At 45.8% G+C, this 64,674-nt stretch overlaps 1 protein-coding gene across 1 annotated transcript; it reads left to right on the forward strand.

Moving 5' to 3' along the window:
- The first annotated feature begins 33,048 nt into the window (after positions 1 to 33,048).
- LOC130481033 (ras-related and estrogen-regulated growth inhibitor-like protein) lies at positions 33,049 to 37,831 on the forward strand. Its single transcript, XM_056853684.1, has 4 exons — positions 33,049 to 33,178; positions 36,255 to 36,308; positions 36,504 to 36,580; positions 37,383 to 37,831. The coding sequence occupies exons 1-4, from the start codon at positions 33,064 to 33,066 to the stop codon at positions 37,785 to 37,787; spliced, it is 651 nt and encodes a 216-aa protein (XP_056709662.1). The 5' UTR covers positions 33,049 to 33,063; the 3' UTR covers positions 37,788 to 37,831.
- The last annotated feature ends 26,843 nt before the right edge of the window (positions 37,832 to 64,674 follow it).

Consider the following 64,674-nt stretch of genomic DNA (forward strand, 5'->3'; position numbering starts at 1 on the left):
AGCTAATCTGTGCCAGGACGTTCGGATTCCCTTCATTTTTGGCATGGCAACTCCCACGAATGTCCTGATTCCGCTGGCCATATTTGAGACACCTAGCTTCATTTTCTGACAAGTCATGCCCACCCCTGACAGATGGAAGACCCTTTTTGTTATTACAGATATACAATAAATATAATACTTATAATATGGAGTTAATTTCAGATGGGTAACCCTATTAGTAGCAGCAGAACAAAACTCAAGTCCAGTAGCACCTTAAAGTCCCACAGAATCTTCCTGGGTATAAGCTTTCATGGGTCAAAGCTCACTTACCAAATCCAAGAACTGTGTGTGCTGTCAAGTCACAGCTGACGTATGGCGACCCCGTAGGGTTTTTGAGGCAAGAGACGTTCAGAGGTGGTTTGCCATTGCAAACCACGCGAGAGTTCGGAGAGAACTGTGACTGGCCCAAGGTCACCCAGCTGGCTTCATGTGGAAGAGCGGGGAATTGAACCTGGTTCTCCAGAGAGTCCACCACTCTTAACCACTACACCATGGTGGCTCACATCCAGGTGCGACTTGACCCAAATTTTGCTCTGCCAAGTTACTGTCAATATGAAGTATCTTGAATATATTTACTTACGGTACTTCATTTATACCCTGCCTTTCTCTCCAGTGGGGACTGAAAACCGTTTCTATTATTCTCCTCTCTGGTTTACCCTCACAACAACCCTATGTTAGCCTAAAAGTCCATGACTGGCCCAAGCTCATCAAATAAACTTCCTTGGCAAAGTGGGAGCATTTGAACCACCTTCAGCCGGGCCTTAACGCAGCACTATAGCCACTATGCATAACCACTACACTACACTGCCTCCTTATACTCAGGAACTGTATAAAAGCAATTTTTATACTACACCACCCCTACACTACATAACCACTACACTACACTGCCTCCTTATACTCATGAATTGTATAAAAGCAATTTTTATACTACACCACTGCTACACTACATAACCACTACACTACACTGCCTCCTTATACTCAGGGGTTATATAAAAGCAATTTTTATACTACACCACCCCTACACTACACTGCCTCCTTATACTCAGGAATTGTATAAAAGCAATTTTTTATACTACACCACCGCTACACTACATAACCACTATACTACACTGCCTCCTTATACTCAGGGGTTATATAAAAGCAATTTTTATACTACACCACCGCTACACTACATAACCACTACACTACACTGCCTCCTTATACTCAGGAATTGTATAAAAGCAATTTTTATACTACACCACCCCTACACTACATAACCACTACACTACACTGCCTCCTTATACTCAGGGGTTATATAAAAGCAATTTTTACACTACATTACCCCTACACTACATAACCACTACACTACACTGCCTCCTTATACTCAGGGGTTATATAAAAGCAATTTTTATACTACACCACCCCTACACTACATAACCACTACACTACACTGCCTCCCGATACTCAGGAGTTGTATAAAAGCAAAATATTGTCGAAGGCTTTCACGGTCAGAGTTCATCGGTTCTTGTGGGTTATCCGGGCTGGGTGACCGTGGTCTTGGTCTTTTCTTTCCTGACGTTTCGCCAGCAGCTGTGGCCGGCATCTTCCGAGGAGTCACACTGAAGGAGCGACACTGTCCTTCAGTGTGACTCCTCTGAAGATGCCTGCCACAGCTGCTGGCGAAACGTCAGGAAAGAAAAGACCAAGACCACGGTCACCCAGCCCGGATAACCTACAAGAACCGATGCATAAAAGCAATTTTTCGAAAAGGTTGCCTCGACTTTTTCAAGAACCGATTCTTTGATCTGCACGCCCTTCCCCATAATCCGGGACGTACTAAAACGAATGACAAGTCAGCCCATTGGAAGCCATGGGAGCGGCTGCACAGCCCATTGAAGATAATGGGAGAAGAGAGTGACTTGCCATTCGTTGTATGTAGTACATCCCCCATAATCCTAACTAGCATGAAGTTTGGTTGCATGGATGGAACACGACTCTTCCCCACCCCCACCCCCAAGCGCAAGGTGCTTTCCTAAGTTTTGGAAAAGAGCGCTCCTGAACTTACGCGTTTTGGGGGAAAGGGAGAGAAGAGACGGACGCCGGCTCCGATCGCCCCGAGCAGCCCGCCCTGCAGGCGGAGGAGAGGCGGAGTGGGAGAGCCGAGGGCCAGGCTCTCCCTCGACTGCCCAAGGAGAAGGCGAGGCGCCCCCCAGCCCTCCAGCCCGCTGCGGTCATCCCTCGCCCACCCACCCCCGTCACTCCCCCCTCCCCGTCACTTCCCCTTCGCCGCAAGGAGAAAGCAAAGTCGGCAAAACCCAGAAGGGAAAGAGCAATGGTTGCTTTGGGTCGAGGCCAGGTAAAAAAGGGGGCGGGGCTTCTTACAGGAGAAGAACATCAGAAAGGCCCTGCTGGATCGGACCCAGGCCCATCAAGTCCAGCAGTCTGTTCACACAGTGGCCAACCAGGTGCCTCTAGGAAGCCCCCAAACAAGACGACTGCAGCAGCACCATCCTGCCTGTGTTCCAAAGCACCTAATATAATGGGCATGCTCCTCTTTTTCCCCCCTTTTTTATTATTTCTTTTTATACAAGTTTCAAATATATATTTCTTTTTCTACATACATTGCTTGTATAATGTATTCTTTTCTTATTCCCTTCCATCCCACCCATCCCCGTCCCTAACCCCACTCCTTCTCCTTATAATTTTAAATCTCTTAACCCCAGCCATGGGCACAAAGTCTGAATCTTCCACCGAATGTCTTCCTTCCATTGATATCCACTCTAGATATGTCTTCCATTCAAGTATCCATTCTAACTAATAGCCATGAATACCCCTTTCCTCCATGAATATATCCACTCCCCTCTTAAAGCCACTAACAAGACGAGTGCAGCAGCACCATCCTGTCTGTGTTCCCAAAATAATAGGCATGCTCCTCTGATACTAGAGAGAATAGGTAAGCAGCATGACTAGTATCCATTCTAACTAACAGCCATGAATACCCCTCTCCTCCATGAATATGTCCACTCCCCTCTTAAAGCCCTCCAAGCTGGCAGCCATCACCACATCCTGGGGCAGGGAGTTCCACCATTTAACTATGCGTTGTGTGAAAAAATACTTCCTTTTATCTGTTTCGAATCTCTCACCCTCCAGCTTCAGCAGATGACCCCACGTTCTAGTATTATGGGAGAGGGAGAAAAACTTCTCCCTGTCCACTCTCTCCAAACCATGCATAATTTTATAAACCTCTATCATGTCTCCCCTTAGAAGAGTTGGTTTTCATATGCCGACTTTCTCTACCACTTCAGGGAGAATCAAACCGGCTTACAATCACTTTCCCTTCCCCTCCCCACAACAGGCACTTTGTGAGATAGGTGGGGCTGAGACTAGCTCAAGGTCACCCAGCTGGCTTCATGTGGAGGAGTGGGGAAACCAACCCAGTGCACCAGAGAGGCGTCTGCCACTCATGTGGAGGAGTGGGGAATCAAACCCTGTCCTCCAGATTAAAGTCCACCTCTCCAAACCACTGCTCTTAATCACTACACTTAGGGTTGCCAACCTCCAGGTACTAGCTGGAGATCTCCTGCTATTACAACTGATCTCCAGCCGATCGAGATCAGTTCACCTGGAGAAAATGGCTGCTTTGGCAATTGGACTCTATGGCATCAAAGTCCCTCCCCAAACCCTGCCCTCCTCAGGCTCCGCCCCAAAAACCTTCCGCTGATGGCAAAGAGGGATCTGGCAATCCTAATTACACCATGCCTACCCTCTTACGTAATTTCTCGGAGGGGAAATGATTTATGTCAAGTCTAAGACTTTTAAAATTTTGCTGGCGGAGGCAAGTTTCGATTTTGTGCATACCCCGCACCAGTTTCCTGTCATGCGGACCGCATAATAATAGCAAAAGAGGCAGGCGAGAGTTTACTAGAAATTTTTCTTGATTTTCCTTTCCTCGGTTTTACAACGGCTCGTTTGTGCCCCGCATTCATTAATTCTATTAATAAAAACATGCCCCGGACCGTAGCTAGGGTGGGTTCTAGAAGTACCTCCTCCCTCCCAGAAGCTGCTTTACCTTCCCGAAGAATTTGTGGGGGCATGATTTGCAATGGGGGTAGATGTGGATAGAGTAGAAACACAGAGCTGGAGACAGAAGTGGTGTCAGCCAGCAGAGAGCCATGGGAAGGAGAGATCCAGTGGTGGACACCCCCACAAATAGCAGGAGGGATGGCCCAGGCTAGCCTGATCTTCTCAGATATCAGATGCTAAACAGGGTCGACCCTGGTTTGCGTTTGAATGGGAGACCATCAAGGGATTCCAGGGTTGCTGTGAAGAGGCAGGCAATGACAAACCTTCTCTGAACATCTCTGGGACTTGATGGCACTTTACATACACACATGTGTGGAAATGGGCCGTTGAAGCTTTTCATGGCATGGAGGTAAATAACACTGGGTTACTAGCTTGCTCTCTGAGGCTAAGCAGGGTTGGCCCTGAAGCCTAGGGATGCTTCACATCTTGCCTATGGGGTCACTATAAGTCAGTTGCGACTTGACTGCATATTCTGCCACCCACAGGGACAGGCCATCCCCCCCCACTCTATCCAGTCGGTAACCCTACATGCTTGTAACCTTCTCCCCCGAGCATTCGGATCAAGGATCATTGCCCAGCGCCTACCACACTGTTGAAAGCTCACCTTCCCCCTCCTCAGTTCACTTTCTCTGCGGCAGCCCTATTTGAAAACCAAAAAGGTGGTTTGTTCTTTAAGTTAAAGATATACTAGGGAAGCACAATTGTTTTCCAAAAGGTTATCAGCAGTTCAAAATGAACCCCAGCAGCTGCGAGATACCACACTGCAAGGTGCCGTGGCTGTATGCTCTCCAGACAAGGCACATCCATCCACCCATTCAGAAATTTAGTTTCTAGTGATGGAGGGGGGAATGGGTGGATCCCCCCAAGGACGACAACATTAAATATTTATCCTTTTAACAAGCTATCCCCTACCATAAAAAGCTAAAAATCAAGATAATGATGTAAGCAGCAGGGACTAGAAAGTCAGGTCTGCTGTTCCTAGGAAATTGCCTTCTCTAGAAAGGAGATGGGGGAACTTTATTCTGGGATATGATATCTGCCTGTCCGTGTTTTTGCCCTGACTTGGATTGCCCGAGCTAGCCTGATTTTGTCAGATCTCAGAAGCATAAGCCTGGTTAGTACTTGGAAGGGGAGCCCACCAAGAAAGTCCAGGGTCATTACGCAGAGGCAGGCAATGGTGAACCACCTCATAAGAACATAAGAAAGGCCCTGCTGGATCAGACCAAGGCCCATCAAGTCCAGCAGTCTGTTCACACAGTGGCCAGCCAGGGGCCTCTAGGAAACCCACAAACAAGATGACCTTAGTCTCTTGCCTTGAAAACCCCACAGGGTCGCCATAAGTCAGCTGCAACTGGACAGCACTTTCTAGCCCCACACTTTTGTTAAAGGCATACCAATCTTAACCGTATTTGGATGGGAGACCTTCAAGGAATACCAGGGTCATGACATTGGAGGCAGGCATTGGCAAACCGTCTCTGAACATCTCTTGCCTTGAAAACCATATGGGGTTGCACTAAGTCAGCTGCGACTTGACGGCACTTTAAACACATACAATCTTAACAAAACAAAAAAAAAAAGCCTGAATAACAGCCTGTCTGTTGAACTTCTGCAGCTAAAGGGCACAGAAACCTCTTCATGAGAAAAGGCAGCAACCTAATTCATTCCAGAGGGTGCCATGGTAGGGTTGAGGAAAAAATACCCTGTGCCTTTCAGAGAGGCTTAATGGGATGTTGTTTACCAGGTGATGTTATTGACCTCCATGCCGTGAGAAGCTTCAGCAGCCCATTTCCACACATTCAGCCTCTATTATAGGGGCAGGGTGCTTTTTTTCTCCGGGCCTTTAGCAACCTTATACCATACATCCCAGCTCTGCTGAGCCATCATTCATCCTGGCTTAAGGCAAAGTTGACAAGATTGCTTATCACCCTTATGTTTAAGTGATCCTGAAGCGCATTCCTCTTTATTTGTTACTTGTAGTAATCCTAAAGTACATTTCTCTTTATTTACTAAGACGCTAAGCATGATTGTGACAACAGAACAAGGAAAAAAACTGATTACTTAACTTACGAGAATATGATGGACCATCCAGGAAAGATAGAACCTTGGCAAACAGTCAAATGGTATAAAAACTGAGAGAACAAATAGCCAAAGAAGGTGGCTGATTAAGAAAGAAGATGATTTTGAACAATTAAACACTGGAGACTCAAGACATTTATTAGGAAAAAATTATAAAATGTTATTGCAATATAAACACAGCAAGTAAGAGATTGCATGATGAAATGGATGCAAAGTTTTAGAGGAAACATACATAGGAGTCAGTGGGAAAATCTTTGGGCTAAAGAAATTAAGTTTACAGAATGTCAAATATTAAGAAAGAATTGGTATAAAATGTTCTTCAGATGGTATATCACACCTAAAGATATAGCAACAGCTAACAAAGATTATAACGGGAAGTGATGGAAATATCAGAACACAGATGCAACATTTTATCATATGTGGTGTGTGGGAATTGAGAGAGTGAAGACAAAGACTCGGTGTCAAGGAAAACAGACCTCTGGTCTCAGAGCTGCGTTTTATTTATAGGAAGCAGTAAATACTAACTTGTAAGTTGCAACTGTTGTGAGTAACCATGGTAGCGGCAGAGATAGCAAACTAGGTCATACAAGCCTTTGTCTATTGTTCTACCCCCCCTCTACAGAGGAGGGGCAGTCTTCAGTGACGTGGTCTGCCAGCCATCACCTGACTGCCCCACCAAGGCCGGGCATGGTATAGCGGCAGTTTGCCAACTCGCTAAACACGGCCTAGTGGTCATAGCGGTGGTCTGCCAGCGTCGCCAGAGGGCCACAACCCTACACTTCCCCCTTTTTCGTTTTAAGCTGATGATATGCATAAGACAGAAAGTGACGTTGCACATGCTCCTTAGAGAAAGCACACATATTGTAAAGACCAGGAAGACATTGGACAAAGCACCCCAATGCAATAAAACCAGCAATGATTCCAAGTAACGCTAAAAAAGTTGCTCGCAGCCACCCAAAGTCAGGTAGCCAGCTGGTCAACCAATCAAAAAGACCAGGAGCTCCGGAAGTAATAACATTGTTAGTGAGCATATGACGCAATTTCTCCAGCTCGTCCTCAATGGTTTTGTTGAGGTCATGGAATGTGACTTTGCAACCTGCCTGACCAACAATTTTACAAAACCCACCTTGACGAGCCAGGAGAAAATCTAAGGCAAAGCGATGCTGTAAGGTGATTTGATGCAATTCAGAAATCTCTTGCTGTAATAAGCGGCTTGTAGCATTGACAGTCATTTCTAACCTACAAGTGAGGCCTAAGATGGAACGGCGGTTCTCCTGGGCAATGATCCCTGGGTAGCTCCCCAGAGTCAAAATCCCAGTAAGACCAGCCCCTATGGCGCGACCCCAGTCGCTCCCCCCACTGAGTTGGGTGTCCACAATAACCTCATCTGAACACCCGGGGCCAAGGGGGGCCGCTGCGGCACGCCTCACTTTGTGATTGGCTAAAGGTGTCCCAGAAGCATCCAGGACTTGGACTGGCAAGGTAAGATACCCAAGAGCTGCACACTGATATTTCCCAGGATGACAGTTGGTAGCCCACCCTGACCCCCAAAAGAACCAAAGGTTGGGATCGCGGATGAGCCAATTGCCACAAATGCTACCGGATGTGAGCAGGGAAGCATTTGGGGAAAACATCGGTAAACGGTGATACAACTGTTGTGTGGTAGTGTTCATGAGATGGAGATTGGGTTGGAAAGAAGAGTTAAACGTACCCCAAAGGTAAAAATGGTCAGAACAAGCAGTATAATTGGCTGCATTAATTCCCCACATCTGATCAGCAGCAGTCGTATAAGTCCAGTGGGAAAACAGAGGATTGCTAGCATAACATCAGAAGCACAACCCAGGTAGGTAGCGATGAAAGCGAAACCTTTGGAAAGGAGTACTGTTCCAGTGAGGGTCAGTGGTGGAGGCAAACAATGTTGACTGGTTCAAGTTCTGTAGTTCAGCAAGAACCAGTTCAGGTGCATTGAAGGGAGGAGGCAAAAAGGACATAATAAAGGAGGTTCACAAATCAGAGAAACATTCTTGCCAGGAAAAGCAAACATGTAAGAAGCATGACGAACCCATAAGTTCGGAGTAGAGGACTCATGCTTGACCCCCTGCACCCCAGAGCTCAGGAGGCATAAACATAAGACGATCATAACTGAGTTCACAGTCAGCTGAGCAAACACAGCAGCCAGAAAGTTCTCTGGGGTCATAGGCAGGTGCTGCTTAGCCAACTCCTGTCGGGCTTGCTCAGACAAGCCTTTGAGGGCCCCCCAAGTTACTGGAGGGCTCGATCTGCGACGACCACGACGCCTCTCGGCCATAGGCTCAGGGTCCACCAACTGAAGGCGGAAGCCAGGAATCGGGTTGGCTGGAGGACTCGGGTCGGGGGGAATCAGGTTGGCTGGAGGACTCAGGTTGGGGAGATCCTGCTGCCACGCCATGAAGATAAGGGCGAACACACCGTGCAGGCACCCACAACGGTCCAGTAGATGTTTGGACTGCAGCGTAGCCCCGGCCCCACGTGATGAGAGGCACCGGCCCGTGCCAGCGGGGGTCGGGGAGGCGGCGGTAGCGCACCAGGGGCTGTGGCAGCGGCTTGTCGGCCTGGAAATGCCGCTGAGTCCTAGTAACAAATTTTGAGTTAAAAGAGAGAAGGTTAAGATGGTTGAGGGTAAAGAGAGCCTGAGCAAGTAGGCCCTCTTTGTCCAAGAGGGAGAGGCCAACTCCCCCTTGTTTTTTCAATTTGTCAAGCATTCTTTTGAGAGTGCCATTGGCACGTTCCACGATGGCTCGGCCCGTGGAATTATATGGGATGCCAAAGGTATGGCGCACTTGCCACCGATCACAAAAGGCAGCAAAGGCGGAGGAACAATAGGCAGGGCCATTGTCCTGTTTTCAGAGCAGAGGGAACACCCATAACCGAAAAGGCACGAATTAAATGGGTGCAAACGTGCTTAGCCTTCTCACCCTTTTGGGGAGTGGCAAATAGGTAACTAGAATAGGTGTCCATGACCACATGGAGACATTTCCAGGGAGCAAAGGAAGAAAACTGAGTAACATCCATTTGCCACAATTGATTGGCTCCAAAACCTCGAGGGTTGACACCAGTGGAAGGAAAGGAAGCCTGTCCAGAACACTGAGGACATTGCTGAATGATGGCAGGGGCTTCTGCAAGGGGCAAGTGAAATTGTTTTGCCAAGGCCTTGGCATTTTTGTGATGCATGGCATGGCTCTCAATGGGGGAGAGAGCTGCATAGGAAACAAGGGAGTCAGCCCGGGCATTTCCTTCAGAGATGATGCCAGGAAAGGGCTGACGACTGCGAATATGAGCAACAAACAGCAATCCAGTGCGCTTTGCCAATTGATTGCGCAAAGCAATGAACAGACTCAGGAGATTGTCATCACAGGAAGGAGACACGTAGCTTCCTTCCACCTGAGAAATGACATTACACACATACAAACTATCAGAGATGAGATTGACTGCATCATGAGGGAAAAGACAAATTTTCAGAAGTATTTGAAAAAGTAAAAAAAAAGGACTAAGCAAAAGAAAAAAATGTTGAGATTTTTTTTTTATAATGTCCATTAATTTTAGTATAGAATTGCAAAACGCAAAAATAAAATGGGCCCATACAAAGGGACCCTAAAAGGACAAAAAGTGTTAGAACTGCAGTTGACTTAAGCACAGAAAGTTATTTCCAAGGAACAAGAGAACCTTTTAAACAACTAATTCTTTGGTCAGGAGATGCTACTGAAGGTCTTTGCCGTAGCAACGGGAGGGGAGTACAGCGAGCTGGCTGGCATAGAATTGTTGCAACTTTAAGAATGTGAACGTGTTTGTGTGCTGTTTAGGCACACTGAGTGAAGTGTGTAGCAGAGAAACAGAGAGCAGGAGAGAAAAAGAGGGGGAAAGGTTTATGGCATGCAGATCCAGAGGCCAAAGTGCCCTGGGTGTCAAACCCACAAAGACAGCATAAACATTCAAATATATACATTTTAATGGCTGGTGGGAAACTTCTGCAGTTAATTGCTTCGATGCAGATGTAGTCCAATTAAACATAGTTACCACTGTAGAATCATTCACATTATTTATACAATCCATTTCTTTCACTGACTTTGTTATTAAGATTTCATCTTACCACGTGTACCATGAGCTGCAGTCTCATGTTCCCACCTTCCTTTGAAGAACTACATTGTAAATTCATTATTTTCTCTACACTATTTGTACATATTGTAACCTTCATAACTTCCACCAGAATATGGACATGGGGGTGTCTCCCGGAATGGCCTGGAGAATCTCCCGGAATGGCCTGGAGATTCTCCCGGAATGGCCTGGAGATGTGATTTTTGAGCATCTGGTGCATGCTATTGCCGTTGCAGACACTTATGGATATTTTGGGAGTGTGAGGTGACCTAATAAGTCCACAAAAATGGACTTATAGACAATGTGACTGTTGAGTTTGAAGGGCAAAATATTTTTGATCCTGAGGCTGTAAGGTTAATGATAGCCATATTACGAGGGATCATGTTTGGGTTGGGTAAGCCACACTGTAAGGCACCCATAGGTTTGATAATTTTATTGATGGCGCGCAAATCATGCAGTAAACGCCATTTACCAGATTTCTTTGTTGATGACAAACACTGGAGTATTATAGGGACTAGTGGAAGGAACCAAATGACCCTGCAACTAGGCGTTGCAAAGCTTCCAATTTTTCACCAGGCAGTAGCCATTGGTCGATCCACACATAGTCTGTAGAAAGCCATGACAAAGCAAGGGCACGAGGCTTAGTCATTAGTGACTAAAGTAGCCTCCTAGTGAGACAAAAGGTCTCGCCCCCAAAGATTGACTTTAAGTGGGACGACAATTGGAGTCACGTATCCCACCTGCTGGTCAGTTGTGGTAGTGACAAGGAGAGGCCGAGCACTTTGCTGTGCCGGCGTGGAACCCCCCACCCCCCAGACAGCAGCTGACCGTTCTAGAGGCCAGGAGGGGTCCCAATCCTGAGGGGTGATCACAGAAACATTAGCACCAGTATCGAGAAGACCTCTTAATTTTTTACCTTGTACCTTATACTCACGAATTGGCTTCTGGTGCCAGATGTTCTCGGTGACCAAGGCAATCTGTAAGGAATCAGAAGAAAAATCCCCCTTGTCCACTCCCGAGGGCGGGAGCGGCACAAGGTGTGCACAGGAAGCACCTTCCTTTAAATTCAAAGGAAGAGCGCTCCAACACTGCAAAACAACAAATACAATTGTCCTGGACCACAACCTTGTCTGGTGGTACATTGATTCCCTGTTGCTGGGCTGCACAGGTAAGTAAGGCCAGGTATGTGCCAGGAGGAGCCTCAGCACGCATGGAAACAAGGGCAACCTCTCCAGGGAGGGTTTGTTGAAGTGCTTGTGCAACATAGAGTTAGGAGTGTTAGCACCACTCCCTCGGTAGGCTCCCCCACCGGGGGCTCGGCACTTACTCCTAAAGTGATTGGGCTTTTGGCAGTGAAAACAGTGAGATGGCATTTTTAAGCCGATTTACAAAACTTGCATATGACTCATTGGGACTTTGTTTCAAGGCAGAGAAAGATTTACGCAGGTGGATCTCCCTCCCACTCTTCGGAAAGATCCAGGTCCCCATTACAGCGGGCTGCCTGGACTGCCAACGCCACGTTTGATCGAGGCGGTGGACAAGCGGGAGAAGGAGATAAGGGAGCCAAAGACGAGGCTGCAGGGAGGAGAGCCGGATAGGGGGGCGGTGTCACCTCCATAGCAGGTTTCAAGAGCATGTTGCCCGCTGGCGTCCCAGCGCAGACAGCTCTATAAACCTTTTGCCAGGCAAGAATATATTGCACTGGTGCATGGGGCTCACCCTTCAAGTCCCTTCCTATCTGCTCCCAGTCCCCTGGTTTGAGAGTGCCTTCCTGGGGATACCAGGGACACTGACAATCAATCTCCCGTAGGAGATCCTTAAGGTCTGCTGTCGACACTGAGTCCCCGTTATGTCTCACCAATTGATAAAGTTCTTCAGCATGCTTTACCTGCTCTGAAGATAATGTTTCACCCATACTTACCAATGGGGGCCGAAGCCGAGGGGGCCGATGAGCCGTGGGAGCCAAAGAGCTGAGAGTACGCGTAAACCTTTTCCAGTCGTGGTAAGCAGGCGAGACCCAGTGAATCACGTCGAATCACGTCGGCGGCACCAGATGTGGGAATTGAGAGAGTGAAGACAAAGACTCGGTGTCAAGGAAAACAGACCTCTGGTCTCAGAGCTGCGTTTTATTTATAGGAAGCAGTAAATACTAACTTGTAAGTTGCAACTGTTGTGAGTAACCATGGTAGCGGCAGAGATAGCAAACTAGGTCATACAAGCCTTTGTCTATTGTTCTACCCCCCCTCTACAGAGGAGGGGCAGTCTTCAGTGACGTGGTCTGCCAGCCATCACCTGACTGCCCCACCAAGGCCGGGCATGGTATAGCGGCAGTTTGCCAACTCGCTAAACACGGCCTAGTGGTCATAGCGGTGGTCTGCCAGCGTCGCCAGAGGGCCACAACCCTACAGTGGTGGACATGTAAGAAAGCAAGAACATATTGGATAGTGATACATGATGAAATGCAAAATATATTATTATTTTAAGTTTGTGAAAAGTATGTTACTAAATATCAAGTAATATTCCCCCCAAAATGACGAATTAGTCAAGAATATGGTGATAGTGGCAAAATGGAAGGCAGAGAAATACCCAGATTTGAATGAATGGATGAATAAGGTAACTGAATATACAATTATGGCAAAACTAACATCCTTTATACATAATAGACCAATTTCAGAATTTCAGGAAAATCAGAATGTCTTTTTTTATTTATAAAGCAGAAAATTAAGAATAAAATTAAATCAAAGAAGAAGAAGAAGAAAGATTTAGGTAATATATATTTTACAACAAACATGCCATTAGATATTGAAGATATATACTGACTCCTATGTATGTTTCCTCCAAAACTTTGCCATTAGATATGAAGAGATATTGAGAGTAATGTAAATCAAAAAGGAATGAAGTATTAAAATGTAAATTCAAAAAATAAGCTCCACCTAAATTGTATGGATTTGATTGTTTATGTTTTATGTGTACTTGTTTAGTTTGTGTATGAAATAAAACTTTTTTAAATTAAAAAAAGAAGTGGCGAGGGCACAGTTTAAGGAAGCCAGCATTTGTGTAAAACAGAAACCATCGTCTGGGCTTAGTGACCGGATCATAGGCATTTCTGTGAGGTATGAAGAAATCACCTCAGAATGTCTCTTGCTTTGAAAACCCCTTATGGGTCTCCATAAGTCAGCTGTGACTTAACACCCCCCCCCAAAATGAAGAAGAGTTGTTTTTTTATATGCTGACTTTCTCTACCACTTAAGGAAGAATCAAACCGGCTTACAACCGCCTTCCTTTCCTCTCGCCACAACAGACAACCTGTGAGGTAGGTAGGTGAGGCTGAGAGAGTTTGGAGAGAGCCGTGACTAGCCCAAGGTCACCCAGCTGGCTTCATGTGCAGGAGTGGGGAAACCAACCCGGTTCACCAGATTAGCCTCCGCCGCTCATGTGGAGGAGTGGGGAATCAAACCCGGTTCTCCAGATTACACTGCTCCAAACCACCGCTCTTAACCACGACACCACTATGCCACACTGGCTCACTGAGTTTCCATTTATGCCTTTGTTACCCCACCCAGCAACTCCACCGCTGAACTAGGAAGGCCAGCCACATGCCCAACCCTGTGGTTTGGTTTTCAGAGTAAATTGTATGAATTCTGCAACCCAGTTGGCAGTGGAACACCGGGGAAGGTACAGCTCCAGTTGCCAACAGGCCTGGAGAAAAATGTCCTGTCCCTTTACTAGAGGTTTAACGTGTGGAAATGGGCAGTCGAAGCTTTCCATGGCATGGAGGGAAATAACATCGCCGAGGAGATAACATCCCGTTGAGCCACTAATAAAGGGGCAGGCCGTTTTTCTCCAGACCCGTTGGCAACTCTTGTTTCATGGTGCAAGAAGAGGGGAGTTATGCCTTTCCTTCCCGATCCCTCCAACCTCAAATGGCTTCCTAGAGCTGCTACTGTAATGCTTTATTAACTTCATTTATGGGGAAAACATATATTCTTTCACATATATGTATATTCACATATATAACATGCCATGCTCTGATATAACAGCTTAGCATAAGACACACACACATATGTATTCTTATACATATGTATAGGCACTATGCATGATGGGTAAAGTAGAAATCTTTGGTCAAGAGATTCACTAGTGTGAGGCCTGGGTCAGGTTGACCCAGCACCACTTCTAGTCAAGTGCTGGTGAGATCATTCTCTATCTCTCTCTTTGCTGGCACAGCCAGCCCCCTTAATGAAGGGGCCTGAAGATTTGATTTAAGACAAGAAGCGTCATCCTGGAATGTTAGCTTTCGTTTCCTCATTAACCATTAGGGAACGCCTTGAAGAGCACTTTCTATTGGACATGCAAATAGTTGCTTATACGTCTATAATGGTTTATTGGTTCACATGTTATACGCAATGATAATTAGTGCTGTCTGTTTAATTGAATATAAAACGAGCTGTATTCCTTTGTTCTGGGTGGAAGACCTCTGACATTTTTAAGAGCTTCCTCCACGTGCGCTCTGCTCTTTTATTGATCAATAAAAGACCTGTTTGATTGTTAACCTCTCCTTGAATTACTTAATTGAGTGCTAAAAAGTAATTAGGGCTTTACACTACCTCCATGGTTCTCCTCCAAGGAGGCACCACCAGTGGACACATTTGAGGTCATAAAGATGATGGTGGTGGTGGTGGGGTTATGCCCCCACCTCTCTGCCACAGCCCTGATCCAAATCGGAACCCACAGACACTTAGCTGCTGTTTAGTAACTTGCAGAAACAGTGGGCATACCACTGTGGTCTGGTTGGCTCTTATCTCAAAACCCCGTTTGGAATTTCAGAACTGAGATTCCTGTTACACCAGGACATATTTAATTTAATTGGTTATAAATGAGCCACAATTCAGAAATGTCAGTGAAATGGTAAAAAAAAAAAAGTTCCAGCCCTTTCTGGTGGTGATGGGAGGTGCACTCTGCTTTTCTGCCTCCCACTATCAGTACCAGGCACTTTCACCCTCAAAGCAGTACTTGGTTCCAGTCGCCAGAGCTTTTATTTCTAAGGCTTAGTCTCCAAGCCAGTTGCATAACCAGACGTAACCTCACAGGTCTCTGTAAAGCTCTAGCCTGGGGAGGGTTAGGGTTTGGGGAGGGGATGAGACCTCAGCAAGGTATAATGCCATAGAGTCCACCCCTACTTGTGATGCCTGTATGTGTATGTGAGCCCTCACAAACTAGTTTCTGTGTTGTCATCATCCCCATCTATATGGGCAGGGCCTCACTTAGTTCTTGCTCTGTGTGTAGGTTGTAGCTCCAAGGGTGTGTGTGAAGGAATAAAGAAGTCTTTGCTGGAGCTGCCAGAGTGTCATGTATGCTTACAGGATAGTTAAGCAGGGCTGAATCTACATATTTTGAAGGGGGGCAAAAGTACAAAATGATGCCCCCCAAAATGAGCCACTGTGGTGTCGTGGTTAAGAGCAGGGGACTCTAATCTGGTGAACCGGGTTGGTTTCCCCACTCCTCCACATGCAGCCTGCTGGGTGAACTTGGGCTAGTCACAGTTCTCTCCGCTCTCCGCCCCACCTACCTCACAAGGTGCCTGTTGTGGAGAGGAAGGGAAGGCGATTATAAGCCGCTTTGAGACTCCTTAACGGTAGAGAAAAACGGGATATAAAAACCAATTCTATTTTATATACACACACACACACATATATACATATATATATATATACATACACACACACACACACACATATATATAACAGCCTAACTTTCCCCCCTGAAGCGTCTCATCCTTGAAAAGTCAGGCATCCTTTAAAAAATAAATCAGGCTTAAAATCAATAAGAGCTTCCGGTGACAGAGAAACTAGATTATTATTAATAATAATAATATTTTTTGAGAATGAAATAATAATTTGCCCCATCCCCCTGGAGAGTTACCTTTTACCACCTACCCTGTAGTCCAAAAAAGAATCTGCGCAAAGATCCTGAGCAAGTTAGACAAGTACTTTACATATCTGAAGGGAGATTTTCTCCCAACGAAAGGAGGGGGACTCCCTCCCCTTCTCTTGTCCGAGAAGAGACTCTATGCCAGGCAGGTGCCTCTGGCCAGGTCTTCCTCTCCTGGGCTGCGGGGTGACCAGCTAGCTCACAGTCTCCAGGCAGAAAGGAAATCCCCCAGTTGGCTTTAATAACAAGGTATCTCGTTTCCTTTCCCCATTTCTACTGCCACTATCAAGCAAACATAAAAAGACGGAAGGAGAGAACATTGAAGGAAGAGGGGAAATTGCAACGTGGGATTCTCTCGTTAAAAAAAGAAAAGTGTCCCATGCTGAGTTAGTTCAAGCTGGTATATTTTGATGTAGATGTATTTTGTAATTTGTGTTTTAGACCCTTGTTTTTAGACCCTTGTGCCTTTAATAGCAACCTGCATACAGAAATGTAGCTGATAAGGCTTTCTGTAGCAGGACTTGTTTTCAAGCTGTTTTCAAAGCACAAGAGCAGACCATTTCCCTCCCAAGAAAAGGTTAGCACAGAGACGAGGAGAAAAGAAAAAGAATGTGGAATAAAGGGGAAGGCTAAAACCTCTCTCGAGGCTTATACTTCAACTTTTGTGGGTTAAATACTCTGTTTTCTAATTATCGTCTTGAAGCATTCACATGTTACCGGTGTCAGCAATCTCCCCTCCACCCAAAACTGGTTATTATAACCACAAACTAGCACAGTGGAGTTCAGGGTTATGCCCCCACACACACACACATTGAACAGCTTAACAAGCAGAAATGCAACAGGTGAAGCGTTCCCAGTTGCTCCCTCCACTCTCAGAAATAGTTGCATCTGTTTAATTTCTACAGTCATAGGCTCAGGGGTCCTGTCCAAAAAAGCTGGCAACTCTTAACTTGAATGGCTCTTTGAAACAGGGGCAGCTACCAACAGTTCCAAGCAAACAATTGGAGGCTAAACTCTAACAATCTCCATCTCATAATGTGTGAACGAGGTACACATTAATACTGGAGTAGCCCCCTTGGCAGTACTGTGCACACCGTGTGATTTGAGGATTACAACATCTTACACTCTCCATGCTAGGAAAAGTTTCTACTGCTGGCTTCCATTATGCATTTATTAGGAGCAGAGGAGCCCTTCCTGGGGGGAAATTTGGCAACCCCTCCAAGTTGGTAAAAGCCAGTGTCCTCCAGTGGCTTATTGCCATCTTTGAACCATGGAGATGCGAAGTTTCAGCTACACTCAGGATTTTGCAGCCTCCACTTTTCCCACCTGTAAAGTGTGAGAATAGTAGCAAGTCTGCTACTATTGTTGTGACAGGTGAGTGAGAAGCAGAGAATCTGACAGTGGCCTTTGGTCTCTGGATGTTCTTTAAGTGCTGTGAGATGCTACAGGTTTTGGCTGCAATGGGCTAACACAGCGGTTTTGCTGGAATTGGGCATGTGTGTTACACTAATATATATTTTAGCACTGAGTTCCGCAGTCTAGCTTTGCGCTTTTGAACACATGAAGTTGCCCTTATACTAGGGTTGCCAGGTCCCTCTTCGACACCAGGGGGAAGTTTTGGGGGCGGAGCCTGAGGAGGGTGGGGTTTGGAGGGGGAGGGACTTCAATGCCAGAGTCCAATTGCCAAAGTGGCCATTTTTCCAGGTGAACTGATCTCTATTGGCTGGAGATCAGTTGTAATAGCAAGAGATCCCCAGCTAGTACTTGGAGGGTGTATGTAGGAAATAGGCACCTCTATGCTAGTACCTCAAGGTTTGGAAATCAGCAGAGATGTGAAAAGCTTAAACAAACTGCAAAATTTATAAAGCTACACAAATATACACTGAACAAAACTAGTCATACAGACAAATAACATCATACATGTACATCATCAAGAGACATGAACAGTCAAAAGCAATTGGTTCTTGTAGGTTATCCTGGCTGTGTGACCGTGGTCTTGGTATTTTCTTTCCTGACGTTTCTCCAGCAGCTGTGGCAGGCATCTTCGGAGGAGTAACACTGAAGGACAGTGTCTCTCAGTGTCAAGTGTAAGTCAAAAGCAATCATCAACAGTCCAAAAAGTCAGTTTTCATATAAGACGGTGGTTCCACGAAGGTTCCCACAAAGTGAAGCCACAGATAGGTGGGGATACGGCCGTTTCGATTTCTTATGTTAATATCTTCTTCAGTCCCCCAATATCTAGTCACTTTCAAAAGCTCATTCCTTCTTGAATTCGACTGCCATTATTATTGCCATTCTTTATTTAACAATAGTCAGCATGTTCCACAGGGCTACAAAGGTGTAGTAGTCTGTTGATGATTGCTTTTGACTGTTCATGTCTTTTGATGATGTACATGTATGATGTTATTTGACTGTATGACTAGTTTTGTTCAGTACTTGGAGGTTGGCAACCCTACCTTATACTGAATCAGACGGTTAGTCTATCAAAGTCAATACCATATGGGCTGACCAGCAGGGGCTGTCCAGAGGCTCTGGAGGGCCTTCCCATCACCTACTACCTGATCCTTTTCTTAACTGGAGATGCAGGGGATTGAACCTGGGGCCTTCTGTATGCAAAGCAGATGCTCTACCTCTGACCCACAGCCTCTCTGGTTTGCTTTCCACTGAAACAAGATGAACTGGGGAAACATCATGGGGGGGGGAGTTAGGAGGAAGTTTTTTGTTGTCAAGGTAGTGATCATTAGGGGTTACTGCCTTGCAACTTCCATGTTTGGTCATTCCTCGGGCTCCTTCCTTGTAAGCCCTTTGAACAGAATGAGACTTACTTCTCTGATAGCACCGTGACTTTGCAGTCTGATCCTCTTCACAAGTGCTTCGCCACCGGGCTCAATGGGACACGATTCTCCCCTGCTTAGCTTCTTGGTTCTGACAAGCTTGAGCTAGTCTAGGACAGTGGTTCTCAAACTTTTTGAGTCATGGAGCACTTTTCAGGAAAGAAATTCATCACGGAGCACTAATTTTCACCTAGGACCTATATACTAAACTGAACGGCAGTAGTATTTTTCTTTCCAGTCTTTTCACAGAGCACTAGGACCTTCATGGCTTGGGACCTTCGTATCTTCAGGACCACCTCTCCTGGTATACCCCCTGAAGATCGCTAATGGTCATCAGATAACAACTTACTGGTGGCCCCTGGCCCTGAGAGTGTGAGGCTGTCCTCGACAAGAGCCAGGGCCTTTTCGGCCATGGCACCGGCCTGGTGGAATGCTCTGTCTGGTGACATCAGGGCCCTGCGGGACCTCAAGGAGTTCCACAGAGCCTGCAAGACAGAGCTATTCTGCCAGGCCAGCAAATATCATCATTTGCTGGCCTCCCTATCCCCCTCCCTTTGGGTATATTGATGTCAACTGAGGGGTAACCTGCTGCATATATATTAGGCGCCATCTGTATTTTTGTATCTTGTAGTTTTACATTTCTAATTTGGATTTTATTGTTTTAAATTCAGTTTTTTGGCTAATTTTACTGTTGATTTTTATTATTGTATTTGTATGATGTTACCCGCCCTGAGCCGGCTTTGGCTGGGGAGGGCGAGCTATAAATCACAAAATAAATAAATAGGAGATGTTTCGTGGAGCACCAAGTGCTCCGTAGAGCACAGTTTGGGAACCGCTGGTCTAGGCTTTTCAGGCTGCTATAGAACAAATTGCAACTATACCCACCTGATTTTCTAATAGCAGAAATGGGTCTAAGAATACCCTTAAGCTTTTCACACAAAAAGTGTGAAGAAAGAAGCTCAACCCACTGGAAAGTTGGTAACATAGGTTGTTTATGCATGGAAGTTTTACCTGGGGTTCGATGCTCGCTTGACCCACACTTTACTGCAGCGAATCCAAAATTTGCTATGCACTGGCAAAGTCACCAAGCTCAAATCCAGAAATGTCTCCCCGCCCCCTGAAAACGCCTCTTTGTAATTGGCTGTGGTGCTTACTGTGAGAAAAACGTCCAGCTCCCTTCTCCCCCCCCCCCCGGCAGAAATCCAAGTGCCATTATACAAAACAATTTCAAAAACTGGTGCTCTTTAAAAGGAATGGGGGAGCGGGAGAAACCCAAGCATCGTTTTAAAACCTTTTCTTATGTCAATGTCTGCTCAGAAAGAATTCCAGATGGAGACAAAAATCAGGAAGCATTTGTGTCCCTGCCCCTTTAAAGGCTGCTTTGTAATTGGTGGTAGTGCTTACTGTGAAGAAAACATCATACACACCCCAACTACCTGTCGTGCACTTTGGCTTATGCATGGAGATTTCACCCGGGCTGATCTCAGGGGAGATCGAAGAATTGGGTTAATACAAGAACGGGAAGACCCAGGATTTGTGAGGGTTGGCTGTGAGGCCATCTTTAATGGATGGAAAACTCGTTCATAACTCCAGGGATTAGCTGTGTCAGACCAGGGGCGAACTTGAGTGAAAGTACCCATGCATAAACGTACCCATGCATAATCTCCTCTAGAACTTCACCGTTACTGATGTGCCTGGATTCAGTTTCAACTTTTCCTTTCCCAAGATCTCCAGGAGTGAAATCTCCAATGCATATAAACAGGGAAGGGGAACGCATCTGATCTCTGGCGCACATGCACGCCAAGGCACGCACATGAACATGAAGGAACCACATTGTGCACAGCCAGTCATTTCACATGTTTCAGCCAGGTGAGGTTTATTTTGAATGGCTGATAATATATAATAGGACAATTATGCGCTTTCCTAACCAACAAAACCTGCTTGCTTTTCCAATAATTGCAGAATGAGCTGCTTTGGCTGGCTAAACTAAAATGCATCATGCAGCGTGTGGAAAAAAGCTCTCAGCAAGATGCATATGAGTGAGTACGTGCTCAAGCCGTGACCCTTGGCGGAAGACGCAGACAAGAGTGTCCCTAGTCTTATCCATCAAATGCTGGAGGGTTAGACAGTAACAGACCCATGTGCAGAATTGGGTCTGCTGTCAAATCTATCAAAGTAGTGTGTGAGGAGGTGCAATTTAATGCACAGCATGTACAAGCAGGAGGGGAAGCAGAACCCTGCCCAGCCTCTCGACTCTCACCTATCCCAGTCCACATTTTAGCAGGCTTTTCTCCATATGGGACTCCAGAAACCAGAAGTAACCTCAGCTAAGAGGAACATGGCTAGAAATAAATGAGGGGAAAGCATAGGTGGGAAGTAGATTAGCTTCCCCACCCTGCTTATGCGGGATTTTATAGTTATAGTCCTCCCCTGCCCACCCCCCGCCCCCAAATCCTGCTTTAAAGGGAATTTGAAGGCCCCAGGATACTTCCTGCTGCATTTATTTATTTATTCACAGTATTTATAAGAACATAAGAAAAACCATGCTGGACTAGACCAAGGCCCATCATGTCCAGCAGTCTGTTCACACAGTGGCCAAGCAGGTGCCTTTAGGAAGCCCCCAAGCAAGATGACTGCAGCAGCAGCATCCTGCCTGTGTTCCACAGCACCTAATATAATGGGCATGCTCCTCTGATACTAGAGAGAATAGGTATGCATCATGACTAGTATTCATTTTGACTAGTAGCCATGGATAGCCCTATCCTCCATGAGCATGTCCACTCCCCTCTTAAAGCCTTCCAAGTTGGTAGCCATCACTACATCCTGGGGCAGGGAGTTCCACATTTTAACTATGCGTTGTGTGAAGAAATACTTCCTTTATCAGTTTTGAATCTGTCACCCTCCAGCTTCAGCAGATGACCCCATGTTCTAGTATTATGGGAGAGGGAGAAAAACTTCTCCCTGTCCACTCTCTCCATACCATGCATAATTTTATAGACCTCTATCATGTCTCCCCTTAGCCGCCTTCTTTCCAAGCTAAACAGCCCTAAGCGTCCTAACCGCTCCCCATAGGACAGTTGCTCTAGTCCCCTAATCATTTTAGTTGCTCTTTTGTGCACCTTCTTAAGCTCTGCAATATCCTTTTTTAGGTGTGGTGACCAGAACTGTACACAGTATTCCAAGAAGTGTGGTCTCAGCACAGATTTGTACAAGGGCAGCATGATAACAGCAGTTTTAGTCTCTATTTTATTCCTTTGTAAGAGATTGTAAGCCGGTTTGATTCTTCCTTAAGTCACCTGACTCATGGAGAGGCTCTGCGCTGGCTTGGCTGACTCTTCTGTGTGGTAGTGGCTGGGATATCAATGTGCAAGCGCTGTCTTGGCACATGTATACTCCAAAAAGCACAAAGCACTTCAAAGTACCCTTTATTCAATGGCAAGTACTCCACCTGTATGAATTCACATCAGAGGACACCTCCAGCACACACATGCACACCTGGGTTGTTTCCACATGGGTTCTTTGCCCCAGGCTTGATGCTGTTGGGAAGTGTGGGGGAGGGTCCTGCTTCCCCACAGCATTGTGGTGCTTCGTGCACCTCCTGGGTTTTCTGTGGCTTTTCTTCAATCATTCCCAAACCTGCGCACAAAAACACACACAGGAACATACATGAAGCTGCCTTATACTCACTTTAGTCCATCAAGGTCAGTATTGTCTACTCAGATTGGCAGCAGCTCTCCAGGGTCTCTGGCAGAGGTCTATCACGTCACTTGTTATCTGATCCTTACTGGAGATACTGGGGATTGAATTTAGGACCTTCTGCATGTCAAGCAGAGGCTCTGCCACTGAGCTATGCCCCCTCCCCTGCCTTCTTTGAAATTTTGGGGAAGATAGCAGCAAATTCTGAGTGGCTGACCTATGGGTGGAAAATTTGGGATTTTTCCATTCAGGTCTGTATGGCAGCCATTTCCCCTAACAAATCCCCTTCCACTGGGGAGGGGGCTTTTTAAAAAAAAGAATATTGTTATAACATTAGAACAACATCTCTACCAGGTTCTCTGAATTCTTAGCTTTCATTTAAAGAAAAGTAAGCCTTTATCCCCTCTCGTTGCAGACATATAAGGGGAAAGGTATGATTCCCTGGAGCTATTTGCACTATCCAGATCTGGTAAATAGTCATAAGGTCAGACATGTGGAAGGTCAGCTTTGTGAAATTGTGGAAGGCCAGCTTTGTGAAATTTGCCACTGTACAATTTTAAGCCACTGTTGAACAAAGGAGGAAATGAATACAGGTTTCTGTGCTAGATAAGCAAACAAGGGTTTTAATAGGTCTTCGGCATCCAGCCCAGAGGTTATACACAGACACTCACCAGACACTGTTTTCTAAGAAAGATTAACAGGTAATCTGGCAGCACCTTCATAAATGCTGGTATGCAGAATTAAAATGGATTTTAATAGGGGCGTATTGTTTTACTGTAGCATCAGAATGTGATTTGCAAATTTATCTGCTGCTGCTTCTGGCTCAACAAACCCCCAAGTGGCACAATACAAGGAGGAGTAGTAGTTGGTTTTTATATGCCGATTTTCTCTACCTTTTAAGGAGAATCAAACTGGCTTACAATCTCCTTCCCTTCCTCTCCCCACAACAGACATCTGGTGAGGTAGTTGAGGCTGAATCACCAGATGATCTTGCTCTTTAAGGGTCAGGAGGACAAAGCTGGCTTTGGGTGTTTTTCCTGGCCCTTCAGGTTAAGAGGTTAGCTCCACTGATAGGGTTGCCAGCTCCGGGTTGGGAAATACATGGAGATTTTGAGGGTGGAGCCTGAGGCTGGCGGAGTTTGGGGCGGGACTTCAATGCCATAGAGTCCAACTGCCAAAGCGGCCATTTTCTCCAGGTAAACAGATATCGGCTGGAGATCAGTTGTAATAGCGGGAGATCTCCAGCCACCACCTGGAGGTTATGCAAAAATATAAACAGAGTTGCTTAAGGGAAAAGCTTATTTAGCAATTGCAACTACTATGGCTCAAAATAAGAAATAATATCACAGGTCAGAGACCATTCAGGATCCTATGGGACCTTAAACTACATCAAAATATGTTATTTCAACTATATGCACCTAATGCTCTCAACAGTCTTCATACAAGAAGCTTAGGCTCTTGAACCACGTTGCATAAAGGTTGTGCTTTGAAAAGAAATTGTGAAATTAATACAATTCAAAGCAACATAAGAAGAGGACACGGGACTGGACACAGGTGGCTGAAAAAGGAAGAAACAAGACCTTTTACCGGGGACTTGTCCCACCCTTTTGTGTCCTGGTTCATGCTTACCACGTTTTTGTGTTATATGTTATATAACAGATTTGTAACAAGATGCTCATTTATTTGTCCTGTTGACCTATTGTAAGAAGTATTACAATGGCTATACTCCTATATTTATTTGCAAAATTATTTGTATGAGTTTAATACAAATGAAATAGTTTATTGTCAGAGTTTCTTTTTACAGTGCTATAGTTTAATATATTTGGCACCAATATATCTAATTTGCAATATTATGCACACAAAGTGATATTATTTCTTATTTTGAACCACCTGGAGGTTGGCAACGCTATCCATTGACCCTATGTTTGTGTGTGTGTGTGTGTGTGTGTGTGTGTAAAAGGCCATGAAGTTGCAGCCAATTTATGGTGACCCCAGCAAGGGGCTGTCAAGTCAAGTGAGAAGTGGTTATTGAGCCTCTAGAAAATATAAATAGAATGGTCTTTGATGGACAAAGGATATTCTGGTACCACCAGGTTGCTTAAGTTGCCAGAGTGGGAGTAGAACTTTTTAATTTTTTTAAGGCATGCATGTTAAATGCGAAGACCAGTATTGCATTGGGCTGTATTTCCAGACCCTTCCCAAACTGCTGGGCTCCAATGGTGCTATCAGGGCCAGATGTGGGTGGCATTGTCATAAATGTGCACATTGTTTCCACGTGGTGTGCAAAGGCACTTTGACTCCCAATTTTTCAAAAACCATTGTACCTGTCCAGGTTTGGGAAAGATTGCAGCAATGCAAAAAGTAGATAATGAGGCGATAATGGTGTGCAGATGCACCCTCTCCCCACAACCCCCCCCCGTTTCACTTTGGAACCCAAACTGGAGCTAAACCTGCATGCAAAAGCAACCAATTAATGCATTTGCTGAGATCCCCTCTGTGGCTAGACTAGAGACAAGGTTGTCTCTGAGCATGCACTGAGTGCACTTCTCTTGCCTCGAGGCTTTGAATCAAGGTGTCCACTCCTTGATGCTTCCTGGCATGTTTGAGGTCGGACTTCAAGTCCTCTGTGTGGCTTGCAGGCAAATATGCACATTTGCTCCAGTTTTTTTGGACAAAACAGAGCACCTGCCTTCCAGCCTCGGAGCAGAAGTGTTTGTTTGCGGTTGCCTTACATCTGGTTTGACTTGTTTGGGAATGTACAGGTGCCAGGTTAATTATGGGCCATTTTATGAGACAAGCCATCCTCCATCATCCCTGGTCTCAAAGGCAGGCTGCCAAACTGCCCTGAGGCAGATTCAGCCAGCTATCAGTTTGCAACAGATTGAGCAGGGTGCGTTTCACTGATCTGTCCGGCAAAACTGTTGCAGCTTATACAGTCCAGATTCTGCCAAACCTGAGCTGTGGATTCCCCCCATCCCCAACAAAAGCACATGCTCAGAGTAGGGTTGCCAACCTCCAGGTATGGCTAGGCGTTCTCCCAGAATTACTACTGATCTCCGGACTGCAAAGATTAATTCCCCTGGAAGAAGTGGTAGGGTGGACTCTACGGAATTACATCCCCGCTTTGCTCCCTCCCCAAACTCTGCCTTCCCCAGTCACCGCCTCCCAAATCTCCAGGAATTTGCCAAGCTGGAGTTGGCAACCCTAGCTCAGAGGCATTTCTGGTCTTTTTAAAATGTTCCCCTTGGGGAGAGGAGGAAGGGGCAGTACTACGTAAAACGCTGCTGTAGAGGTGTCAGAAGTCTCAGGGAATATTTTGGTAACTTTACTACCTTTGCCTCTAAATAAGATTTATGGTATTTCCATAGTTAATGGAAATTACCTTTAAAAAGTGGAATTTATACGGGCGGGTCCAGAAGTCGTGGTATGTTATTGGAACCTCCATATACGGAGGAAGTGGAGTGCTGAATGCCAGATTCCAGGGCCAAGCAATAGGTGAGGATGCTTACTTACATGTCCTCCTGGAAGCATCTGGTTGTCCACTGTGGAAGACCAGGGATCTTCAATCATCTGCCAGTTTGACTGTTGTCCAGCTGGAAGGTAGCGATCATTGGAGCCGAATATTCGATTCACTCTTCATCTGTATTCAAATAGCTCCACTGTGTCCAACTAAGACAAAGATGCTGATGCTGTCTATCGTCTCGTCTTCTACTATCTCTAACTTAAAGATGCGTTTCAAAAAAATGATTTGATTTTAGTTGAGACTTGTTACTTTTGTGTCTCTGTATGTCTTGTCACAGTGACTGCCAACCTGCCTGGATCAACTTGGGCATGCACATTCTCAAACAGCCTCATGGGAACTGTAGTCCTCTCCTGCAAAACCCCCCCAACCCTTTAAAAACCTGTTTTAAAACTTTTATGTGGCTAAAAGAAACGGGTCTTGTTATTTATTGCACTAGCAATACAGTATTCCTGTCCTGGCATATGGTGCCTGGATTGACAACTAATAAGAAGGGTTAGATTCAAGTTCAGAAGCTCTGTAGAGACCCACAAGATTTTGATCAAGATTAAGTTCAATCGGCAAGTGTTCATGTCAAAGTTTTCTGCAACCCTGTTGGAAACAGGATATTGAACCCTCTGGTCTGATCTAGCAAGAACTCTGTCTCCACCCCCATTTAGGAAAGTACCTTCTTTGAGTGTTTTCCAGCTGAACTTTCAATATGGCACAGGTCTTTGTTTACCAGGGACCGTTCCCATTTTTTAATATCCACCCTTGATAAAAACACTAATCCTCCTGTGTGTGACAGATGCCAGGTCCTGCCCACAATACCCTCCAGCTATCTCTACAAGAAAAACAACTCCACACAAGAAAACAGAATGGTCAGAAATCTGATCTCCAACAGGCAACATTTAGAATAAGTTGAAGGACAGTGTAGTCTCTCAGAACACTCTGCTACGGATCTTAAAGGTATTTTATGCATGGTTTTTTCCCTCGCGGTCACCCCTCTGACGACTTTGGGTCTTTATTTTGATTATGCATGCCATTTCCAACCGTAAGAGGTCGCCTACGTTTCCCCACATTTTGCTGCAGTTTTCAGGGACCTGTTTTATCTCAAATTTGATAACGCGGGCAAAACACAGGGAAACGCAGGGAGAGAGCAAGGCGACCTCTGACGGTCGTAAACAGCAAAATCAAAACAAAGATCTGAAGGCATCGGACAGATGACCGCGAGGGAAACAGCCATGCATAAAAGGCCTATGTCACCAATCTTGGGAGTGAAAAGTCTTCAAAGGGAGAGTCCAGTGGAAAACTGGTGAATGAACATTTATCCACAAATTTGATTCTGTTCAATTTGGACTTAATGAAGACTGTAGACCACTTTCCTGTTGCAGGTATTAACATGGCAGAGGTGATGGTATGTCCCATGAGTGTGGGTGCGGAAGGATCATTTTATTCACACCTTGCATAATTCAGGGCTCAACACAGAAATCGCACAGACCCATCACTGTCCCTTGTCTTTCTTGGGCTTTTTCCCTTATTGCTTGCAATATTTTTCTCCATACCCATGTGTACACATTTGCCAGCTGATGCACTGCAGGCATCTCCAAGGCAGACTCAATTGCTGAGGAGAGGGTCAGCACAAAGGAACTCTGATCCCCCTGGCGAAGCTTGTACTGCTAAACACATAGGGGCTTTACAAAACAATAAAGCTGTCACTGGGAATCTTTTCCCCCTTTTTTTGGTTTGCTGGCACGTTCCTAGGTTAGAGGCAGACTCTCGTTGACAAAAGCAAATGTCTTTGAGGTGCCAAAAACTACTAGTTTTCAATTTGGGGGTATTTTATAGTCTGGCCACAAGGTGTCAGTGTCTCGCCTTACCTTCTTAACAGAGCCACTTCCACTATGTGGTCATTTATGCAGGGGAAGTTTGCGTTTGGTTTGCCGCAGTTTTCTGTTCCGAATTCTCAAACATCATATGCATGAGGGCTTTCCTCCCCCCAAATTCCAGGAGTACCTTGTGATTAATTAGGCATCCCCAGTGAATCACGGAGCTTCTTGAGTCCCTCCCCCTGAAAATGCAGCCTTGTTGCAGTTTACTTTGGACGGGGAAGCAGCTACACACAATGATTCCGCTCAGGAATGCAGCACAAGAGCCAGTGTGGTGGTTAAGAGTGGTTGTTTGGAGTGGTGGACTGTAATCTGGATAACCGGGTTTGATTCCCCACGCCTCTACATGAGTGGAGGATGCTAATCTGGTGTTGATTTCTCAACTCCTAAACATGAAGCCAGCTGGGCTAGTCACAGTTCTTTTGGAGCGCTCTCAGCCCCACCTACTCACAAGGTGTCCATTGTGGGGAAGGGAAGGTGATTGTAAGCCAGTTTGTTTCTTCCTTAAATGATAAAGTCGGCATATAAAAACCAACTTCTTCTTCTTCTTCTTCTTCTTCTTCTTCTTCTTCTTCTTCTTCTTCTTCTTCTTCTTCTTCTTCTTCTTCTTCTTCTTCTGATTTAATCCTTTCCCCCAATCAAAGCACTTCCTCCTTCAACAGCTGTTTGCTCCATAAATGAAAACATAAAGGTATGATACCTACACATTTCCCTCCAACCTGCGTGTGTGTGAGAATTTGCACTGGGAAATGACACGGAGAAAAAAGTGGATCCTGCCTCCCCCCCCCCCCCGCCATTGTGTGTGTTTGACTGGTCTTGGTCTTGGGTCTCTTCCGCCATGTGTAGTTTGGACCTTAGGTTCAGATCCTGAGACTCCAGGGGTGATGCAGGAGCTGAGGGATGGAGGGTGCCTAATGGCACCTGGTGGATCAGGAGAAGAGGGTGCCTCCAGAGGGTGTGGCCTGAGGGTTTGGGGTGGAGCCAATAACAAAATCCTGTAAACCATGCAGGGAATATCTTATTCCCCTTCATCCTGTCCTTAGAGGCTCTGAAAAGGACTCTGAAAGGTCCCAGGCTACTACTGGACTATGGGGGTGCGTGGAATTACTGAGATTAAGATGTCTTGAGACTGGTCAGGAGCTGGATGGGAGAAAATTCTCAGTACCCTACCTTGAGATCCTTCAAAGGAGAAAGGCAGGATAAAGGGATTAATAATAAAAAGGTAAAGGTCTCCTGTGCAAGCACCGAGTCATTCCTGACCCATGGGGTGATGTCGCATCCCGATGTTTTCTAGGCAGACTTTGTAGGGTGGTTTGCCAGTGCCTTCCCCAGCCATCTTCCCTTTACCCCCAGCAAGCTGGGTACTCATTTGACCGACCTCAGAAGGATGGAAGGCTGAGTCGACCTTGAGCCGGCTACCTGAAACCGACTTCCATTGGGATCGAACTAAGGTCCTGAGCAGAGCTAGGGCTGCAGCTTACCACTCTGTGCCACGGGGCTCCTCAAAGGGATTAATAGCACCCTAATATTTAAGATCAAATCCTGACCTCTGATGGAAGCTCTGCCCCTCACCATCCCTAGAGATTCTCTGTGAGAAAACTCTTGGGGATTAGGGTTGCCAACCTCCAGGTACTAGCTGGAGATCTCCTGCTATTACAACTGATCTCCAGCCGATAGAGATCAGTTCACCTGGAGAAAATGGCCACTTTGGCAATTGGATTCTATGGCACTGAAGTCCCTCCCCTCCCCAAACCCTGCCCTCCTCAGGCTCTACCCCCAAAATCTTCAGGTATTTCCCAACCTGGAGCTGGCAACCCTAATTATAATTCTCAACCTTGTTTTTCATTGAGATATTATGGGCAGCAGAGTCAGACCAACCTAACTAGCAACCCTGTGACAGTTGCCAGGAGAGGGGCAGAATGCCTGGGGTTCTTGGAATATCCCTCTGGCGTGTAACACAACCGTTTCTTCCTGCTCCTTGGGAAAACATGATTGGAGGTTTAAGGGGCAATCATTTCTCCTGTCATTTCTCACCTGTAGACCCTCTGCCCTTGTTCTGAACCAGTGAATGAAGCCAAAGTTCCTTTCCCTTCACTCCACTCATGGAGTAAGGAAAAAGGCCTCTCAAAATAAACACGTCCACCTTTGCTACATACTAAAAGTTGCAGAGGCTTTGCTTTCCCCCCCCGCCCCCCCCAGGATAAGCCCATTTCCATAGAGTTGCCAACCTCCAGGTACTAGATGGAGATTTCCTGCTATTACAGCTGATCTCCAGGCGACAGAGATCAGTTCCCCTGGAGAAAATGGCAATTGGACTCTATGGCATTGAAGTCTCTCCCCTCCCCAAACCCCAGCCTCTCAGGCTCCACCCCAAAAACCTCCCGCCAGTGACAAAGAGGGACCTGGCAATCCTACATTTCCGTGTTTCATTACTGTCCTGGAAGTTTGCTCTGCGCTACATTCCATTTCTTCATAATTCTAGTTTAACTAGGAGAAGTTTCGTTCTAGAATTGGAGTGTGCAAGCTTTGCTGTGGCTTTCAACTCTTATGTAGCTTTCCTCCTTTCTTTCTTACATTGTGTTGATAAAACACCACAAAAAAGCAATCTTGTTGTGACTGTATGTACATTTGGAGCAAAATTATTTTCCTGCGATGTTTCACTGATGAGCACATGGGCTTCTGCTAGAGTTGCCAACCTCCAGGTGGTAAAACAAGAAAAGAGCACCTCCGTGCTAATACCGTCAGGTTTGGAAACTGGCACGGGAAGAAATCAGTACAATAATACAAAATGTGTATATTGTGTTTCAAAACATTTCAACAAGTACAATGGACTACAACAAGTGACAATAAATGATATATACAAAATATACAAAACGTGTTTGATGCAGTCTATGAATAGAATCTTCTTAGTATATAGAAAAGTATTTTAAAAAGTCCATCAGGTACATGTATAAATGATCACAAAATCTTCATTAAGCATGATCATTTACATGTACCTGATGGACTTTTTAAAATACTTTTCTATATACTAAGAAGATTCTACTATTTATAGACTGTACTATTCATGTGTGTGTTAAGTGCTGTCAAGTCGTTTCCGAATCATGGCGACCCTATGAATGAAAGTCCTCCAAAATGTCCTATCTTTGACAGATAGTACTATTCATAGACTGCATCAAACACGTTTTGTATATTTTGTATATATCGTTTATTGTCACTTGTTGTAGTCCATTGTACTTGTTGAAATGTTTTGAAACACAATATACACATTTTGTATTATTGTACTGATTTCTTCCCGTGCCAACCTCCAGGTGGTGGCTGGAGATCTCCTGCTATTACAACTGATCTCCAGGTGACAGAGATCAGTGTCCCCTTTGGAAGGTGAAGCCTATGGCATTATACTGCATTGAAGTCCCTCCCCTCCCCTAACTCCGCCCTCCTCAAGCTCCACCCCCAAAATCTCCAGGTATTTCCCAACCTGGAGCTGGCAACCCTAGCTTCTACACATTGATACAACACTGCACCCGAACGAATCCTGAAGCAATTTTGAATTCTTCACCTCTGTGTAATTTGATCATAAAGCCCCCATTTCAACATTCCTACTGTGAGTTTAAAGTATTTTCAGTTATTTTCATACCACTTTCTTTCATTGGGTTCTATTGGACCAAGTTTACCCTACGAAATATGTGCCGAATTTCCAGCATTATTTGTTCATCAGCATATCAACATTACATGTTATTTGCATAAATGCATAATGACTTATTTGCATAAATGACTTACATTTGGTACATGAATGCTGTAAGGATTGCATTTAAATAGATGTTCACAGTGCAAAAGGATCATTGGTCTTATGCATGGCTGTTTCCCTTGTGGTCACCCCCCCCAAAGACTTTGTTTTGATTACGCATGCCATTTCCGACCATCAGAGGTCGCCTTGCTCACCCCAGTGTTTCTCTGCGTTTTGCCCGGGTTTTCAATTTTGCGATAAAACAGGTTAAGAGGTGAACTCTAATCTGGAGAATCAGGTTTGATTCCCCCCTTCCTCCACATGAAGCTTGCTGGGTGACCTTGGGCCAGTCACAGTTCTCTCTCAACTCTCTCAGCCCACGTGGAGGCAGGCAATGGCAAACCGATTGACTCTTGCCTTGAAACCCCTGCAGGGTCACCATAAGTCAGCTGCGACTTGACGGCACTTTCCACCACATTATTCTTTTGTGTGGTTTTTACACAATTTTAATGCCATTGATGTACAACTGGCATACAGAAAAAGGCGGTGTTCATTTTAATCGGAAAAGAAATTGGTGCGAGGAGATGCAAAATGGTGTAAAATTAAAGATTCAGGGTTGTTTCTCACAAGGAAGGAGCAACATCAAAACAGGGATGTTGGAACAAAACTAGCAAGCATGTGAAATTTGGGCTCATCCCTACGCCTAAATATTGTCATTCAAGGTCCTGCCACCTCCCTGGCTGGCTTCCTGTTCCTGATGTCTTTCCGGCAGTGTCTTTATGCCTTCTGCTGCTCAAACCCTGACTCAAATTCGTTCTGTGCTTCCCTTCTTTGCCAGCCTTTGTGCTTTTCCTTCCCTCGATTTGGGCGAGTTAATCTCTTCCAGCTCACATGTATGCGCAGCAAAAGATGTGAAGCGGCCACCTCTCCCATATGTGGGCACACGTTGTATTGCATGTTGGCGTTTCGGGTCAGACAGCCAGGCACAACACGAGCCCCTTCCATCTGTTCCCGTCACTCAGTCCGCAGCTCCTCCTCTCCGCTATAAAAACCCGGCAGGCAAGAGTGCCAGGCAACTGATTTGCAAAGAGGCATCTGGGGGGGAAAAACACACACACCTCTCTCTGGAGACTCTGCTTGCTGACTCCCTTCCCTTGGCTCTCGACTCCTGGGCATCAACTCCAAATGTTGGTCCAACTGAGGACTGCTTTCCAACAGGCTGGTAAGATGTCCGAAGGCAGCCTGTCCAAACTGGAAGCCAACATCCTCGTCATCGGAGCTGAGAAAGTGGGGAAATCAGGTGAGCGTTGCTTTGAGGAGAGCCACAATAGTTTAGAGAGCTTCCCCTGTACCTAGTGAGAACTATTGTTTGTGTGAATTGTATTGGCCTCAGGGCAGGGATCTGCCTTTCTGTTTATGCCATAAAGCACCACAGAAAGCCACAAAGCTCACGGAGAAGAAGAGTTGGTTTTTATTCCCTGATTTTCTCTACCTTTAAAGGAGTCTCAAACCAGCTTAAAATCGCCTTCCCTTCCTCTCCCTGCAATAGACATCTTGGGAGGAGTTGGAGTGTTAGCCATGAGATTAAGTTTTGAATCAGGAGATCCCTGCTTCACAATCTTGTCTCTGCCCTCAGCTCACTAGGGCGGCTTAAGCGATTCATGGTTGCCTCAACCCTTCCTTCTGAAATACGGGCATAATCATACTGACCTACCTTACAGGGCGGTTGCGAGGTTTACAGTAAGACCGTGGATATGAAGCACTTTGAACATTCAAAAGTGCTGCGTAAACCCTATGTAAAACGAACTGTTATTGCTCACTGCTGTCTATTCTTTATGGTTAAGTACAATGTCCTTAAAGTATCAGATGCAAAAGGCAGATCTCTTCTGCAAGTAATCTAGATTGAGACTTAGGGGGCAGAGAAGAAGAGGGAAATAAGGGATGAGTTGTGACTGCTGAAGGAATTAGTTTTTACTGTCAGCAGCATGCCCACGTACGGGGCAGAGGTACTGCTTAGCTGTGCAATGTGTGAGAGCTGTTCAGTCTGGGTATTTCCACGTTTGGATGCTAATCTAGATGTGAAAGTGGGGGATAGGTCACCCAGCTCAGTCCCAATCATGTGCACAGTGCCGGAAGGGGTGATTTTAACATCAAAAGATGCATGGGGGTGAGCAGTACCGAACCCTCACCCCCCACCGGCAATTTACCTCCCCCTTGTCTCTTCCCACAGAAGCTTTTCTCTTCCACTGAACTATAGTTCCAGAAATGAGCTCAGCTGAGAGGAACGGGGTGGGGTGGGGGCAAAGTGGGGAGACAATAAGGAGGTAAAAGGTGTAGGAGAGGAGACTGCTGCTTTCCTTACCCTCATGCTGCTTCTGCAGTTTAAAAAAATGGACGGACGCCTACACACCCCTTTCTCCATGACTGGAGTCGTGGCTTAGTGGTAGAGCACCTGCTTGGCATTGCAGGAGGTCCCAGGTCCAATCCCCGGCATCTCCAGTTAAAGGGACTAGGCAGGTAGGTGATGGGAAAGACCTCTGCCCGAGACCCTGGAGGGCCGCTGCCGGTCTGAGTAGACAATACTGACTTTGATTGACTGAGGGTCTGATTCAGTATAAGGCAGCTTTATATGTTCATGTGGGGCGCATCTGAATTTAAACTTGTGGATTTTCGGCTGTTCCGTCCAGCTTGGACCATGCTGTGCCAATGAGCCTAGGCACCCCACAAACATGCCTTACATTTGGGTACCTTGTCAGGGTCATGCAATGACCCTGGGAATATAGCAAAGGTGAGAAGTTCTCTGCTCATGTGCAAAATGCCTCCCCCACACTAATGATTAACCCCAACCGCAAAGATGTCAGGGAAGGGCTTTCAGGACAGATCTGAACCTGAATATTTTAGAAATCCAGCAGTGGTGGATTGAATTAAGCCTGCTGGAAGGGAATATATCACTGCTGCAGAACGTCTGGCAAGTTGCTGGCCCCAGATCAATGTTTTGGGGTGTCTCTGGTTGTCTCCCAGCAATTGGTATTCAGAGGTATACACTACCTCTCACCCTGGGACTTCCATTTGGATCTTGTGGTTAAGAACCACTGGTGGACCTGTCCTCCTCCAAGACTTTGTCCAGTTCCCCCTTTTAAAGCCGTTTAGAGCTACCTTTCTAGAGCTGATCCTGGGTGTTCAAATCATTTCCTGCCTGTGGCTCATGTTAAAATCTAACAGGTGTTTGGAAACAAAAGCCTCAACACCCTCCTGGTCTTGATCGGCCATGGCTCCCGCTGAGCACAAAGTAGATCGCTAGCCCAGCTTTCTTGTGGCTTGGCTTGCAAAACTGGATCTAGCTGGATCTTGCCTGCAGTTGCTAAGGGCAAAGGGATCTTTCAAAGCACATTGATTAATCAGCAGATTTCACGAAGCCTTCTAAATGAAAGGCAGAAAAAGACTTTCTCCCCAAAGGGGACCCAAAGCAGCTTTCATCCTTCTCCTCTCCTCCATTTTATCCTCCCAACAACCCTGTGAGGTAGGTTAGGCTGAGAGAGGGTGACTGGCCCAAGGTCACCCAGCGAGCTTCCATGGCACAAGTGGGGATTCGAACTTGGAACTTCCAGATCCTAGTCCTGCAATCTTAACCACTACACCACACTATTGCTCAAACCATGTATAACAGGAGGTGACTCTACCTGTGACCATTATCTCCAGTCGTCTTTTTGTGTGAAGAGGGCTACTCATGAATTTCTCCAGCTTTGGTATGCAGAAGTCCTAGTCCGGGCTTCCAATTGTGAGTTCCCAAACTGACAAAATACACGCATTGCCAAATTCAAACAAAATGGCGAACAAATGGTGCATATCAGTACTGTGCATATGAATGGCGTGATCCCTTATGCGTGGTTTGAGCACCAAAGATGTGACAACTCAAAGGGCTACATAGAGGTAAGAAACATAAAATCAGGAAATATCGAGTACCTGGTTTAACCTTCCTGAAAAAGGCCATTTCACACATTATGCATTGAGGTCTTGGTTTGGCCGTTGTCCACCTGGCAGAGAGGTATTGCTGGTCCCGGGGACCCGATAATGTCCGTCTTTGCAAACATTTGCTATTTGCATTTGCACTTCTTTTTTGAGGCCTACACTTGCAAAAGTAATGTGTGGAGAGGTACAAAGACAACGAAATCAATTTGTGCAGACAGTTAATCAGGCAGATACCGGAGACGCTAATCTCTCACAGAAGTGTACATGCCGGCGCAAAGTCGTCGTTTGTTTAAATGGCCATCCTGCCGAGCTTCCTCAGGAGCAAGCCCAATTGAAATACAATTGAATGCATACATCAAGCAAGGGTCCATGCCTTTCTAATGTCACTGTTTCTTCCCTTTTTCTAGCTTTGACAGTCCGGTTTCTGACCCGAAGGTTTATTGGAGAATACGGGAATATCGGTGAGTCAACTTTACAAAGAATCGTTTCCATGCCTCACTTCTGTTTCTCTTCCTTTCTCAGCTCCTTCTTTCCATTTCTTTTCCCTTTCTTTTTTCCAATTTACTTGCTTTTCAGATTCTTTTTATATTGTTCTTTCCTTCTTTCTTTCCTTCTTATTAACGTATCTTCTCATCTCTCCGTGTTCCCCTTTGCAGAATCAATCTACACTCATAACATGATGATGGGCGGCCGGGAGGTTTGCTTCAGCATCTGGGACTCCGTCTGCCCTCAGGTAAGAGACCTCATGCCAACCTGGAGAATTTTGCAAGCAAGTGCCCATAAAAAATAAGGATGCCACAGCTTCTGTTCCAACTGAAGACTCAAACAGCTTAATGACTGTTTTAGCTGCGCTGCCAGTAGGGTGGCCAACCTCCAGGTAGTAGCTGGAGATCTCCTGCTATTACAACTGATCTCCAGCCAATAGAGATCAGTTCACCTGGAGAAAATGGCCGCTTGGGCAATTGGTAGGGTTGCCAGGTCCCTCTTCGCCACCGGCGGGATGTTTTTGGGGAGAAGCCTGGGGAGGGCGGGGTTTGGGGAGAGGAGGGACTTCAGTGCCATAGAGTCCAATGGCCCAAGCAGCCATTTTCTCCAGGGGAACTGATCTCTATTGGCTGGAGATCAGTTGTAATAGCGGGAGATTTCCAGTTACTACCTGGAGCTGGAGGTTGGCAAGCCTAGCAATTGGACTCTATGGCATTGAAGTCCCTCCCCTCTCCAAACCCTGCCCTCCTCAGGCTCCACCCCCAAAATCTCCCACCGGTGGGGAAGAGGGACCTGGCAACCCTATTCAAATGGCTAACCACACAGGGCCTATCCTGCCCGCCACACACTTCTTTGACCATTCATGCCATATTCATTTCCCAAAAGGAAGAATTCTATAATCTGCTTAGGCCTAATTTGGTTTCCGGGAGCCTAGAAGCTGGTTTCCGAAGTTGCCAAGGCAACCGGAGGAAGTCTTAAGGACGGCCATTCCTCTTCTCCTCACTAATTCTGGGTTCTCACTCCAATCTCCGCAGGCGACCGAGTTCCAGGGCTGCGTGAACGAGAAACAGGTCCGCTGGGCCGACGGTTTCATCCTGGTCTACAGCATCTGCGACCGCACCAGCTTCCACTTTGCCCGCCAGCAGCTCCAGCGGATCCAGCAGCTGAAGAGGAGAAGCGGGGCCGTGAAAGTCCCCGTTATCCTGGTGGGGAACAAACGGGACTTGCAGCACGGGCGAACCGTCTCCAGCGAGGAAGGCCGGCTCTTGGCTCTTTCCACGGACTCGAGCTTTTTCGAGATCTCGGCCGCAGAGAACTACCACGGCGCTTTGGTGGTCTTCCACGAACTTCTGGACATGGTGCGGGATTCCCGGAGCTCCGCCAAGAAGACCGTGAGCATCCGAGGACTCGTACGCAGCATGTCAGCCGTCTTTGGGAGAAGGAGGACTGAATGAGGAGGGCCGGTGAAGGAAAGCCAGGTTGAAAAACAGGATCCTAGAGACACGCGGTGCAGGAATTCTAGTGGTGGCTGTTCAGCTCGAGGAACTTGGGATGTCAGATGAAGTTACCACAGAAGAGAAACGTGGGAAGTTCCCACGCAAGGTACTGGGAACCAAAGACAGCTAAAAATGCACCAACCGTACCACATCCTTTGTGGCTGGGGAGAGTAACGTGAACCATCGCTAACTGTATTCTCTCTTGCCGGTTTTGCATCTCTGGAAATCGTCGTATTTCCACTTTCAAAACAGTGTTATCATGGCTTAGCCTCAGAACTGGGTTTCAGTGTGAAAAAGAATAAAGAGGGTGCTTTTGACCATGCGCAGAATGCCATTCTGTCGTCGCCAAGCAACCACAACCAGCTCCGTTATATCTGAAATGCGGGGGGGTGGGGAACAGGGCTTCCGAGTGTAACTATGACTTTCATGCAGGCGTGACTCCAGCATTTGTCTTCATAAAAATAATTCCTTTGCAGTTAGATGATTTGAAAGAAGCCAGGCAATTATACGGTTTTTTAAAGGTACGCAATGTTGCTGTGAAATCTTATGGAGACCCTGCAGGGGTTCGAGAAATGATTAGGTTGATTGGGAACAAAATAATGGGGCTGAATTGATCTCATGCCAATTCAGTGCAAGAACCCTGCTGAATCTGACAGCATGAGAGAGAGCCCAGCCCGCGCACAGAACTTTTGCCTTAATTAAGTGCTTAAAGGTAGAGGCACTGCCGTACCACCTTCGGGTTTCATGCGCAGCGCATGATGAACGCCACTGAGATGGTTTCTGATCTCAGTTGCACACAAAGAAATTTCTCTTTTATAAGATGGGTGGAACAGCTGAGTAGCAGAGCTTTCCAGAATTTTTTAAAACATGCATGGAGGGGGGAAAATTAACATTTTCTTTTCTGCAAACTGAAAATGTTTTATCATGATTTCTAGTTCACCACACAAGTTTGCATATAGCTTTTGGGTTTCAGGAAGAAAAAAAATATAGAGATCAATATATATATTGTAATCTTTAAAAAACCAATGTGTAATGGACAAGATCTAAAGAATTGTACAGCTGGTTATTGGCTGTAACAGGGGCTCTGGACAGATTTCTTGAACAGCAGCTGCACTGTGCTGCATGGCAAACTGTGTTTAAAATGGAAAGGAATTTCAAAAGCAGGTGATTGATATGGCAAAATAATCTACTCTTCATAGGAACATCAAAAGAGCCCTGCTGGATCAGATAAGTGGTTCATCTGGTATCCTGTTTCACATAGTGGCCAACCAGTGGCCAATCCCTCTCCCTCAGTGCTGCCTCTTATTTCTGATATTCAACGGTCTGCCGCCCCTATGAAGGTTCCCTTTAGTTGCTCTGATGAACCTCTCTTCCATTACTCTAATCTTCTTTTTAAAGCCATATATGCTCTGGCCGTCCCTAGGTCCACTAGCAGTGAATGCTACAGTTTAATTACTCATTGAGCACAGTAGTTTTTCCTTTTGTCCATCCTGAATTTATTGCCAAATCAACTTCATTGGGTGCCCTTGAGTTAGGGTTGCCAACCTCCAGGTACTAGGAGGAGATTTCCTGCTAATTACAACTTATCTCCAGCCAACAGAGATCAGTTCACCTGGAGAAAATGCCCGCTTTGGCAATTGGACTCTATGGCATTGAAGCCTCTCCCCTCCCCAAACCCCGCCTTTCTCGGTGGTAAAGAGGGACCTGGCAACCCTAGAGTCCTAAAAAAATGTTTTTTAAATCACAGTGTGTCTGTTGGGCCAAGTTCTTGGGTGCACCTGCAGAGGTCTTTGAATCTTTGAATCTTGACCCATATGTCTAGTTGTCAGCTATCCAGGATTGTCAACCATCCGGTATTTTATTGGCAGAAAACAGCAACTGTCTTTATTACATAACCAGTAAGAGGGGCCTAAAAATCTACTGCATTTCAGAACCTGATAGGTTTCTTCCACCACCTCCATTCTCTGCTGCAAGATACTGGCTTGGCTCTGTCCCTGGATCCACCAGATTCCTCCATGTTCTGCCTCTAACTCTAAAGGTTTTGTCCACGCTCTGCTTAGCCCAGTTCTGGGTTTGTTCAATGGACAGTATTTTCAAAAGATACGACTGTACATGTACTTACTATGGTTCCTTCTCCAATAGTTTAAACTCGGTTTATTGGCCAACAAATTTTAATGTTGATTCAATAGTCTAATTTCCTCATGCTTCAAATGCGCTGGATACCATTTATTTTTATTTGAATAAATTCACCATTGTTTCAGGGAGGAGAAGACATGTATGTTTAGTGGGGACATGTGGGGTTAGTGACGTTGCTGGTTTCTGGCCAATCAATGCTATGCAGACCCCTGGTTTTCTCAGAGCTTGATCCAGGACAGAAGAACAAACATTTGAACAAATGTGGCGAACTGGCTTACCACGCAGGTTATGTATGTCTGAAGGCAACCCACAAATCAATAGTTGGCAACCTTAATAATATAGTCTCATGATTAAAAGAAGTGGCTTAATGGTTGCTGATTATTTCCACGGTGGAATTCTAGACCTTTGATATTAACAACAATTTCAGGGAATTTTGTCTGTGTTTCACTAGTTAAGAATGCATTCCTTTTGACTGTTTCCATCACTTGGTTTAGATCCTTCCTGAAAAATAACACGAATCACTGTATGAAGATAAATTATTATAACTTATTAAGTCATTGCCTTTTGGGACTCCTGTTTACATTTAGAATTATTTTGTTATTTAACTGTTTCGTTGACAGAATCACCTCTGTTCTTATTTGGATGAGTAATAAAACGTTTATTATGTAAGAGGACAGACTAGTGAATTTTTCAGTTTTCTCCAAACTTCTTCTGAGCAACCAAAAAGGAATGGCAAGACTTGTCAGTTACTACTACTTGATTACTATTACTCTGCATACCACTTCACAGATATACTAAAGAGAGGTCACTGCCCCCAAGGTGTTTACAGTCTAGATTTTGGAAGAAAGGCAGACCACAAAGGAGAAGCAACAGACACATGCAAAACTATTTGTTAGATCTGGGATTGAAGACTATGGTTACCTGAAGATGGGTCCTGGAGTTCTAGCACTACAATTTTGGAGCAAAGGTGGAGACAAACATCTCCTCTTTATACATTAGAGAGTACACAAGTCTGGGGTCCCCATCCTGCGTCCTTTGTAACAGTCAGCCATAAATAGGGTTGCCAACCTCCAGTTAGTAGCTGGAGATCTCCTGCTATTACAGCTAATCTCCAGCCAATAGAGATCAGTTCACCTGGAGAAAATGGCCGCTTTGGCAATTGGACTCTATGGCACTGAAGTCCCTCCCCTCTCCAAACCCCGCCCTCCTCAGTCTCCTCCCCCAAAATCTCCAGGTATTTCCCAAACCGGAGGTGGCAGCCCTAACTGTGGCACACATAAAGGGGCTTCAGTCTCCCACATATTTTCCAAATCTGAAACACTCGGGGGGGGGGGGTTATTTGACTGAGGAAACTCACTAGTATACCTATGGGGTTCTCCAGTAGTCCAATTAGTACTACTTCAGACGCCCTTCCTAAAAACAGTGGCTGCAATGTGGGTCACAATGTGTCCCACATTTTCCACAGTGAGAACAGATGCAAAGAATTTGTTCGGTTTCTCTGCCCCCCATCTACCCATCTTCCTTAAGCAATGTTTTTATTCCTTGGTCATCCAAAGGCCCAGCCCTAGACCTCTCCTGACATATCTGAAGAAACACTTATTGCTTTTCTCAATGTTTTGGCCATCTCCTCTTCAACTTTTCTTTTTGCTCACCTTGTTCCCTCTAACAGTGAAACTGATGGCCAGGGCAGGGTAGGGCAGGGCCCTCCACATTGTCATACTCATTAGCCTATCAGTGGGATTGCCAGGTCCTTCTTCGCCACCAACGGGAGGTTTTTGGGGCAGAGCCTGAGGAGGGCAGGGTTTGGGGAGGGGCTTCAATGCCATAGAGTCCAATGGCCAAAGCAGCCATTTTCTCCAGGGGAACTGATCTCTATTGGCTGGAGATCAGATGTAATAGCAGATCTCCAGCTAGCACCAGGAGGTTGGCCACCCTATCAGAGACACACTTAATTGCCCCTCCCTTGCATTTCCCAGTTTGCAAAATTAGCAATTCTAAGAATGTGCAGAGTGAATGTCGCACAAGCCCATGGGACCAAACACACTGAGGGACTAGGCAGAAAGGTGTTTTTTGTGTATGGGAGAGAGTCTGGCTTCTGGTAGCATTTGAACCCTGACACCGCACCCTCTCTCTCCGTAAAATTAAGCACTGATTTCAAAAATGTGATTGAATTGGAAATGCATTTGAAACAATGCCATCTAGCAGGTGGCAGGGACAGGAAGTGACACGTTTTTGCGAACAGTCGAGAGCACACAATGCTGCTAGTTGGCTGGCAACAGATGCTAAGGGAGGTGAGGGCTGCTATTTGCGGATCTGTGTGGGCCTGGGTTCAAAAACACTGCCTATTCTAGAGCCTTGGCTTATTTGCAGTTGACTGACTGTTATCCTGGGATAACAGCCCCTAAAGGCAGTTTGATCTACAGCTAGGGTTGCCAACCTCCAGGTAGCAGCTGGAGATCTCCTGCTATTGCAACTGATCTCCAGCCAGTAGAGATCAGTTCTCCTGGAGAAAAGGGCTGCCTTGGCAATTGGGCTCTATGGCACGGAAGTCCCTCCCCTCCCCAAACCCCACCCTCCTCAGGCTCCGCCCCAAAAATCTCCCTCTGATGGCAAAGAGGGACCTGGCAACCCTATCTACAGCATCTTTAAAATGATGACAACTCATCTGCATGTGGAAGAAGAGAATCACAGGTCAGGCTGTCCAGTCCAGATGCTGAGAAAGCTCAGAGCTTCAAGAGCTTAAGAGTTGCATGGAAGGGAGAATACCACCAGGGGCAGCTTTTCCTGATTTTGCAGCATCATAATGGAGAAAGCACAACCTAATATCATTTTCACTGTCTGTGCACATCTCAAAGGTACGGGAGCCCCTTCAACCAACCTTAGGAAGCGGAAGCACGGTTTTAGTTTTGGAAAGAAGGTGACTCAGGTATGTTTTCAGTGTTTAAAATTATGGAGTTGAGAAAGTGGAGCAAAGAGGCCTTTCCCCCGCTCCCATAAACACTAGAAGTCAGGTCACCCCATGAAAACTGTAGGGAACCTATTTGTCGAGCAGACAAAAGGAAGTACTTCTCCACAAAACACAGAATGAAAGTTATGGGATCATTTTCACCTGATGTGACGGTGGTCACTGGCTTAGATGGCTTTAAGGGGAGCAGATAAATTTAGAGAATGTGCGGTCCACTAAGCGCTTTTAGCCAAGACAGCCAACTAGAGCCTCCAGCTGCAGAGGCAGTATACCTCTGAATACCAATTGCTGGAGGGGGGGGGAATTAAGAAAGGTAAGATGGCAATGGGCCTTCCTGCTTGTGGGCTTCTTGAAAGCATTTGGCTAAGAACTTCAGGGAACAGAATGCTGAACTAGATGGAGCTTGGTTTAATCCAGCAACGCAGTGCCTAGGGGTTCTTATGGAGGGCAAACCTCTCAACATGATAATTGCAGAACTTGGAAAAGTAATGCTAGAAGACAAGCCATTTGGGAAGGCGGTTGCCTTCACGCCTTTTTTTCGGGCATCTCGAAAGTATCTGGGTAGCTACGGTTGCCAACTTCAGGTCGGTAAATTCCTAGAGATTTGGAGGTAGAGCCTGGGGAAGGCAGGGTTTGAGGAGGGGAGGGACCTCAGTGGGGGAGTATAATGCTGTAGTGTCCACCCTCCAAAGCAGCCATTTTCCCCCAGGGAAACTGTCATCTGGAGATCAGCTGTATTCCTGGAGTCCCCCAAGGCCCAAGCCTCACCTGGAGGTTGTGAACTCTAATAGCTACTATGCTAAGATGGGTGCTGTGCTACTTGGCCCTTCGATGTGATCCAGCAGGGCCCAATCCTGACTGGGCAGGGAAATGACTTGAGTGGACCCTGCTCCCCTGCGAGTAATTTATTTATTCGTTGCTTATTTTTATATCCCGCCTTCCCTGTCTATTTTCTCCAGGTGAACAGATCTCTAACTGCTGGAGCTCAGTTGTAAATGCAGGAGATATTCTGCTATTACCTGGAGGTTGGCAACCCAAGGCTAAAATCAACGATGACCTACAGAAAACCGATGGTACAACAACTAGCAGCAGCCCAGCTGAAAACTGGGAGGACTGCTAGGTGGAGGGATTGGGTGGCAAACAAATGGAGGGGGGGTCCATGATCCATAGGGTTGCCAGGTCCCTCTTCGACACCGGCGAAAGGTTTTTGGGGTGGAGCCTGAGGAGGGCGGGATTTGAGGAGGGGGCGACTTCAATGCCATAGAGTCCAATGGCCAGAGCGGCCATTTTCTCCAGGGGAACTGATCTCTATCGGCTGGAGATCGGTTGTAATAGCAGGAGATCTCCAGCTAGTACCTGGAGGTTAAGCAAATCAAAAACAAAGGGCACCTCCGTGCCTTTACCGACAAGATTTGGAAATTAGCACGGGAATTTGGTACAAAAATGCACATAAACAGGTTGCAAAATAGCAAGTGTATAATAAGTGATAAAGCTAGAAAAGACAAGTGTACAACATGAAAACTTAACAACTAAGTAGCTAAATATATACAAATTTACAGGTAAGTATGGAAAAGTCTTGTGGTATATATCTGGAGGTAAAAGTCCTCTTCTGAATTTCAATGATAGTCAGTTCCACAAGATATCCAGCATAGGTATAAATCCAAGAAAATGGGGAACTGATCTCTATTGGCTGGAGATCGGTTGTAATAGCAGGAGATCTCCAGCTAGTACCTGGAGGTTGGCAACTCTAATGATCCAGGCGGGCATAAGAAAAAGACCTGTAATGATTGCTACTAGATTTGTAGATTCTATTGCCAGTTGTTGCTTTCTGACGTCTTATTGCCGTTTTTATTATTGATTTGTTTCGGCCGCTGGCTGTTTGTATCTGTTTTATAATTTCATGTTGCAAATGATCTTGTGAGCCATTTGTATGAGTGAAAAGCAAAATATAAGTCTTCTAAATAAGTGAATCAATGCCCAGCCCCGGAGAACAGGCTGTCTGCTCAGCCCAGATTCAATACCAGGTACACTGTGGGCCCTCCAGAAAAGCTTGGGAAACAGCAAATCTGTTAGTACTTACAGCAACACAATTAGTGTGAACCAGACTGGGGGTGGGGAGACAGCGGAAGCCATGGAATTACAAAGAACGGTGTGTGATATTGCAAAGGTGGTGTTGGGGGGGCGGAGAGAGATAATAAAAGCCAAGTGGAGGAAATTTCCATCAAGGATGGAAAAAAACTATCCCTAAGTCCACAAACCAGCTACAGCAACTAAAGGGCATAAATACATGAAGCCAATAAATTAAAATAAAAAAAAAACTGTGCAACAGCGGAAGACTGGATAATGCCCTGGCAGATCCCTGCCTCATCTCTTTCCTGCATTTTTGAAACCCTTCGACCGCCCTCATTCTGCTTGCCAGTCCCACTGTGGGGATAAAATCAGCACCGCACCAGATAACTAGGGTTGCCAACCGCCATGTACCAGCTGGAGATCTCCTGCTATTACAACCGCTCTCCAGCCGATAGAGATCAGTTCCCCTGGAGAAAAGGGCCACCTCGGCAATTGGACTCTATGGCATTGAAGTCCCTCCCCTCCCTAAACCACACCCTCCTCAGGCTCCACCTCAAAAACCTCCCGCCGGTGGCAAAGAGGGACCTGGCAACCCTACAGATAACTCAATATGAAAAGCTTTCTTTCAGAGTGACCAATGTGTTTGCTCTTGAATCAAGTTTGCTCTTGAATCAAGGGCCAAACGAGAAGTTATGGCGTCCACGGGTCAGACCCGTGGATGCCAACATCATTTTAGGGATCAATAGAGCCATTTAAAAAATGCCAAGGGTCTGAACCTGATTGGGCTCACGGCCTGGTAGGACCAAGCGATCTTGTGTCCCCCATGCACTTTTTCAAGCCCCAAAACAGACCCCCATAACTGCTTCAGCACTTGAAAAAGCCCAGGGAGGGGGGAAGATTGCATTGTCCCGCCACACTGTCGATCAGGCGGTCACGATATTTTTTAAATGGCCAAATTCATCTTCAAAATGATGTTGGGTTAGGGTTGCCAACCTCCAGGTACTAGCTGGAGATCTGCTATTACAACTCATCGCCAGCCTATAGAGATCAGTTCACCTGGAGAAAATGGCCACTTGGGCAATTGGACTCTATGGCATTGAAGTCCCTCCCCCCTCCAAACCCCACCCTCCTCAGGTTCCACCCCAAAAACCTCCCGCCGTTGGCAAAGAGGGACTGGCAACCCTATGTTGGGTCAATGGGTTGGACCAGTAGATGCCGTAATGTCTAGTTTGGCCCTTAGTTTAAACAGTACACAAGTAAATATGTGTCTTTCCCCACTGGAAGACGTCATGTGGAAGATTGACCATCACTGCTGCCTCCACAGCTGGCAGGATTTCTGAAAACGTAACATGATCATATGCAGCTAAAGAGATTCTGAAGTAACACCTAGGGTAGCCAACCTCCAGGTGGTAGCTGGACATCTCCCATTATTACAGCTGATCTCCAGGTGACAGAGATTAGTTCACCTGGCGAAAATGGCCACTTTGGCAATTGGACTCCTCAGGCTCTGCCCAAAAAACCTCCTGCCAGTGGCGAAGAGGGACCTGGCAACTCTACCTCATGTGGCAATAGACTGTGCATTTGTACAACTGGCATGTAATGAACAAAGTCATATGTGCCAGGACAGTGAACCGGAGGTCACCTGGGATCCCTGTAGAAGCACATGGTGAATCCATACAATTTCATCATGGGGTGGCTTGCACCAGTTTTAAACAAACAAGCATTGAATATGGCTGCATTGACACACCATAGGATTATCCACTATCATTACCCTATGCACAAATATATTGTCTTGTCTACACAAGGGTGGACTGAGCTTTGCTTGGGTTGCCAACCAACAGGTGGGGCCAGGAGATTTCCTGGAATTACAGCTGATTTCCAAAACAAATTGATCAGCTCCCCTGGAGAAAATGGCAGCTTCAGAGGGAAACCAAGCAGCATCTCTTCTTTAAAGCAAAGAGAGCCATTGCTGCCTTTCCTCCACCTGAGGCAAAAGGCGCTTCAGAAGATCCCAAGAAGTGTAATCTTTCCATCTGTGGGGAGACCCATTCAGAAGTGCTGCCTCTCTCATAGGATGGTCGCTTGGCTTGGAACCTCTCAATGTTTTGTGGCTTGCGGCAGCCATTTTGTTATTGCCCCTACATAGGGTTGCCTTGGGAACGGTGCCTGGGCAAGGCAGAGTGTGGGGATTTGATGCCATGGTCTGCCCCCCAAAAGCTACCAGTTCCAGAGGAACTGATCTCTGTAGTCTAGAGACCAATTGCCAATCTGGAAGAACGCCAGGCCCCACCTGGAGGTTGGTAACCATACCCTTCACCCAGGGTTGCCAGCCTCCAGGTACTAGCTGAAGATCACCTGCTATTACAACTGATCTCCAGCCAATAGAGATCAGTTCACCTAGAGAAAACGGCCGCTTTGGCAATTGGACTCTATGGCATTGAAGTCCCTTCCTTCAACAAACCTTGCCCTCCTCAGGCTCTGCCCCCAAAACCTCCCACCGGTGGTGAAGAGGGACCTGGCAACCCTACTCCCACCTTCATGGAAGCCCAAGGTTGCCAACCTCCACATAGTAGCTGGAGATCTCCTGCTATTACAACTGATCTCCAGCCGATAGAGATCAGTTCACCTGAAGAAACTGGCCACTTTGGCATTTGGACTCTATGGCATTGAAGTCCCTTCCCTCCCCAAATCCTGCCCTCCTCAGGCTCTGCCCCAAAACCTCCCACCAGTGGTGAAGAGGGACCTGGCAACCCTACTCCCACCTTCATGGAAGCCCAAGGTTGCCAACCTCCACATAGTAGCTGGAGATCTCCTGCTATTACAACTGATCTCCAGCCGATAGAGATCAGTTCACCTGAAGAAACTGGCCACTGGCGAAGAGGGACCTGGCAACCATATGGAAGCCATCATGTGGTGGCATCCACTACCAATCTCAAGATTCTACAAGTGCCCACTGGCTCAACAAATTTGGGGAATCTACAGTCTGAGAATGAAGCTGAAGCCCCTAAAAGTCTAGCAATTAACACGGACACCATTTTTGGAAGGTATTTCCAAAAGATAACAATGTGGACAATAATGTACCAGGGACAAAGACAATAAAACAGGAGCAACCCAGGTAAACAGGGACAAATAAAGAGTATAGCACTCTGAAGAGCGCCTGTGATGGATTTCTGATCTTAACCACCACAAAGCAAAGATCTGGCTACGTCAGCAGAATGGTTGGTAGAGCTTGAGGAAGGGGTCACCTTCTGACATTCTAGGAGTGAAATATGAAGCTGTCGCTGAAAACGGACCATGTGCTGCACGTTGAATACAGAGCCAGCTGCGAGGAGGTTATAAAAATAGCTGCTCAATAGGCCCTGAGGAGGAATGGCATGCGCTCATCGCTAATCCGAGAGTGGGTGAAGAGGCGATTGCATTGAAAATCCCACCTCAAAGCATCATTTTTGTTCCTCTGCATTGGTAAATTCTGCATGAACCTGACTGATATTAGGGATATGGGGGGCTAACTACTTTTCTTCTAGCAGGGCCTCTGTGCCGGTTCAACAGCTGTTTGACTAGCAGAAATCCAGTTGCTCAAAAGGCTCCTGGCAAAAAGATCCAGGCGTGGAGTGGGGGGGGGGGAAGAAGCTGAAGCAGCTGTATTTGCGCCTGCCGTGCACTAGCGCAGCTAGGCAACCAGGAAAGAAATCACTTCCCAGCATCTACCCAATGGATTTTGGAGTTTGGTAGAATCTAGAGTTGCCCAGCGAATGCCACTTTAAAAACAGTATGATATGTGGAAGTTCAACAGGTGAAGTTTTTCCTATTGTTTTTGTCTCCACTCCAGAAGAAGCTTCATCTATTAAGTCGCTGTGTATCAGCTGTCAAAGGATATTTAAAAAATAAAAAAAATCAGTGCCCTAACTGTGCCCCATGACTATGGGAAAGCCATGCCATTGGTTTACCCTGAAACTCTGGCCCTTAAGGGTGGTTGTGGTTACTCAGTGGGTGGTGGAAATCCATTCAGAACATGCTCAGAGGCTCTCTTATTTCATGTTCCAGAAATAAGTCTTGAAAAACACGTCATGGAATTGAATGCTGGGTGATGCTTATTCGTTTTACTTAATTTATACCCCTTCATTCTCCCCAGTGGGGACCCAAATTCCCTTTTCCTCCATTGCAAGTCATGGTCTCTTTAGGTGTATTTATTACGAGGGAATTTGTCAGAAGCTAATTCTTCCTCTTATTAACACAACGGAATCCAATCTGGAGGAAGAGAAAATGAAATTTCTCTTATGGGAGGGAGACTCTCAATGTTATTTACTGGTAGCCAAATATTGTTCTGCAGCAATTAAAATCCGTTCGGAAAAGGTTACTAGTGTTAATAAGGTTAATTTTAATTGATAAAATGTTATCTGTATTTTTAACAAAGAGATTACTTTATCATGTAATGGGTTTTATTGATAAGGTTTGTATCTTTCCTGGCTAATTCCGTAATAATAAATCTTACTCACTTTACTGTATCCCCACAACAACCCTGTGAGGTAGGTTAGGCTGAGAGTGTGACCCAGCAAGCTTCCGTGGAAGAATGGGAATACAAACCTCAGGACTCTCAGATCCTAGTATGACGCTCTAACCACCGTACTGTGCTGTAAAATATTTACACTCCCCCTTATTTCCTTAGACTCAAGGGAGCTGTTCCTCATTTTATTCTAAGCACAACTCAAAGAATATGGACTTCTCCTGTCCCCCACCCCACCCCCAGTATTTGACATTGAGAGTATATCCTGCCTTTGGACATGGAGGGTCTATGTAGCTATCGTGGTCTATATGATCACTACAACAGTAGCAGTTCCTTGCCCCTTCCTCCGTTTTCCTTTGTCTGTTGGGGGATGTTGCACTCAATGGAGGCTTGGGGGTGGGTAGGTTGCCAGTCCGAACCGTGACATTTGGATCTAGCCAGTTAATGACATTTTATATGCAACCCAGGGAGAGAACCAGAAGGAAAAGGGGTGAACAGTGTGTATCTTAATGAAAGCACACTTAATTAAAAGGGATGGCAGGGAGGCACAAGGGTGAACGAGGGTTTCATCCTGGCTTGAAGCACGGCTTGGAGTTTAATTAGCTCTTTCCAGGGCTCCAGGAACTAAGGCAGGTGCCGACTGTTGGAGGTGCAAATGGGTTTCCCATTCAAACAAAAGGAGGATTTACAAGCCGGTCCCAAGTGAGCCATGTCAGAGGGTCAGATTAGGAGACTCAGGTTCAAATTTCCATTTAGGTTGGGGTTGCCAGGTCCTTCTTCGCCACCAGTGGGAGGTTTTGGGGGCAGAGCCTGGGGAGGGCGGGGTTTGGGGAGGGGAGGGACTTCAATGCCTTAGAGTCCAGTTGCCAAACTGGCCATTTTCTCCAGGGGAACTGATCTCTATCGGCTGGAGATAAGTTGTAATAGCAGGAGATCTCCAGCTAGTACCTGGAGGTTGAAATGAATAACAGTAGAAAATTGCCCAGCTTTTTTAAATAACCAAAAGTGTAATAACTTTGTACATCACCATCCAATACACACAATCTTATAACATATATATGTCTAACTCAATCCAGCTAATAGAGTCCACATTGGAATATTATTATCAGCCACTCAACTTCCTTTTTGCAAAGTATTGCGTTTTCCAAGCCTCAGGTAAGTTGAAAAAGGAAATTCTTCATATGGTGCATTTGTGGAGGAGTATCCTGACAGATGCACAAATCTTCATTGACAGACCACAGGTCTCACAAACCAGCCAAGTCAGTGCTGCAAAGCTACAGGGGTCCGGGTATCGCCCTGTTTTGACCCGCGTCTTCTTCAGGAATCAACCATGGCAGCGACTATATCTGCTCCTGCATTGATAGGAACGCTCTGTCCCTGGAGGTTGGCAACCCAGGCATAAAACTCATTGAGCGACCTTGGCCAGTCCTTGTCAGCTAAGCCTACTTCATAGGGCTGTTGCAAGAGAAAAAGTGGAGTAGGGGCCTGCCGGGTGAGGTTAGGAAAGCTCCTTCTCTTCTGCTTTTCCACAAACTGTGCAAAACTGAACTATTCATGAGTTTTTTCCCCCCATAGGTAATAGGGTAGGGTTCTGAAAAATGCATTGGCAAAGGGATAGGAACTGCGGGCTACACTACTGTTACTAGGTTGCTGTAAGCATGCAATTTACTGTGTTATGTTTAAATGCTTTTGCTTTGTGCCAGGGTTCTCCGCCCCCAGCTCTCGTTTAGATTTCTGCTCCTTTTCAGATTCTGTAGTCCAAACCCTACTTCACTGTTTATTGGCTGTCCCCTTCCTGTTGAGTGTATTTGACTCACACTGTGTATCGTACCTCGAGTCTCAGTGAGCAAGAAAGACTATAAATGATGCAAATAAGATAAACATAGATGCTGTTTTTAGGCCATCCAAGTAGTTGAAAGCAGCAGCTATACAGATCCATTGCTCAGCTACCATTTGGGGGGAGTTTAGTCATAGCCAGGCCCTGATTTCGTCTGATCTCAGAAGCTAAGCAGGGTCGGCCCTGGTTAATATTTGGACGCGAGACCACCAGGGAATACAAGGGTTGCTGTTCAGAGGAAGGGAATGGTAAACCACCTCTATTAGTCTCTTGCCTTGAAAACCCTTGGTGGCTCTTCACACACACAATCAGAACCAGGGCTTGGTCCAACAACCAGGAGCACTGGCCTGGTGCTCTTGCAAACTTCCTTCCAATCTGTCCCCAGCAAGTAACTACTGCCAGCTTCCCCAGCAGTCAGGAGCAGAAAAGCTGGCTTTACTAGGGTTGCCAGTTGTTAAACTGGTCTCTCCAGCTGTCCCTTTAATAGCAGTTTGATACGCAAGCAATCGCCAGATGATATTATTTGCCTGCATGCCATGAAAATCTTCAGCTGCCCATCACCACACATTAAACCTCTATTAAAACATTTCCCCCCTTGGACAGTCGGCAACCTTGACTTGTACCTGGGGCAGCAGAGTCTGTTTTTGCCCTCCTGAATCTTCTGCAGTTGCTTTATGGGCAACTTTGCATAGCGGCTGTTTCCACAAGGAGATCCTTCTCCAGGCAGTTCCTGTTGGCTGCTAATTCCCAGCTTTCTTTTCTTTTAAAAAAAAGCACATATATAGCCCTTTTTGTTGTGAAGTTATAAGGGGAAATCTACAGGATGCTACCACAGATCTTTTAAGTGAAGATGCTGGGAGTTAAAAGGGAATTTGCGACATTGTGTGTAAAGTATGTGTTCAACTACTGAACCATCTCTCCTGTGTAGAAAAAAACGGGGAAGCCCTTTGCCTTATTATATTCTGCATAAAAGGCTGCTGCAGTTGCTCTTTGGCGAGGGAAAGGCACTTTGCACATGCTTAAGAGACTCCTTTATTACATCATGCATTCTAGGACTAAATCACTGTTGAGAAAACCTATTCCAGGGCATACCCTGGCACAAATTAAGTTCCCTATGGAGGCGTGAACCCTTGTATAAGATAACACATACTCATTTATATCTCTCCATCTCTTTAGTTTTCCTATCCCCAAGGCAAGAGAGAGTTCTCCCAGTCTGCAACTGGTTTTTAGCCAGACCACTGACCCATCCCTCCTGGTACTTATGGTTGGCAGGTACTCTCCAAGGTTAAAGGCATAGATCTTTCTAACCTAAGATCCTTTTTACCGAAGATGCCAGGGATTGAATTGGTGATCTTCTGCAGGCAAAGCATATCCTCTGTTACCAAGCCATGGCATTAGAAACAAGATGACTGCAAGGTTCAAATGGGGTGGATTGGGAGAAAGCCAAGATAAACTGCAGTCTGGCCTAGGAATATCCAGGCAAGCCATTAATGATACCCAGAGAGACGTAACAAAGTGAATTAAGGGGCCTAATGCACTCAGTATATACTATGTTTTTAAAAAAAGTGTTATCCAAGTTAGATCGCAACATCTGTTGTTTCCCAAAACGCCTATACCAAGATGCATTTCGTTACATCGTTTCAAAACCGGCAATCCAAGGGGTGCGTTCAGTTACATAAGCTATTCAGTTCTCCTCCCCTCTTTTTGCAACACCCAATGAAAAGCCTTTCTCCTCCCATCCCACCTTACCCCTCCCCTCCCGTTTGCATCCACCAATCATTATTGTTATTTCACCCCCCCCCCATAAGTGCTTGTGGTCTTACAATGGAACACGGGAACATTGGAACATTAGATCAACCATTTTTATTTGTGCAGGGTCCCAATCAAACATTTCCCTCATATGGAATGTCCTTGAAGTGGATTTTGTAAAAGGTTCGTGGGCTTGAGGGGGAAGGAATGCAGAAGAGGGCAAGGGCTGGAAAAGTAGCAAAATTGCTGCGAGCGGCAGATGGGGGAGGGGGAAGCAGCAGGAGGAGGAAGGGAGAGAGACTGAGGGATAGAGAGAGTGCCCGCACGCACACACACACACACACACATACAAGTCAGGGCTCTCCTGCCGGCACAAAGTTTCTCCCTGCCTGTTCCTCTCTTTCTCCCGCTGCCAGGGTTGAGCATGCCTCCCTGCTCTCAAAATTTTTTTTTAATGTGCTCGTCCCAACGAAAAAATGCAAGATCGTTGGACCAACGCCCGAAAAGATGGCAGCTCTGTGATTAGCACTGTGCAAGGAACGGCTCATTTTGGTGTTTTTTTTGGGGGGGGGGGGAATTCCTGCATAGGTTGGGATTAGGGTTTCCCTGCTGTGCAAATGCGGCAATTCTTAATGCCGTACAGCGCTCCTTCGGATCAATGATATTGCACATGCGTGAAAAAAAAGGGGGAGGGGAGGCGGGGAAGCATCCCCCACATTCCTCCTCTCAACTTTTCGGACTATTACTTTGGAGGTGCGATATGACGATATGACGATAAACCGTCTTGGGAGCAGTCTTAACAGGCACGGTGCGATCAGAAATGAAGAATACGCATCCAAAACACACACACCGAGCACGGTGATAATATGCTGTAAATTGTTGGTGCGATAAGCCTCTAAGAAACCTGAGAAATCTCATTTCCCCTTTGGCTAATTCAATCCAGCAGGGTGTCTTCTTCTCCGAATCAATGCAGCCAGGAAAATTCCAGCTGTCTACATTCCATCATTGGTCTCTCTCTCACCCTAAGATCATTCGCTAAGTATGGGTCCCTTGTGTGTATGTGTGTGTGTGTTTAATTGTAAGGTGGCCAAGAATCTTTTTCAGAAATGAAACCTACCCACTTGCACCAAAAGCCAAAAGTACTGGCAAAAAATTCATAGGGAAATCCAGACAATGTTGTGAGTGAATTTTGAATTAGAACCTAAATATATGCTGTTGGGTATAACACCTCCCCAAGTGAACTGAACTTTATCAATATGCAACTTCTGCTGCTAGAATTGTTTACACCAGATACTGGAAATCCAACACAACACCAGCTATCACAGAATGGAGCAGCAAACGGTTTGACTTCGCACTAATGGCCAGATTAACCCACTTGTTAAAAATGAACTCAATGGATGAATTCATGATAAAATGGCAACCCTTTTATGATTATTATTACTCATGTGCCATGAATACTTAAACACAAAGTGTTGAGAATTACTTTAGAATCTACTTAACAAATGTTTAAGATATTTAAGATGATTGATGTTGCTTTGATTTGACGATAGTTCAGACTGTGTAATGCTCAGAAGAAGAAATAGATATGATTTCCCCCCCTTTATTCCTTTTTCTACTTTTTGTATCCCCTTATAAAAACAATACAATATATCAAAAAAGAAAAGAAAAGAAATCTACCCTTCTGGAACAGATAAGCCCCTGCTCTATGTGCAATAGATGTTTGAAGAGGACCTTTGATCTCTTTCTACTCCCATTCTTATTCTTTTCACTCCTGTGGCACCCTGACTCTGAAAATCTCACATTTCCTGATGATTCAGTGTCCGATGGATAAAAAGGTAAATTTCATGCTAAGGATTCTTAGGAAAGGGGCTGACAATAAAACAAGCAGCATCACAATGTCCTTGTATACATTTTTGGTGCAGCTACATTTGGTGTATGGTGTACAAGTTGGATGACCCTAAAAAAATGATACTGTAGAGTTTGAAAAAGTACAGAAAAGGGCAACTAGAACAATCAAGGGGGTGGAACACTTTCCTTAAAAGGAAAGATTCAAGAGTTTGGGGGTTTTCAGTTTAGAGAAGAAAATAGGGTTGTCAACCTCCAGGTACTAGCTGGAGATGTCCAGCTATAACAACTAATCTCCAGCCGACAGAGATCAGTTTACCTGGAGAAAATGGCCACTTTGGCAATTGGACTCTATGGCATTGAAGTCCCTCCCCTCCCCAAACCCTGCCTTCCTCAGGCTCCTCCCCAAAAATCTCCAGGTATTTCCCAACCTGGAGCTGGCAACCCTAGAAGAAGATGATAAAGGTGGGACATGATAGATATTTATAAAATTGTGCATGGTGGGGAAAGGCAGACCTTTATCAATCTCAGAACTCTTGCCCAGCTTCAAAGAAACTGTCAAGACTGATACAAGGAAGTACTTCTTTGCTCAACACATTATTAACCTGTTGAATTTGCTGCTAACAAGGTAGAGCCATAAGCCTCTGATTCAGACCAAAATTACACATGTGCAGAAAAAAGCATGAAACTTGAAGAGCAATGATCAGTTATCCTGTACGGCTGTCAGTGAATCAGCAACATGATACTAAGTGTATTTAGAAAAATCTTCACTTTTTCAGTGGGGTATAATGCCACAGAGTCCACCTTCCAAAGCAGCCATTTTCTCCAGGTGAACTGATCTCTGTTCCTTGGAGATCAATTGTAATAGCGGGGGAAAGTGTCCTAGGTAGAACATGCAGGCTTTAAAAGGGGGATTAGACAACGTCATGGAGAATAGTCTGTCAATAGCTATTAACCACGGTACGCGGAACCTCCACGTTCAGAGGCAGTTTACCTTGGAATACAAAGTGCTGGAGAACTATTTCAAGGGTGGGCTGTTCCAAAAGCAAATAAGTGGATGGAGGGAAATGAGTAAATCCTGGCTATGCTGTGGATTTGGATTTTCTTCATCCCCAAATTTAACAATTCAGTTTACTCATATCAAAGGCCTTCTCCATCAAGACTCTCAGCCTCACCAGCCAGGCCCAAACCAACACGGGATGCCAGTTAAGAGATATAATCTTGCTGACCTCCTTCTTGGTGCGTTCTTACTCACGGCTAACTCAGTTCAACTGTCATGTTCCCTTCCCTTCCAGCCCCGCTAGGCAGAAACGTTTCTTCGCATGCTTAGCATGTGTTCTAACCCAATTCCGTCTCCCCGGGGGCCCTTTCGGCAAAGGAAATTGCTCTCTCAGAGAGCGAGTGGGTCTGGCTCGGACGGTACACGCCGGCGAGCACGTTGCGGAGCTCGCGAGCGCAGTTGGCTGTACTCTGGAGAACCCTGCTTCATTCATTCATTTGTGACAGCCGAACACTCGCTCTTGAGGGTTTTTTTTCCCCTTTCTTTCTGGGAAGCAAACCTCTTGGGTTCCAAATAGGTGGCCAGAGAATAACAGGGGTTATTCAGGGGCCTGGTTTTCCTTGCGGCGGTAAATCTGTAACTGGGTTGCTCCAATTCAGACAGTTGGTAGAGGGACATTCACATGACAGAATGCTCTTCTATACAACCCCCCCCCCTGCATTTTGAAAACTAGTATGGAGGCTAGATCTGGTATCTAGAAATCTAGATGCACCTTCTTTCACTGCTCATATAAATCTAGGATGCCAAGGAAGGGTGTAGGCTCCAATCTGGGTGGGAAAAGTTGTTTTGCACACAGTTATCCCTCTTCCAGATTAAAATAGGAATATACTTGTCTAACATTTTATACCAGGGATCACTGCCTGAACCCTGACACTGTTGAACATGCCACTTTATTGGCTGTACGTTTCCTCGTTCTGCTACAGGTAAAAGGTAAAGGTCCCCTGTGCAAGCACCGGGTCATTCCTGACCCATGGGGTGACGTCACATCCCAATGTTTACTAGGCAGACTATGTATAGCGGGTGGTTTGCCATCGCCTTCCCCAGTCATCTTCCCTTTACTCCCAGCAAGCTGGGTACTCATTTGACTGACCTCGGCAGGATGGAAGGCTGAGTCAACCTTGAGCCGGCTACCTGAAACCGACTTCTGTTGGGATCAAACTCAGGTTGTGAGCAGAGCTTTTGACTGCAGTACTGCAGCTTACCACTCTGCACCACGGGGATCTTCACGTTCTGCCATAGCCTGCCTTGAAAAGGTGAGAACGAGTTATACATGGTAAGTCTGTTATATATACTTGAGAGACTTAATTGTCCTACAGTCTGTTATTACCAACTAGTAAGGATCATTAGTGTGTGAAATGGCTGGCCACGCACTACAATGGCATCTTAGTGTTTGGGCACATGCCTTGACATTTGTATGCTTTAGACATACAATGGGGAAAGATGTATCTATTCCCCATCTCCGAAGGCAACTTCTAGGGACTCTGAAGAGAGTTTTCAGCCTTGGAGAATGACAAGTTAGCAACTCTGAGAGGGAGGTTAGGCTTAGAGAGATTGACTGGCCCAATGTCACCCAGCAAGCTTCCCTGACGGAGGGAGGATTCGAACCTGGGTCTCTCAGATACCAATCTGACCACTGCAGGATGCTGGCCCTCTCAAGTGGGCATTCTGAGCTCTTTGGAGTCCATCCTTCCCCATCACATGGACCTGCTTGCCATACCTCACCTTAACACTTGGCGCTCTCCTGATATTTGGAAGGTTGTGGCCCTGCTGGCGGGGAAGTGGTCAGACAGCAGGGACCCTGTTTCCTTCTCTTTCTCCCTCCACCATGGGGGTGGGGGTAGGGTTGCCACCGGCAGGAGGTTTTTGGGGCAGAGCCTGAGGAGGGTGGGGTTTGGGGAGGGAAGGGACTTCAACGCCATAGAGTCCAATTGCCAAAGCGGTCATTTTCTCCTGGGGAACTGATGTCTATCTGCTGGAGATTAATTGTAATAGCAGGAGATCTCCAGCTAGTACCTGGAGGTTGGCAACGCTAGTGCGGGGGAGAGCAGACATGGTGTGTGGTCTAAGTGGTTAAGGTGTCAGACTAGGACCTGGGAAACCCTACTCTGCCAGGGAAATTTTTTGGGCAGGGTTTTCCTGCTATTACAACTGATCTCCAGCTGATAAGAGATCAGTTCACCTGGAGAAAATGACCGCTTTGGAAGGTGGACTCTATGGCATTATACCCCACTGAAGTCCCTCCCCTCCCCAAACCCTGCCTTCCTCAGCCTCCGCCCCCAACCCAGAGCTGGCAACCCTATTGCTGGGTGACCTTGGGCCAGTCACACACTCTCAGCCCTGACCCGGGCTAGTATTTGGGTGGGAGACCTCCAAGGACTACCAGGGTAATGACACAGAGGCAGGCAATGGCAAACCACCTTCAAACGCCTCTTGCCTTGAAAACCCCACCAGGAGGTGGCATAAGTCAGCTGTGGGTACATCATGTGCTTTTCTGGGCTTATGTGGAAATCATAACTATACACACAGCCCCTGCCAGTGAGCTAAAACTGTGTAAATTAAGGTTGCCAGCTCCAGGTTGGGAAATACCTGGAGATTTTTTGTGCGGAGCCTGAGGAGGACGGGGTTTGGAGAGAGGAGGGACTTAATTGCCATAGAGTCTAATTGCCAAAGTGGCCCTTTTCTCCAGGTGAACACATCTCTATCGGCTGGAGATCAGTTGTAATAGCAGGAGATCTCCAGCCACCACCTGGAGGTTGGCAACCCAAGTGTAAATGTAGAGCTGCTCTGACAGATTTCCATTGGATGCTACACTTTTTGTATCCCTGTGTGGAACTGATTGATGTTGAACAAAAAATATTGCTGGCAGTCGTATTTGAAGCAAAAATAAGTTGTTTTGGGGGACTGAAGAAGAGATCAATATAAGAAATCGAAACGGCCGTATCCCCATCTGTCTACATCTGCACTTCGTGGAAACCTTCGTGGGACCATTGTTGACTATGTACACTTACCTTTATAGGGATTATTGAATATTTACCTTTTGAAGGATTGTGTAACTTTTGGACCACATATGTTGGTCTTGGACTGCTTGTTGGTGATGCACATATCTATGTTGTGTATGTCATATTTGTTTTTATAAGTGGTTTTGTGTTGTGTCATTGTGTAGCATTATATAAATTTTTGCACTTTGGTTATATCTTTTCGCATCTATGCCGATTTCCAAACCTCAGGTACTAGCATAGAGGTACCTTTTTCCTACACACCACCTGGAGGTTGGTAACCCTAGTGTAAATGTAGACATGCTCTGACTTTATCTGACAGATCTCCATTGGATGAAGCCAGGAGACATGACAGAAATGATCCTCAGGTTGTTAAAGTAAGTAGCTGCTAACACAATCAGCCAGGGTACTGCGTGGTCTTCCTGTTCTCTTCTGTAGCCCATTGCTTGGGGCAACGGCACGGATGTGAATCAGCAGATGCATGGCCGACTCTCTAGAATTTATTTCTGGGCACCAGTTTGTCCCTGTCGGACCAACCTGCGGGCAGGGCCGTCTTAACAGCATCATGGGCCCCTGGGCAAACCAGTGTGCTGGGGCCCCTACAACAACCACTCACAGGAATAAAAAGTAAATGGTCGATAATATTAAACATATATTTATTTTATTGGCACGTCAACAAAACTGGCGTTAAAACATTAAAAACATGCTGTACAGCAGCAACTAATCAACATGATAAACATTTGAGCAATACACAAGGCTTGAAAAACACAATAATACTCAGTAAACCACACAGATTAGAGTATGAAATTACTATGAACTTATTATAACAAGCATTTGCGGCATTTCTTTTCAGAGAATTGCTTTATTATTGGCTTGAAGTCAATGGTCTTCAGGATGTCATTTTCCATGCACATGCGTGAAAGCCAGTTCAAACGATGCTGCCCCATTGTGCTACGAAGCAGATTTTTTATAAATTTCAGTCTTGGAAAAAGAACGTTCTTCTGTACAGTTGGTCATCATCATGCACATGAACACTCTGGGTGCAATTTCAACATTCAGGAATACAGATTTCAAATTGTCCGAAATTATTTTTCTGTACAGTGCAGGGAGAGTCTCACTATTTTCATCAAGAGTCATGTAGTGCTTGAGATGCTCACATTCATTTAAAAGGTCATCATAATTCAGGTCTTAGTGATACATATTAGAGTTCAATTGCCAAAGCGGCCATTTTTCTCCAGGTGATCTGATCTCTATCAGCTGGAGATCAGTTGAATTAGCAGGAGATCTCCTGCTACTACCTGGCAGTTTATCAATATAATAAATAGACACAATGCTAAAAAGCAGCAAAGGCTACTCAAAAGCAACACGGATATATATACAAATGTTCAAATAGAGTTCAGTTCTTGTGCCTTAATATCCAGTCAAACAGACTCTTCTTTAGTTCATAAGTCTCTTAATCCTTGCAGGTAAGGAAGACAGAAGGCAGAAGACCAAATACGGAGGAGATCAGAACGCCGTCCGGATGCTTTGCGTTTTTGCCGCCGCGGGGGCGGCTTCTTCAGCTCCCCGTTCATGCAGGAGACAAAGCTCCTATAAGTGCAATAAACATTTCAAAAACCTCTAGAATTGAAAATCTTATTATTCCTAGATTGCAGTATCAATTAAGTAATATTTCCAAGCCCTGGCCTGGATGGCCCAGGCTAACCTGATCTCGTCAGATCTCAGAAGCTAAGCAGGGTCAGCCCTGGTTAGTATTTGGATGGGAGACCACCAAGGAAGTCCAGGGTTGCTGTGCAGAGGAAGGCACTGGCAAACCACTTCTGTTAGTCTCTTGCCATGAAAACCCCAAAAAGGGGTCGCCATAAGTCGGCTGCGACTTGAGGGCACTTTACACACACACACAATATTTCCAAACAAAAGATAAGGATACAAATACATACCTTAAACTATTGAACAAGAATTCTCAGTTAGTCACTATATGCTCCCAAGGGTTGCTCAATCAAAATGCTTGGTGGCTAAGACCCAGGTGTTGGTAATTATAAGGCTCAACAGGTAAGGCTTCACTATGGAGACAGCTGCAGCTGATGGAGCAGATAGGTAAACCAAACTGCATATTACAAAGATTACAAAAAACAAGAAAAATCTAATTCACTGTTCAGCCCGAATGGAAAATAAGACTTAAACAAATAAATAAAGCGTAACTCTTGCCTCAATAGAATCTTTTGAACATTATCGGCATCAAAAGAGTTACCCTTATAAACCCAGATGGCAAAAAATCTACTGTCGTTCCCGCTATGTTTTTGATCAACAAAATGAGACGTTAAAGGGGCCTCAAAATTCCGTGAACGTATTCTTGATTTATGCTCACCTATCCTAATTTTTAGTGGGCGACAAGTGCTACCCACGTACAATTTTCCACATTTACATGTGATCCCATACACACATCTGCTCGTGGAGCAGTTGGAAAAATGATTCAGTTTGAACTTGAAGTCTGAGCTAGTCGAACTAAACTCTTTGAGCGGTAGACTCAATGGACAAAAGGAACAGGACCCACAAGGGAAGTGACCGATAACAGGGGGAGGAGAACATCGTGGTGAAATATCAGAATCAATCAGCTTATCCCTGAGAGAAGCATTTCTCCTTAACCCAAAAGTGGGGGGAACAGCGCAGCCTTGAATACTAGATAGAATGTGCCAATGATTTCTAATAATCCGCTGGATGGAATTGGAATGACGGCTATATGTTAAAGAACAAAAAAATGCCTTCGCTGATATTTGTCTTAGAAGTGATAAGCATAGAATCGCGTATTCTGAGATCTGCTTTCTGTTTAGCGTCACGTATGACCCGATCAGGATAACCTGTTTGGGTCGAATCTGAATAAAGATCCCTGGCTGCTTGTTCATAATCCTGTGTGAGGGTGGAATTTCTCTTGAGTCGAATGAACTGGCTGAACGGGAGATTGTTTCTAAGATGTAATGGATGGTAAGATTCATACCTCAGTCCAGAGTTTCCAGCCACTGGTTTTTTGAAGGGTTTAAATGCTAGTGATCTATCTGCTCTGATAAAAAGCTCAAGATCCAAAAAGTTAAGTTTTTCATGGCTAAAGGTTCCTGTAAAATGAAGATGCTGATCACAGTTATTAAGCCATTCTGTAAATTTGTGGGAAGAATTTACACTGGAAAAACAAAATAAAAGATCACCCACATACTGTTTAAATAATAGCATATTATCTTTGAAAGGATTGTTGTTATAAATAAACTGCTTCTCAAAGGCTACCATATACAAATTCGCAATGGAAGGGGCACAGGATGCACCCATCGCCACCTCTTTGGTCTGGATGAAAAAGTCAGAGCCATAACGGAAAATATTGTTCTCTAGAACAATATCAGCTATATCTAGCAGAAAATGTGTAGGGGGGCTTAAATTAGAATGGCTATCAAGATGATCTGAAATGATGTTGCGAGCTGTGTCAAGGGGAACATTGGTATATAGGGCAGTTACGTCAAGGGAGGCAAGGATAGCTTCTGATGGAACTAAAAAACCTTCCAGCTGTCTAATAAGGTCTCTTGAATCAAATAGGAAAGACGGGGTGTTCTTAACAAATGGTTGCAGAAAAAAATCAACCATTTGCGACAATGGTTCAGTTATGCTCCCTCTAGAAAATACTATAGGGCGGCCAGGAGGTTTATTGGACTTTTATGAAGTTTAGGCAAGGTGTAGAATAAAGGAGTTCGAGGGTAAGAGACCGTAAGAAAGTCAGCCGTGTTGTTGTCAATGTAGCCTAAAGCAAGACCTTCACTCACAACGGTTCTGATAATTGTTGAGATTTTATGAGTGGGATTACCAGGTAATCTCTTATAAACATGGGTGTCAGAAAGTTGCCTAATATTTTCAGCATTATATGCTTCAAAGTCCATCACGGCGATGGCTCCGCCTTTATCAGCCTGGCGAATAATAATGGAAGTATCATTAGCTAAGTCATTAATAATACGTTGTTGGTCACTTGAGATCTCCTGCTACTACCTGGCAGTTGGCAACCCTACTTCCGGGTAAACCCGGAAGTGATGTGGGCGCGCGTGCATGAGTAGCCCGCTGGCCCTCAGCTGGTCGGCAGCCAGCCCGGTGGATTGTCGGGATTTTACCCGCCACCACCGGGCAGTTGGCAACCCTATGGCATTGAAGTCCCTCCCCTCCTCAAACCCTGCCCAAAAAACCTCCCACTGGTGGCAAAGAGGGACCTGGCAACCCTAATGTTATACAATTTCACCTGGCATTTATAATTCATAATCGTAAGGGCTATAAACTGGTTTGTTTTTGTTTTTCATTTTAATGGAAGCTGGAAGTCTCAGGGTTTCTGGACAACACATCAACACACTGATTTTTACCAGCTTGCGTGGAAGTGTGGTGTGTTTGCTATAGTGGCTCTACTTTGCTTCAGTGACGTCAGGGCCTTCATGGCTTAATTTGAGGTTTGGGTCACCCGAACCAGCTCAGCATCAGGTTGCATTTCTGCTCGGCCCTTTGCCAGGCTCCCTTATTCGGATGTGCCAGGTCAGCTTTGAACCTTGGCCATCCCCTGAGGTTCTGAGCTGCTGGGAAAGCGGCCAGAACAATTTCTCACTGTCCCCAACCCGCGCTGCCTTCCCATTAGCTTGGAACGGCTGGGTCCAGAGGAGTGACTGCATTCGCCACAAAGCCTGCTTCCAGTCACAGCCCACCTCGCATGAGCTGGAATCGATGCTCTTCTGATTCATACACCCAAACAGGATTGTTGCTGGAGGGGGAAGGGGAAGGAGAGCTCTTGGCAAAGCTCTTGGCTTGTACCAGAAATATAGCAGGTGAAATTGTTTCTCCCGCAGTGGAATGTGCAGGGATACGTAAGAATGGATGCAAAGGACAAAGAGCAGCATCTCCTTCCCAACACTTCCCTGCCCCCATACATGTGGGGGAAGTGTAGTAGGGGATGATCACAGAGATCAGTTCCTCTGGAGTAAATGGCTATTTTGGAGAGTGGAATCAGCGGCATTATACCCCGGTGAGATCCCTTCCTTCCCCAAACCCCACCCTCCCCAGGCTCCACCTGCAAATCTCCAGGATTTTCCCAACCTGGAGTTGGCAACCCTAACTGCTGAGCAAATAGGATTGCCAGGTCCCCCCTCGGCTCTGGCGGGAGGTTTTTGGGGTGGACCTGAGGTAGGGATCACATGTGCGTGGCCACGCTGACGCGATCACATCACTTCTGGTTTACACCTGGAAGCGCTGCATCGCAACAGGCCTTTAACCACGCATTCCCCGCTTCCAAGCCAGACACAATCTGAGCGACCTGGCAACCCTATGAGCAAAATTCCTCTGGCCTAAGGAGACTTCCTCCAAATTAAGTGGCTGTTCCTCCCATGGAAGTTGGAGGAAGGCATTTTGCAGGAAGGTGTCATAACGCACTTTCTTTTATCTGCTTGAAGTTGGGAACAACAGAGACCTAGCTTGGGGGAACATTTGTAAGGGCAAATGGGGGGGGGGAGTCAAAAGCACTTTGCAACTTAAAAAAAAGTGTTCAAGAAACGGTAGGCAGCAGATTATTCTTTGGTTGTTATAGATCCCCCAGGGAGCAGAGTGAGAGGGGGAAATGATTCACTTGGCTGGCCGCCTAGAAAGGACAAATGCCTTATCTTTTTCATCACCAGTT

This window comes from Euleptes europaea, chromosome 7, assembly GCF_029931775.1.
Source record: "Euleptes europaea isolate rEulEur1 chromosome 7, rEulEur1.hap1, whole genome shotgun sequence".
Lineage (NCBI taxonomy): Eukaryota > Metazoa > Chordata > Lepidosauria > Squamata > Sphaerodactylidae > Euleptes > Euleptes europaea.

Coding starts and splice junctions, on each gene's coding strand:
- LOC130481033 (XM_056853684.1), top strand. CDS start 33,064: ATGTTGGTCCAACTGAGGACTGCTTTCCAACAGGCTGGTAAGATGTCC. Junction 33,179..36,254: donor TGAGAAAGTGGGGAAATCAG/GTGAGCGTTGCT, acceptor CCCTTTTTCTAG/CTTTGACAGTCCGGTTTCTG. Junction 36,309..36,503: donor TGGAGAATACGGGAATATCG/GTGAGTCAACTT, acceptor TCCCCTTTGCAG/AATCAATCTACACTCATAAC.